At 50.0% G+C, this 60,948-nt stretch overlaps 2 protein-coding genes across 3 annotated transcripts; one reads left to right on the top strand and one right to left on the bottom strand.

The window, feature by feature from the left end:
* Positions 1–14,599: 14,599 nt before the first annotated feature.
* LOC136520632 (MADS-box transcription factor 5-like) lies at positions 14,600–19,370 on the bottom strand. Of its 2 annotated transcripts, none has more exons than XM_066514208.1 (8): positions 19,066–19,370; positions 17,132–17,207; positions 16,289–16,350; positions 16,087–16,186; positions 15,900–15,941; positions 15,771–15,812; positions 15,144–15,301; positions 14,600–14,819 (listed from the first exon to the last, which is right to left on the bottom strand). In XM_066514208.1, the coding sequence occupies exons 1-7, from the start codon at positions 19,248–19,250 to the stop codon at positions 15,164–15,166; spliced, it is 645 nt and encodes a 214-aa protein (XP_066370305.1). In that variant the 5' UTR covers positions 19,251–19,370; the 3' UTR covers positions 14,600–14,819; positions 15,144–15,163. The 2 variants fall into 2 exon arrangements, with proteins under 2 accessions (XP_066370305.1, XP_066370304.1); XM_066514207.1 differs by having other exon boundaries at positions 15,168–15,301.
* A 17,035-nt stretch (positions 19,371–36,405) lies between these two features.
* Positions 36,406–38,702, top strand: LOC136523446 (basal body protein 10-like). The gene is made up of 5 exons (XM_066517129.1): positions 36,406–36,623; positions 36,703–37,174; positions 37,376–37,525; positions 37,607–37,994; positions 38,260–38,702. Exons 1-5 carry the CDS (start codon positions 36,406–36,408, stop codon positions 38,700–38,702), a joined length of 1,671 nt encoding a protein of 556 aa, XP_066373226.1.
* The last annotated feature ends 22,246 nt before the right edge of the window (positions 38,703–60,948 follow it).

Here is a 60,948-nt window from a genome sequence, read left to right as displayed (position 1 = left end):
GGTTTCTACCCCCTTCCACACATTTCTATTGATTGACTTGATATGTGTGGTCATCTTTGACTTCCAATATGGATAATTTGTGCCATCAAATTAGGGTGGCTTCTTGGTGTTGTTGATTTGAGCTATTTTTACACCGAAGGTTGTTAAGCCTCAAATCACGGTGACCACACCTTTGATACCACTTGAAAGGTCCTAATGGCTAGAGGGGGTGAATAGCCTATTAAAAATTTCTACAACAACACTTAGCAAACCAGTTAGACAATTATGAGGCGAAGCAAGTGTTGCGCTAGCCTACTAAAAATGCAAGCCACCTACTATAATTCTAGTGTATTTAGTCTCTATCCACACAATGGCTACATCACTACACTAAATTAGTGTGCTCTCAAAGGCTAACTAAAGAGCCACATTAACCAAACTAACAAGCTCTCACAACTAGCTACACTAAAGAGCTTAACAACTAGTTTGCGGTAATATAAAGAGATATAGCAAGATGGTTATACCACTGAGTCAAGGAATGAATCAATCAATCACAAGAATGAATATCAATGAAGACCAATCACCTTGGAATCAATTGTTGACACAATGATTTTTTACTGAGGTTCACTTGCTTGCCGGCAAGCTAGTCCTCGTTGTGGCGATTCACTCACTTGGAGGTTCATGCGCTAATTGGCATCACACGCCAAACCCTCAATAGGGTGCTACACAACCAACACAAGATGAGGATCACATAAGCCATGAGCAATTTACTAGAGTACCATTTGGCTCTCCACCGGAGAAAGGTCAAGAACCCCTCACAATCACCAAGATCGGAGCCGAAGACAATCACCAACCTCCGCTCAATGATCCTCAATGCTCCAAGCCATCTAGGTGGCGGCAACCACAAAGAGTAACAAGTGAATCCCATAGTGAAACACGAACACCAAGTGCCTCTAGATGCAAACACTCAAGCAATGTACTTGGATTCACTCCCAATCTCATAAAGATGATGAATCAATGATGGAGATGAGTGGAAAGGCTTTGGCTAAGCTCATAAGGTTGCTATGTCAATGCAAATTACCAAGAGAGTGAGCTAGTGTCGACAATGGGGCTCAAATAGAGAGCCTCCATGAATAGAGCCATTGGCTCTGTGTTCACTGAGAAATCGGGGTGACCGGACACGCCGGTCAGATTGACCAGACGCACCCGGTCTAGCATCCGGTCATCGGATGCACGCCACGCATCGTCTCCATTCAACCTCAGTTGCTTGATCTCAACGGTCATATGCCACACGCCAACGGTCAAGTGATGATCGAACATAGCACAGCACCAAGACCGGACGCACCTCTGCCGAGTCCGGTCATTTCCAGAGAGGTCTCGAGAGAGCCAAATGATGACCGGATGCGTCAGTTCGATCATGACTAGACGTAGAAGGGGTAGCATTTGGTCGAGTCCAAAGAGCTCCCAGAGCTGCTCAACAATGATTGGACACGTCCTTCTCCTCTTCTCTACACCTCTGCTGAGTCCGGTCATGAAGTGACCCAGCATCCGGTCGATGACCGACGCCTACGCCTTCACTGCTGCCACTGTCCAGACGCGCCGGTCCAGTAGAGCCCAGCGTCCAGTCACTCACAATGACCACCTTTCACCTCAGTTTCTTCACCGAGTTGATCCACATCAACTCCAACTTCTCCACCCTTGCTTAAATGTGCCAACCATCAAGTGTATCACCTTGTGCACATGTGTTAGCATATTTTCACAAATGTTTTCAAGGGTGTTAACACTTCACTAGATCCTAAATGCATATGCAATGAGTTAGAGCATCTAGTGGAACTTTGATAACCGCATTTTGATATGAGTTTCACCCCTCTTAATAGGATGGCTATCAATCCTAAATGTGATCACACTCTCTAAGTGTCTCGATTACTAAATCGAAAAGCTTCTATTAATTTCACCTTTGCCTTGAGCTTTTTATTTTTTCTTTCTTCTTTTCCAAGTCCAAGCATTTGATCATCACCATGCCATCATCATCATCATGTCATGATCTTCAATTGCTTCATCAGTTGGAGTAGTGCTACTTGTCTCATAATCACTTTGATAAACTAGGTTAGCACTAAAGGTTTCATCAATTCACCAAAACAAAACTAGAGCTTTTAGATAACGAACGCAATGCGATCGAGATAACCGAGAAGTGATGTGGGAAGGTGATGACCCCTCAACATCGTGTGCCTAGGCTAGCCATATGGTTGAGGAGGTAGAGTCTGGTGTAGTCGACGCCGATGTCGAAGTAGATATATGTGAGGTCAACGGGCGATGGGTGATCTAACCTCGCTCAATAATAAAAAAAATATAGCGATAGATCATATGGTAGCCGTAGGCTTTGGGAGTTGGGGGCATGAGGATCCGATGTCGTGATGGCATGATGACCGGCCACCATGGTTCAGCGGCCCAACGCTGGTACTACAAATGACTATTTTGTACAATCCACTACTACAGAAAACATCATGCGAGGCATTTTGAAAATGGCATCGGAGGTGGGCGGGCTTTTGAACTGCCTCGGTTAATGACTGAGATTAACCGATGCACTTGTTTTTTATTAACCGAGGCGGTCACAATCAACCGCCTCGCAAAATCTATTTACAGAGGCGCCGCCTAAAAATCAGGTCATTTTTGTGTTTAGGGTTTAGGGGGCCAGCAAAAACCCATACCAACCCACCTATTAGGCTTATATATATATAAGGAGTTAGGGTTCACTCACTCATTTTCCCCTCCCTCAGTCATCTCTCCCTTTCTCCCTCACCTGATCTATCTCTCTCTTCCGCTCTCTCCCTCACCCAATACAAGGAGTTGGGGTGGCGCGGGAGTGGGCGCCCAGCCAGGATAGGGTGCGCATGGGCAGCCAGCGAGGGAGGCACGGGCGATGGTGGCCGGCCAGGGCGGGGCGCGCACGGGTAGCCGGCGAGGGAGGCGCAGGCGTGGGAGGCCGGCCAAGGTGGGGCGCGCTTGGGCGACCGGTGTGGCTCTGGCGCCCGGCTCCCTCTCCCCAACTGGCGACCCTCTCCTCTTCCTCTCCCAGATCCGGTGACCATGGATGGGCTGCGTGGGCTGCGCGTGGATCTAGCTTGGGTGTAGTGGATCCGGAGTCTCTGACCTGCGTCTCCGGCGAGGACGCAGTGGATCCGGCGTGGGTGCAGTGGATCTGGCGCCTTCGACCCACGTCTCTGGCGAGGATGCAGCGGATTCGATGTCTCCAGTGAGGACACAGCAGATCCGACCTGGGTGTAGTGAATCTGGCATCTTCGACCTGTGTCTCCGACGAGGATAATGCGGATTTGGTGGTGGGCGACCGGATCCCGATTCTATGCGTGGTCCGGTGAGGATGCTCACACCGGCAAGCAGCTGCGGCGGCAACGATGTGTGGATGGGCTTGCTGGGCTTGTCCACAAGTTTTCTTATTTTTTTGTTTTTTTATTTGATTAACCGAGGTGGGCGACCAACCACCTCCCTTAAGGCCAGATTAACCATGACCTTTTCGCCTTGGTTAACTCTTTTTGCCCGCCTCTTGATGGACCTACAAAAGTTTCTGATTTTAGACCAATCTCACTGTTAAACTCCTCTGTCAAAATCCTAACAAAGTTGCTTGCTAATAGACTCCAGCCCTTCATCACAAGTCTTGTCCACAAGAACCAATATGGGTTTATCAAATCCAGAACCATTCAGAATAGTTTGGCTTGGACTTTTGAGTATCTCCACATCTGCCATAAATCCAAAAAGGAAATGATTATCCTCAAGCTAGACTTTGAGAAGGCCTTTGACAAGATTGAACATAGGGCAATGATAGAAATAATGAGGGCAAAAGGCTTTGGCCCAAACTGGATTTCTTGGATGCAAGCAATTTTCAACTCTGGTACTTCTTCTGTGATGCTTAAAGGAGTTCCTAGAAAAGTTGTTCACTGTAAGAGAGGAGTTTGGCAAGGAGATCCTCTTTCCCCTCTTTTGTTTGTCTTAGCTGCTGATCTGCTACAGTCCATCATCAATAAATCAAAGGACCTAGGTCTGCTCAAGTTGCCAATACCCCTACAATGTTCCAGTGACTTCCTAATCCTACAATATGCTGACGACACACTGATCATCATGGAAGGTTGTGCAGCTCAGCCCTTCACTCTAAAGGCCCTCCTTCCTTTCACCTATTTGGGGCTACCTCTAGGTCTTACTAAGCCAAAAGTGGAAGAGTTCATGCTTATTGTTAGTAAATGTGAGAGAAGACTGCTATGCACCTCCATATATCTATCACTGGTTGGGAGACTACAATTGGTAAACTCTGTGCTTACTGCCTTGCCAACATTTTATATGTGCACTTTTTCCCTCCATGTTACCATCAGAGAGCAGATTGACAAATATAGAAAATATTGTCTGTGGAGGGGTTTTGATGAAAACAATAGAGTTAATGCAAAAGCTGCTTGGACTTTGGTGACAACTCCCAAAGAGGAAGAAGGGTTGGGAGTCTTGGATCTGAAGACTCAGAATGAAGCCCTCTTGATCAAGAATCTACACAAGTTTTTCAATAAACTGGACCTTCCTTGGGTGAAACTCATGTTGGAGAAGTATTACAATAATGGGAAATTGCTAGGCCAAGTAAAAAAGGGATCATTTTGGTGGAAGAATGTTTTGAAGTTACTAGATAAATTCAAGGACATGGCCATAGTATCTGTTCAAAATGGTAGTACATGCCTTTTCTAGGATGATATTTGGTTAGGCTAAATCCCAAAGCAAGTTTTCCCAGAACTTCACTCCTTTTCAAAAAAGCCCAACATGACTTTGGCCTCTGCTAAACTGAACCCTTTTCTCATTAACACTTTTAACCTTTCTCTCTCTGTGGAAACCTTTGATCAGTTCTTAGAAGTACAAGAGATCTTGCATAAATTCATCCCAGGGGATGTTGGTGATAATTGGAGCTACATTTGGGGAAGGGCTGAGTACTCATCAAGAAAAGCCTATAGACATCTGTCAAGATCAAGTCAGGTACACCCCTCCTTTAAGTGGATTTGGAAATCCTGTTGCCAACACAAAAACAAGGTTTTCTTTTGGCTGCTAGCACATGACAAATTGAGTACCAGGAACATTTTAAAGAGAAAGAATATGCATCTTCAGTCTTATAACTGCGTACTCTGTAATGAATCGGTGGAAGAAATAGTAGCTCATCTATTTCTACAGTGTGACTTTGCAAAGGCTTACTGGAATCTCGTTGGATTGAATATTCCACACTTGCAAGATCCCTTTCAGATTTTAGAAGATTTAAGAGCCCAGCTCAGCTTTGAGCCCTTATCTGTTTACCTTAGTGATGGATGAGGTCACAAGGGACATACAAGGGGACATCCCTTGGTATATGTTTTTCGCGAATGATGTAGTGCTAGTTGATGAAAGCCAGACAGGAGTGAATTAGAAACTGGAGTTATGACGGGAGACTTTGGGGTCCAAAGGTTTTAGACTCAGTAGAACTAAAACTGAGTATATGACATGCGACTTCGGCACTACTACTCAAGAGGAGGAAGATATTAGTTTGGAAGATCAAGTAGTGCCTAGGAATGATACTTTTCGATATTTAGGATCAATGCTACAGAGAGACGGGGATATTGATGAATACGTTAGCCATAGAATCAAAGCAGGGTGGATGAAGTGGCGCCAAACATCTAGTGTTCTATGTGAAAAGGATACCACAGAAGCTAAAAAGTAAGTTTTATAGGACGGCGATTAGACCTGCTATGTTGTATGGTGTAGAATGTTGGCCTACGAAAAGATGACATGTTCAACAGATAAGTGTCGCGGAAATGCGTATGTTGTGTTGGATTTACGGTCATACAATAAGGGATCGAGTTCGGAACGATGATATACGTGATAGATTAGGGGTAGCACCAATTGAAGAAAAGCTTGTCCAACACCGGTTGAGATGGTTTGGACATGTCCAATGGAGACCTCTAGAGGCACCGGTGCGTAGTGGAATCCTAAGACAGGATAGTAATATGAAGAGAGACAGAGGAAGACCGAAGTTGACTTAGGTAGAGGCAATAAAAGGAAACTTGAAAGGATGGAATATAGCCAAAGACTTAGCCTTAGATATGAGTACTTGGAAAACAGCTATTCACGTGCCTGAACCTTAATTGCTTCTACTAGGTTTCAACTCTAGCCTACCCCAACTTGTTTGGGACTTAAAGGCTTTGTTGTTGTTGTTGTTGTAAGGGCCCAGCTCAATGTCCCTTTCTTCATGGAGATAATTATCATTTTGTGCTGGAGTATTTGGACCTCAAGGAACAATTTCATTTTCAGAAATGAAGAAGCAACAACAGAAAGGAGCAAGTTTATCTTCAAAGAAGTCTTCAGCCTAGTTATTCTTCGAGCGAAGAAATAATACAGCCAAAAAATTAGTTCATGGCTAGAACAAAGGATGTAATTGATCTTATCTTTTTCATTTCCTTTTGGGTCTCTTGAACCCTTCCTGTACTTAACTTCCATATGTTTGTTTTAGTTTTCTTAATAAATTACCAGTAGGGGCGCAAGCTCCTCCTGTTCTCTCAAAAAAACGTCTGAATCCTGTGTAGTGTGTGATGACTTTTCCATCGACATACGTGTGGTGATTTATTTGACAACACAGGATGATGGACATTTCCACGCTTATTACAGAACAGATTCCCAGGTTATTGCAAAATAGACAATGATGCTGATCCAGTCCACAAGAACAACACATATTCCACGATGTTGATTAGGCCCCAGAAGTGACATGGTATGCTCATGCCTAGGAAAAGAGAGAGATATGGAAATGATATGGCGGTGTACTCTCATTGACGCCAGGAAGATATATACATATATATATATATATATTACAATACATATTATTACATGCCATGATCTTTGATCTGATGTTTGCAACATCAATCATTCGGGCGTGGAAGACCATACCAAAAAATATCCAGAAGGATAAGACCGTGCGCGACGAAGGACAGCGCAAAAGGAATATGCAGTCACTCTACTGTAGCCAGGACAATTATTCTCCATCCAGCTATCCAGGCAATAGTAAAAGATAATAATTGAAGACGCGAGATGATTCCTTAAGCGCGAAGGAACTTTAGATGATAAGCATGAAGGACACTCCCTTCGTGCTATAAAGCGAGACACCGGACGCATTCATTCATCATCAGAGGATCGGCATTCAGCATCGGAGCGAACCACCAGACACCGAAGACACCACACTCCACTCCCCACTCCACTCCACCAACTCCCCACTCACACATACACCATGAAGACATGATCTCAGAAGCATTCTGAGGATCATCCATGAATAATAGTAATCACCCACTACCGTTGTATCACTCCACCTTTATAAATTACAGAATAAGGGAGGTCCCCGTGTTCCTCCTGAGCTTGTAAGGTAATCCCTTAGGTTTGTGCTAAGTGCTTAGGGTTTCTCGAAAGGGAAAGCCGTATGTAAGCTTGCTCTGTGGATATGAATTAAGCTTTCATGTTTTAATCCCTGCCTTCCTTTAAGCTCGTTCATACGGGGCGATGTCTCTATGCTAGGGACCCTAGAGGAGAAGCCTCTACGTGTGTTGTTCTCGTGTTAGCCCTGGTAGCGGTGTTTATAGAGAACCCTGTGTGCGCAGAGAAGTGTTCCCTTCAGGTGGAACTGCCTGGGGAGACGATAGAGCCTGAGTCCTGTGTGTTCGTGGCTGGGGATAGCGAGGGAGTAGACCGGGTTAGCCTGGTTCTGAAGCAAGCTAGTGATGCATACGGTGAGTACCGAGTAGGACTGTCACAAGCATAGTCGCACAACCGGCTGAAATATTGGTCTCGCCAGCCTGCAAAAGATCCTGAGAAATATTAATCAGCATACTCACTAATCGCACGCATATTCAATAATCGTACTTATACTCACTAATCGCACGCATCCTGCATCCATAAAGAAATACGAAGTGCTCCAAATAGTTAAGCGCATAGTGCTCGAATAGTGAAGAAGTCTAGTGCCTGAGCCACTCTCGGGTGAGTGCTCGCGCACTGTTCATATTCCGAATTTAAATAGTGAACGCTGAATTTGAATAGTGCTGTAAATAGTAACTCGAGAATTTTAAATTTGAATTTTGAGTCCGAGTTTGTTCCAGCCATTTAGCAGATTCCTTACGCAGGGGTATCAGAGCCTGGTTATTAAATTACGAATTTAAGGGATTTACTATAATATGTTGAAGATTGAAAAGTTACATTATTTAAATTTAGAAGTTAATACAGGAAAGACAGTCAATACTAAAGAGAACATAAACATAAGGTGCAGACTAAATAGCTCAGAAGAACATACTTGGCATACCTCTCATGGACAGATAAACCTAATAGTTGATTTAATACATAACTTTTATATATCTTGGGGAAAGAGGCAAGGCAATCTGGAACTAAAATTTGATAGACTGCAAAAAGAATATAAGCACCTTGAAGAGCAATATTTAGCTACCAATAATAAATTAGAATTAATTTTACAAAGGTTAGAAGAAAGTAAAGTTTCTCTAGGAAGAATAAGTCAGAATAGTGATTATATTAAAAAAGATATAACGCACCTATATAAGAAGTCTGATAATATTAATATTGTTGAGCATAACAAAGAAATTGTGTTATCATCGACAGGAATAGTTGAGTCCACCAGATCTTTAAATTCAGAAAGATGGAAGTATCTGAGAACCTCTCTAGAAGAGACAAGTCACTCCAGCTAGTAAATAGAGACATAAGACCTCTAGGTTTTAAAGATAAACTAAAAGGAGGATGTGATGATATTGAAACTTTAGAAGAAATGATAGACATAGAAAGAGATCTTGATAGATATCAGAAAGATACTTTAAGAAAAATAAGGCCTCAACAAATATATCAAATGGGTTGGTTTGAAAATAAAAATGGATTATATAGAATATCTAGAGAAGTAGAATTAAGTGTATTAACAGAACCAGTTCTGTTAAGAATTGTTAGTAAACAATTTGAGAATGCTTTAAAATATTCAGGGTATAAATATATACATCAGGGAATGTATATCATTGGAATTAAAGGAATGACAAGGAAAAAAACTAGGAACTAAGGTTCTAATAACTTTATTAGATAAAAGATAGGACTCAATAAATAAAGCAGTATTAGGATTTTTAGAAGGTGATATGAATGAAAATATGTTAATAACATATATAGCTCCAGATTTAATAATGCCAGTGAAAGAATTTATAGATAAAATGGCATTTAGATTTCAGACTAAAGGATATGAAGAATTTAAAGGAACGAATCTATTAGTAAGCATTGAATTTATAGGAAGGTTAACCAACAGAAGTGGAACCAGATATAAGGTAAATGTGAACAATGTTGTAGAAAGTATGCAATCTAAAGGAATAAAATTTATGAGTCCTCTAAAAATAAGTTCTGAAGAAAGAGCAGGAGAAAAATGGAATATAAGCTCGTTAATAGAGCCAAAAATTTTAAAACAACCTAAAGACTACATAAGCTATGAAGATAAAAGAGGGATGACTAGTATTAGGTTTGTAGATTATAAAGAACAAAGTTTAGATAATTTAGAAGCATCCAATTTAGAGGAAAAATTAGAAGAAAATAGAAGGCATAGAATATGTGAATTTATGGAAAAGTTAGATATAGATAATGAAATAAAACATTATGAGCAAAAGTTAAGCAAAATTCATGATGAATACAAAACCTCTATGATATGTCAATGGGCCGCTATAAGAGAAAAAGAACTCTACTTTAGACGAGAAATATGTAGACTTAATAATATCAAAAAAGATAGAGAGTTAAATGCTAAGAAATTTAGCATTCCAATAAAGAAAAATGAATTTGTGTCAAAACAAATAGATAACAGGGTAAGGGAAGCCCAAAAGGAATTAAAATATAGCAAGGATAAGATAAAAGTCATAGAAGATAATGATATAAGCAAAGAAGAGCAATGGGAAATTAATAATAAGCTCTTACTAGAAAGTTATGAAGAAGAGGATGAAGATACAATTGAGATATGCAGTAATAACTCAGTAACTCTCATAAACCCCTTAGAAAATAAAGAGTTGCATAAAATAATGCTATAGAAGCAATGGAAATAGATCCAAGTACATCAAAAAGAAGACGAGGTCCTGAAATAAAGATAGAAGGAGAAAGTGAGAGACCAACTAGAAAACCAGGAACTTGGCCACCAGAAAAAGAAGAACCTGCATATAGATATATACCTGGACAATATAAGCATATGGGTTCAAAAAGAAGAGAATTTGAAAAGAAAGTGCAATTTCAAAATTATAGAAGTGATGGTGCTATACTAAATCTAGCAGCACATGATCCTATAGATTGGTCAAATATAATTAGCATATGGAAATGATTGATAGTCCAAAAGTATATACAAAATCAGCATAATATTGGAAATAGAGTAGAAGATATGATTACATATTTAGAAACATTTTTAGGAGAATCAGTCAAAGTTTTATGGGAACAATGGGTATAAGCTTTCCCTAATCATTATGCCCAATTAAAAATGGCTGGTAGTAACCCATATAATTTTGTAAATATTATATCAAGCATTGTAATAGGTGAAGATCCTGAATTAGGATTCACTGTTTTACAGAATGAAAGATTAAAAGAAATAGAAAAATTGTCACTAACAAATTGGAAAGGAATAAAAGAATTCTCTCAACACTATTTGTATAATGCTACGACTGCCAAGCAAGGCTATAATCAAGGTATAGTTGAAAGATATTTCAATAAATTACCAGATCCTTTAGGTTCTATGATATTTGAAGAATATAAAAAAGAAACCATTGGTAAAGAATATAATATCTCTTAGGCTATAACATTCGTTTTCAAACAGTTAAGAAAAATATGCACCAACATACAAGCCCATAGATCAATGAAACAATCAGATTATAATTTTTGCAATAAAATAGTCCAAATACCCTTAACATATGGAGAAGAGAGATCTAGAAACAAGAAATATCCTAAGAATTATAAGAAAGGAAACGTAAGGACTAAGAGACGTTACTTTCTAAGAAGATCAGACAATAGAGCTCCATTCCTCCATAAGAGGAATGTAAAAAGATATAATCCTAGAAAAAATTATGATAGTATATGTAGATGCTTTATTTGCAACTCGCCAGATCACTTAAGCAAAACATGTCCTAACAAAGACAAGAAAAGGTATTCCAATAAGCAAGAAGAACAAGAAAAGGTTCATATAATAGATAGTGTGAATGAAAATATTTTAGTCTGTGATGATGATATAATGGACGATGAATCGATACACTCAATTATAGAGACAGATGAAATAGAATATGATGAAGAAAAAGAATCAAGTGATGAAGAGTTAGACTTAATTGATGAGTTAGCAGGATTAAAGATAGAAATGATGGATCAAATAAACTACGAACACAAGTGGGATCATAAAAAAGATGATCCTAATATAAAATGTGTATTTTGCATATATTATGAAGATCCAGCAAAAAGAGCAACTTGTAGGCTATGTTTAAGACAAGCATGTATGTCATGTCGAAAACAGCAAAGTGACATGAAAAATAACTCAGAAGCTGAAACACTATATAAGGAAAATAAAGTGCAATCAGAAAAAGAAGTAATTCTAGAGGAAAAAGGAAACAAATATTTAAACAATATTCCACAAGAGTTTCTTATTCCTAGATTAAGTTTTAATACTGAACAAACTTTGTCATACTTTACTCGTGATATTATAGGTATAATTTGGAAGAAATATGCTAAAAGGCATTACAAAACCTTTCATGATATACAAAATTACTTTATGAAATTATACCAAGGTAAAGAAAGGCATATAGGAATAATTGTGAATGCAAATACTTTTCCTTTACTTCAGCTCGATGATAAATTAATTGTTAAGCCTCATCAAAGATTCTTAATATTGAGGGCTGATATAAATTTAAAATATTTTAGGAGTATACAAAGAAATATTGGAGATGATATCTCCCTACAAACTATTATTGATCATGGATTAGTCCATGATATATATGGAACACTTGAAGAAATACTCCAATCAGACCTTGGAATAGCTATCAAAGAAGCTTGTAGGAAATTAGCATGTATTCAAGGAAAACACAAAATTAAGTTTTGTTCTAATCCACCAAAATTTACACAACCAATAAGACCTGCATGCCATGATATATATGTCACAAAGGGTTCATACAAATTTCCTACTACATGGACTTCAGAGTCATGGCAAAACTATGAAGAGATATTTGTAAAAGGCACGAATCATGATAATTGGAGAATTTTCAGTGAAGCAAAAGAATTAGAAGGAAATACCAAATTTGCTCCTGAATATTATATGATGTACCAAAATAAAATAATCAAAGTGTTCTTACGAGAATACTATGGAAGGTACAGCATAATACAAAGAGAAGTTGGAAGATTAATAAAGCCTAGCTATGGCAAAGAATATCAACTAAGAAAAGAATATCGTGAATTGTTGTCCTGGTATGAAATATGGCAACCTGAAGAAGTGGACAACGAAGAAAATATTGAAGAGTCAATATAGACTCAGCTCAATATCAATATATATATACAAGAAATATACTTCCTATGTTGATAAGGTGTTATCAACAATTTGGCCGGGGGAAGAGATATATTACAATACATATTATTACATGCCATGATCTTTGATTTGATGTTTGCAACATCAATCATTCGGACGTGAAAGACCATACCAAAGAATATCTAGAAGGATAAGACCGTGCGCGACGAAGGATAGCGCAAAAAGAATATGCAGTCACTCTACTATAGCCAGGATAATTATTCTCCATCCAGCTGTCCAGGCAATAGTAAAGGATGATAATTGAAGACGCGAGATGCTTCCTTAAGCGCGAAGGAACTTCAGACGATAAGCATGAAGGACACTCCCTTCGTGCTATAAAGCGAGACGCCGGGCGTATTCATTCATCATCAGAGGATCAGCATTCAGCATCGGAGCGAACCACCAGACACCGAAGACACCACACTCCACTCTCCACTCCACTACACCAACTCTCCACTCACACATACACCATGAAGACATGATCTCAGAAGCATTCTGAGGATCATCCACGAATAATAGTAATCACTCACTACCGTTGTATCACTCCACCTTTGTAAATTACAGAATAAGGGAGGTCCCCGTGTTCCTCCTGAGCTTGTAAGGTAATCTATCAGGTTTGTGCTAAGTGCTTAGGGTTTCCCGAAAGGGAAAGCCGTATGTAAGCTTGCTCTGTGAAAATGAATTAAGCTTTCCTGTTTTAATCACTGCCTTCCTTTAAGCTCGTTCATATGGGGCGATGTCTCTATGCTAGGGACCCTAGAGGAGAAGCCTCTGCGTGTGTTGTTCTCGTGTTAGCCCTGGTAGCGGCGTTTGTAGAGAACCCTGTGTGCGCAGAGAAGTGTTCCCTTCGGGTGGAACTGCCTGGGGAGACGATAGAGCCTGAGTCCTGTGTGTTCGTGGCTGGGGATAGCGAGGGGTAGACCGGGTTAGCCTGGTTCTGAAGCGAGCTAGGGATGCATACGGTGAGTATCGAGTAGGACTGTCAAAAGCATAGTCGCACAACCGGCTGAAATATTGGTCTCGCCAGCCTACAAAAGATCCTGAGAAATATTAATCAGCATACTCATCGCACGCATATTCAATAATCGTACTCATACTCACTAATCGCACGCATCCTGCATCCATAAAGAAATACGAAGTGCTCCAAATAGTTACACGCATAGTGCTCGAATAGTGAAGAAGTCTAGTACTTGAGCCACTCCCGTGTGAGTGCTCGCGCACTGATCATATTCCGAATTTAAATAGTAGCGAGTATTTTAAATAGTGACACGAATTTGAATAGTGCTATGAATAGTAACTCTAGAATTTTAAATTTGAATTTTGAGTCCGAGTTTGTTCCAGCAGTTTAGCAGAGTCCCACGCAGTGGTATATATATATATATATATATATATATATATATATATATATATATATATATATATATATATATAGAGAGAGAGAGAGAGAGAGAGAGAGAGAGAACTTGCATTGATGACAAGGAAAAAAACTATTCATGCAAAAAGAGGAAATGGTTATACTAAGCTAGTTCATAAGCATAGTCGCACACAAAAACAAAATTGTGGTGGATGGGGGAATAAACTATTGTATTCCAGTATGGTACCACATAAATAGCTGATTGGCCTTTTGGATATATCTTGGCCGGGAACATATTATTATGTCAATAAAGCTTCAAATTAAGCATTTATTTTTTTAATATAAACTCTGAAATTTATATTATGTGTCGTAATAAGTGCTCTAAACATGTCACATATGTTCCATTGTTATTGTGTGCCTCTATTACTAGTTGACTATTTCTATTTTTTTATGTTACAAAAGCCTGAATCAGGTGGATTCATTTTTCCCTTTTTCTCTACAACGCAGATCAATTAAAATTATGACGAATCTCACACTAGTAAGATAAACACGTAACATGGCACTAATCACATGATCAGAGAGCCTTATCACATATTAGTTGCTAAGTACTCACAAAAGCACTGCTTTTTAGTAGACGATCAATTCAAAATGAGATATGGTGGTTATTTAACAAGAAAGTCATGATCAGATCATTCTTCTTGAACAAAAGAGTCATAGGACTTCTTAGTTTAGTACATACAGTACATAAAGCTAGGACCGATATGGTTAAATATAGAGGATTTGTCAAAAGCATTACGTCCAACATATATATAGAAGATCCATGGCCACTTGAGCACAGAGCACAAAGAAGCAACTTAATCATTTTTCAGGTGGTCCATGTAAGCTTGATACCTACATAGGAGGGTAAAAGGATCAGATAATATGGAAGAGCATTTTGCAGGGGATTTTTTTGCAGGTACTACAGCTTTTTAACACTCCACTGATAATATGCAAGAGCATTTTTTGTACGATGGCAACTTATTTTAATTCTACCACCTATTAAGAAACTGTAAGGTTAGTTATTTCCATGTTTGCTTTACTATGAATTACCAATTCAGTAGTGATCTGTTGAATTATTCTGACAATACAGAAACAAAAAAAAGAACTATATAATTTATTCAAAATAAGAAATATATACTGAATTTTTAATCATTTGGTAGTGTATAAATTCTGTACTTGAAACAAGTGAAGAATGATCACCCTATATGCAGGGAAGGATCAAGAGCAAGGTGAAGGAGTTCTTGGTTGGCTTCATCACCATGCCCACTAGATCCACTACACCCAATGTCCTGGCAAGACAGTCGCAGCACATTTTCTTCACTAGTTTCTTGTATCTGGTACAATAATAGAAGACTTAAAATGAGAGCATACAAAACTTCTCTTGATGGACAGATGGAGTACAGAAGGTAACAACAATACTTGTCTAAATTCATAAATCTATAGCTATGAAATTTTAGCAACATATACCTTTCTTTGTTAGGAATTCATTTACAGGAGTTTTTTGGGTTTTAGTGTCTTTGTATGCATCACTATTGCATCAGTATCACCAGGCAACACTATGTATTTAAACCGTGCCAATCTTAAGTGTATTGTAGTTTATACAATGGTGTAGATTTATTTCCCCTGAATAATTTTATTGTGTCAGATTTTGTATATGCAGAATGAAGCTCAGTTTCATGAATGAGGATTTAATTGCCAAAACAGTGATCATGTATATATAGATATATATAAAAAAATATGCAAACACATCACTAGGAATAAAATGTATTCACAGGCTGAGCCTTATCATTCACAATGCATTACCTTCCTTCTTAAGTCTTTGTTAGCATCTTGCAGTTGTTGTTCCTGCAAAACCTCACTGTTGGTTAGTATTTCCGGGAGTCTTTTAGGAAGAGACCGAAAAACAAAAAATATTGAAAATGATTTGATCACCTTGCGCTTGAGATCAAAGAGCTGGTCGAGCATCTGCTGGTTCTGTAAATGTTTGTCGCTGGTTAGGAAATTGCTAAATTTGATCTTATGATGTCATTGTTTACTGCTGGCCGGTTAGAAATTTGGTAAATTTGACCTTGACTGAAGTACTGAGCATAAATGCATGTATGCAATTTTCATTGGCTACCTTTGATGATCGGATATGCTTGAGAGATATCTCAATCTGGTTCTCAAGTTGCTCTAGCTCCTTCACGTTAAGTGGACCCAAGTCCTCACCAAGTAGATTTCTGCAGATTAAGATAACCAAACCTAATTAGCCTGGCACTTGTGGTAGATATATATTCCAATTCCAACCAACATAGCTCACTGACTGTAAAGTAATGTCTTACCTCTGAGTTGTTTGTAAGAACTCAACTCTTGTCTTTAACTTCAAGTACTCCTGATAATTATTCTGTTGAACAAGAAAAGCAGGTCTAATAATTAGTTTGAGAAAAATCGTGACCATTAATTAAATACAGAAATGTGTCTCTAATTTTGGTGCACGCACATAGATAAAACCTAGCTTACTAGTCCAGCTTAACGTGGGGAGGCGGCGAGTTAGTAGCTGTAGGCGGCAGTAATTAAGATATATAACATTTGACTTTGAAAATGTTAATTATGTACATGACTTTGCACTGACCAAAAGTGGAGTCGGTATGCATGTCATGATTGGTTGCATCTAGCATAAGGTGCATGCTGATATATTACACAGCTAGCTAGCACATGAAACACAAGATCGAAGTGTAAAATATAAACAGTAGAGATACTATACACACTCAATTATTAGAAAGTATTATATGTCCATCAGTACCTCTTGCCAGCATTTCATTATTTATTAGATAGAATATCCTAGATACAACATGTACATATACCACAGCAAAGTTGAATGTGTAATATCATCTTTTGTGTTTATTACTCAACCATAAAGCTTTCATACGACTTTATTTAAAAACATAGTGTTTATTATTTTGTAATAGTGAAAACATTATCTACCCAGTCACACGTACATCTGCCTACATGATTTCATATTATTTATTGTCGGTATCATATCTCTTATATATTTCCAGAAATAATTATCCAGCCATGTGTTCTTAGAAGATGCGTTTATCCTATAAAAAAACATGCTTCTGTTCATACATGAAATGCATACACATGCACTAAAAGTGGCGAAAATAAATCAGTAATAAGATTACTAATTCCGCCTCTAGTGGAGCTGATGCTTCGGATGCAAAATTGCAGGTGCGGTACCGCTCCAGCGTCTTGTACATGCTGTTGAGAAAGCAAGCATTGAGGATCAACAAGAGGACAAGACACCAACAAACTGATACAATTGATATGTGCTTACATAAATAAATTAAAAAGTTTGATGCAATACTTTGTGTTTATATTTAATAGAAAGGTAAAACCAAATTAATACCAGTAGCATATCATCTCTAATAATCATATATCTTCATCGCATTATATATTTTTACCCCTCCTATTAACTAACGGCAAAATATTAATTATGCACAGAACCACATATAGAAATTAGCAAAGATATATTCATTAGCCATCATATTCAGAGTTCTACTTAAATTAGACAAATGAACAAGGTTGGACCAACACATGCATGCATACACCTCTCAATACAAAATTGGATTCTTGACTGAATACAGTTTCGACAACTGGAATCAGTAATTTTTTTTACAACTCCCTCCGACGCATTCATCATCAGTCCGAGTACAGCTTCTTTTTGGAACAAAACTGACACATGATGTGCATTGTCAGCCTGCATTGGATTTCTCTGCATCAGCTAACACACATAAAAGAATTGGTACTTTCTCTCTCCATCAGATTATACTCTAGGAGCAGTATATATTGTTTTGCATACGATATGACACGATGTTCATATATGGTCCGGATACATATGCACCTTGCATAGCCCCTCTTGTCTGCATGCCTAAAAGAGTGAAAGGCGTGCATGCAGTACGCCAGCATGGGGATAACTCCTGACGGGCCAATCGATACAGCACACCTAGTACGAGTACTACATGTGCCTCTCTCTCATCAGTAACTTTGCCTCCTGCTGCAGCCGCTTGCTTGCACGACGACAGAGGAGCCTAGACATTTGACAAGACGTAGAGAGAGAGAGAGAGGTCTCAACACTCCAATGGAACAGTAGAATCTAGAGCTAGCAGATGTGAGATGCCATGCCACGCAGAGAAAGGTTGGGTGTCAATGGAACAGTGAAATCCAAGCAAGCTAAGAGAAATAAACACAGGGAAGAATTATTAGAGAATAGGGACTCACCAGTAATAATAACGCACACAGCTAGAAAAAATGCATGATAAACACATGAGAAAAAAAATGATGTGTTCATGTTCACAACAAGATCTGGATATGTAAAGAATGGTCCAGTCCAGCAGGTAGCTGTGCAAGCTCTCCTTCGATGTACTACATCACTAGGAAGCAAGAAGGAAGAAGCTAATGACCCCCTGCTGACATGCGCTAAAAAGGAGACGAGGAGGGTTAGAGCTGCAGCCTACAGATAGATAGATCAAACGGATTGTGAAGAGATCGAGATCATCTGTGTTGTCCTCTTCTATTGACTGACCCTTTAAAGCAAACGTTATTTAACTGAAGTTAGAAACAAAAGAGGAAAGGTGAGAGCGCGCGCTGAGATGATAACATGACCAAACCGGTATTTCCCCAAACAGCAAAAAGAAGCATACATACAGGAACTATGTATGTATGAGGCTATGATCTACATGTGTGAGCCAGAGACAGATCTAAAGAAAACAGCTAGCCTTCACATGAAATCCCACAAAAAAAAAGCGTCAAACTCAAAACTAATTATATCATTTCTGCGAAATTTCAGGACATATCCCTATCCACAAAGGAAAAAAAAAAGAAATGTATACAACTTGAGGTTGGCACGGATATATGAACACCAAATTCCAAACAAGCATCATACTCCGTACATGCATGAAATTCTTGGCACAAAATGTCACGCATGCATGAAGAGCTAGTAGAGATTAGAGATGGAGATCCGATGATGGATGCTTGGAGCGGCGACCGTGTGTGCTTTTGAACAAGGGAGCTAGGACGGAGGTAGGGTTAATAAGCAAGGCAGGTGACGCAGACGTACCATGAGGAGGTGGAGAACTCGAAGAGGCGGCCGCGGCTGGAGAAGATGATGAGGGCGACCTCGGCGTCGCAGAGCACCGACAGCTCGTACGCCTTCTTGAGCAACCCGTTGCGGCGCTTGGCGAACGTCACCTGCCGGCTGATCTTGTTCTCGATCCGCTTCAGCTCCACCTTGCCGCGCCCCATCCTGCTTCGATTCTTGCTGCTGCTGCTTCTTCGTTTCCCTTCCTTCCTTCTCCTCCCCTCTTCCTAGCAGCTAGCTCAGCTTGCTTCACTGCGAGCACTCTACTAGAACTAGATCAAGATCTCCTCTCTCCTCCCTCTCTCTCTCTCTCTCTCGTCACCTTGTATCTAGCGGCTACGAGCACTAGTCGTAGCAGTAGCACTGCTTCCTCTATCGCTGGGGTTGCAACTACTACTATTTGCCTATGTCCTTGTTTAGTTTCACCCCTAACTTCTAAAAGTTGTTATAGTACTTGTCACATCAAATGTTTGCGGCTCGTGCATGGAGCATTAAATGTAGACGAAAAGAAAAACTAATTGCACAGTTTGGTGAGAAATTGCGAGACGAACATTTTGAGCCTAATTAGTCAATGTTTGAATACTATTTGCCAAATAAAAACGAACGTACTACAGTAGCCCCAAAATCCAAATTCCTATAGCTAAACACAGCCATATATATGCCTTTAATTTGCTGCTCCTCTCCTAGTCCTACTAGTATATGCGCGTACGGCCATCGCTCCTAGCTGCTATATCTGCCTATGCCTTTTATCGACCCTCTCTCGAGATCGGTCTCTGAGAGCCTGTTTGATGTAGGGCCAAGGTGGCGTGCAAGGGGGTGGCCTGCGCTTTCCAGCTGTAGCCCGACCTGTTTTAGAGTCACTAAAATTTAGAATGTTGTCGGGTATCATAAAATGGGGTACCCCGAGCGTACACCAAAAGAGTCACTAAAATTCCATCAACGGCAAAGTTAGAGGGTAAGCCATGAGCTCATAACCAGCCCCGTCCGAGCCCACCCGGCTCTCCGCATCGCCTCAGGCCTCTCACGGGAGGTCTCGGCATCCTGACGCAATTTCCGCCTCGCGCGAGGCCTCTCACGGAAGGCCTCGGCAAGGAGCCCAATCTCCGTCTCGCGCGAGGCCTCATTCCCCGTATCGCTCGAGGCCGGCTTGTCCATAGCCCGTCGCCCCCGCCTCGACCGATCTTCCCGACAGCACGTCATGTCCCATTAATACGTCAACCACTCCCGCAATCTCAGCCGGACGACGGCTCGACACCGCGGAATGGCCGACGGGACGTGAGGTCACATCAGCGCCATACCAGCTGAGACAGGGCACGGCGGGGATTACCGGTCACTGTATTCTGACGCTGTGCCCACGACCAGCGCCCGCACTACACTGTGCCCCGCGATCCCTGCCTCGAAAACAACACGACATGGACAACCTGGCCCGGGTCATCACCGCCTCCGAGTCAGCACACCAGATCAACCGCTCTCTCCGGGCCTCGGCACTATGCACCAGGGTCTCGGCTATCTCGGGATTCGTGTCTGCCGAGACCCCCCCACTACGGTGCAGCCTCGGCACCGACCGAGCCTCAGCCTCGCGCACAGTCAGTCCACAGCGACTCCTGCGCCGCTTCGACGAGGAAAAGCGTAGGGCCATCGGTGAGGAGGTGCAAAAACTCTTGGCGGCCGGGTTCATCAAGGAAGTGTCCCACCCAGAGTGGTTGGCTAACCCTGTGTTAGTTAGGAAGAAAAATGGGAAATGGAGGATGTGTGTAGACTACACCGGTTTGAACAAAGCCTGTCCAAAAGTCCCCTTCCCATTACCCCGAATCGATCAGATCGTTGACTCCACTGTTGGGTGCGAGACCCTGTCTTTCCTTGATGCGTATTCTGGTTACCATCAAATCAAGATGAAAGAGTCCGACCAGCTCGCGACTTCTTTCATCACCCCATTCGGCATGTACTGCTACGTGACTATGTCTTTCAGCCTCAGAAACACAGGGGCCACATACCAGCGGTGCATGACCCAGGTCTTTGGCGACCACATTGGGCGAACCATCGAGGCCTATGTGGACGACATCGTGGTCAAGACTAGAAAGGCCGAGGATCTCATCGATGACTTAAGGATAGCCATCAAATGCCTTAGAGAGAAGGGCATCAAGCTCAATCCCGAAAAATGTGTGTTCGGGGTCCCCCAAGGCATGCTCTTGGGATTCATAGTCTCGGAATGTGGCATCGAAGCCAACCCAGAGAAGGTCTCGGCCATAACCAGCATAGGACCAATCAGAGACCTCAAGGGAGTACAGAGGGTCATGGGATGCCTTGCGGCCTTGAGCCGCTTCATCTCGCGCCTCGGCGAAAAAGGCTTGCCTCTGTACCGACTCTTGAGAAAATCTGAGCATTTTTCTTGGACCCTCGAGGCCGAAGAAGCCCTCAATAGACTCAAAGCGCTGCTCACAAATCCTCCCATCCTGGTACCCCCAGCCAGGGACGAGGCCCTCCTACTCTACGTCACCGCAATGACCCAAGTGGTTAGTGCTGTCCTAGTAGTAGAAAGGCAGGAAGAGGGGCATGCTCTACCCACCCAACGACCTGTTTACTTCATCAGCGAAGTGCTCTCCGAGACTAAAACACGTTACCCCCACATCCAGAAGCTGGTCTATGCCGTAGTCCTGGCCCGGCGCAAGCTGCATCACTACTTCAAGTCTCACCCAGTGACCGTGGTATCGTCTTTCCCCTTGGGAGAGATAGTCCATAACCGGGAGGCCTCAGGCAGGATAGCCAAGTGGGCCATCGAGCTTATGGGGGAAACCTTGACTTTTGCGCCTCGGAAAGCGATTAAGTCTCAGGTCTTGGCCGATTTTGTGGCTGAGTGGACCGACACCCAATTACCACCTCCCCAAGTCCAGACAGAATGCTGGACCATGTACTTTGACGGGTCTCTGATGAAGACCGGGGCAGGCGCGGGACTCCTCTTCGTCTCGCCCCTCGGAGTACACATGCGCTACATGGTGTGGCTCCACTTCGCCGCCTCCAACAACATGGCCGAGTACAAGGCCCTCGTCAACGGCTTGCAAGTCACCATCGAACTTGGGGTACGGCGTCTCGACATCCGGGGCGACTCACAGCTCGTCGTCGATCAAGTCATGAAGGAGTCAAATTGCCTCGACCCCAAAATGGAGGCTTACTGCAAGTTGGTACGTCACCTAGAAGATAAGTTCGACGGTCTCGAACTAAACCACATCGCGTGGAAGTACAACGAGGCCGCCGACGAACTGGCAAGGATGGCCTCGGCATGGGATTCGGTCCCCCCGAATGTATTTGCCAGGGACCTTCACAAACCTTCCATTGACTACACCTTGGTAACGGAGGAGGGCCCACCTGTGGAAACCACGGCGAGGCTCGACGCCCCCTCTACTGCCGAGAGCCCCTCGACCAAGCCCAAGGTCATGGAAGTCAACACCGAGCCTCCATAGACCGATCAGAACGCGGATTGGCGAATCCCGTTCCTCGATTGGCTTGATCGGGGGGAGCTTCCTAGCGACAAGACCGAAGCCCAACGGCTTGCGCGTCGAGCCAAGACTTACGTCCTCTGCAATGACGAATTGTACAGGCAAAGTCCCTCCGGTGTCCTCCAACGATGTATCACTGCCGAGGCGGGCCGAGCCCTGCTTTGGGACTTGCACGCAGGCGCCTGCGGGCACCATGCGGTGCCTCGGACGCTCGTAGGAAATGCTTTCTGCCAAGGGTTTTACTGGCCGACGGCGGTCACCGACGCCACCAAGCTAGTACGCTCCTGCGAAGGATGTCAGTACTACGCTCGACAAACACATCTCCCGGCCCTGGCCCTCCAAACCATCCCCATCACGTGGCCGTTTGCCGTATGGGGGCTCGACATGTCGGGCCTCTGCAAAAGGCCCCCGGAGGCTACACCCATCTACTGGTATCAATCGACAAGTTCTCCAAATGGATTGAGGCTCGTCCGATCAATCGAATCAAATCCGAGCAGGCAGTGCTGTTCTTCACTGACTTTATCCACAGGTTTGGGGTTCCTAACACCATCATCACCGACAACGGGACACAGTTCACCGGCAAAAAGTTCCTAACGTTTTGCGACGACCACCACATCCGTGTGGCCTAGTTAGCCGTAGGACACCCAAGGACCAACGGCCAAGTAGAACATGCCAACGGCATGATCCTACAAGGCCTCAAGCCAAGAATTTACAACCGGTTGACGAAGTTTGGCAAGAAATGGCTCGCCGAACTCCCTTCGGTCATCTAGAGCCTGAGGAACACCCCAAGCCGAGCCACGGGGTTCATGCCTTTCTTCCTGGTCTATGGGGCCGAGGCCATCCTCCCCACTGACTTGGAATATGGTTCCCCAAGGCTACAAGCCTATAACGAACAAAGTAACCGCACCACCCGAGAGGACGCCCTCGATCAACTAGAGGAAGCCCGAGACGTCGCGCTACTACACTCGGCTAAATACCAGCATACCCTACGGCGCTATTAGGCCCGGCACGTCCGAGGCTGAGACTTGAAGGTAGGCGACCTAGTGTTGAGGCTAGCACAGAGCAATAAGGGCCGCCACAAGCTGACCCTGCCATGGGAAGGACCGTACATCATCGCCCAAGTACTGAAGCCCGGGACCTACAAGCTGGCCAATGAGAAGGGCGAAATCTTCACCAATGCTTGGAACATAGAACAGCTACGTCGCTTCTATCCTTAAATTTCTAAGCATTGTATATATTGTTTCTCGGAATACAATTAAAAAGTGTTCTTTAGTTGGTCTAATTTTTCGAGAAACCCCCCCCCCCCCGAGCCCATCGTGGGTCTCGGCAATACGACAACACGGTAAGGGAGACTCGGCTCTGCCTCGGCAGAACCAAGCCTCCCTCGGGGGCTAGATGGGGGACTCCCCCTAAGTCCCACGCACCATTCTTCAGTCATTTTTCGAAAAAAAAATTCTACGCCAAGTCTCTAGCACGCTCTGACGAATCGGTTGTAAAAACCCCTCGGACCAAAGTCTGTTTCCTAAGCAAGAGGCTGGTAGAGTCGTGAGATGGCCTACGCCTCCGGGCTACGGCACTCCCTCACTACCTCTCGCCCAAGGGACGGCTTAGGCTCCAAGGAGGTGTTTTGCAAAAGAAATCTGATCAGAAGCAACAGAGGGCAGAGGCTCAGAAACATGAGAAAAACAACTAAGAAACACCTCCATCATCGGTAGATGGTAGGGGAGGGACCACCTCCTCTTCAAAGAGCGTCGCCAGCGTCGTGCCAGGGCCTTCCGCCGCCTCCATCAACTTCATGACCGTCGCGTCGGCCTCCTCGTCATCATCAGGCAGGATATAGCCATCACTGATGGCCAGGAGGTCAATGCCAATGTAGTGAGAGGAGATGATGGCCAACACGCGCTTGACACCCGTGTGCAGCGCTCCTTGGAGCTGCTCGCGCATCTGGCCGCTCAGCACGATCAAATGGCTCCCAAGGGAGCTGCCTGACTGAACCCCTTTGACCTCCAAGGCCTCGCAGGCAGTAACCTCCGCCTCTGACTCTGCACCACGGAAAACAGAATGAGGTTGAGCGAGGGAAAAACAACCTAAATTAGGGGGCGGAAGCCCACAGAACTCACCCTTGGCCTTCTACTCCCAGCGTCGGGTCTCGACCTGACAGGCCTCGGCTTTCTCCTTCCAGCATAGGGCCTCAGCCCAGGAAGCCTCAGCCTTCTCCTTCAAGCACTGGGCCTCGACCTGAGAAGCCCCGGCCGCCCTAGAAGCTTCACTCCCCAGCTCTGCATCACACAAGGAAGTTAGGGAGCGAACATAAGGAAAAGAAAACAAAACGAGGGGACTAAAACTCACCCTCGACCGTCCCCCTCCAAACCACAGCCTCGGTTTGCGAGGCCTCAGCCGCAGCAAGGGCCTCATCCAAGGCACCTTTTGTCAGCTGGTGCGTGTTCTGTTCTGCCCCTAGCTGCCCCACAAGAGCGGTGGCCGAGGCCGTAGCTTCAACGGCTCGAGCCCTAAAGGCATCCCAATCACTGGCTGCGCGGGCGAGCTCCTCCTCCAACTCCTTGACCCGTGTCGCTAGAGGGGTGAGCTGCTCCTGGGCTGTGGCCGCCTCGACCTTCGCGTCGGCACAACAGAGGCGGAGGTCCTCCACCTCCGTGCTCCGCACCGCCAGAAGCTTGTTGGCACCCGCAAGCAGGCCCTTTTGCCGCTGGAGCTGGTCCTAGACATCCCTCTCCCGCCAGAGAAAGACCGACTTCCCAAGGGACCGGGTCTTGAGCTCCTGGGGAAGCAGAACAGGGGTCATTGATTGCAACAAAACTCAGAAAAAGACAACGTCGCGCGAGAAAAGAAAACACGAACCTGGGCGACTCCGGGCAGTTCATCGGCCACCACGGACAGCGCCATCCGTAACGACCTCTCCGCCAGCTGGCGGTATTGCTCAAAGGTGCCCCAGCGCCCGCCCTCGGCTGCGTCCTCGAGGGCGAATAGAGGCTCCCCCTCAGGGTCGTCCCGGCTCCGTGTAACACCCAAAATTTTTCATCCTTTTAAAATAAGTAAATTTGATTTAATTATGTTAATAAGTGTGCATTCAATTATAGGAAATTAATAATTTTTGGGGAATTAAAATCAATTATAAGATTAGAAACTTTTGGATGCATACATGCTGCTGTAATATTTATTCATGGGATGATTGTGCTTGAATTAGAGTTCAAATGAATTCAAAAATTATTTGAAAATGCTTTTGGGAAAATTTGTTTGGAAAATAAAAAGAAAAATGATCATCTCCTCCTTTCCTTGTTCTTGGCCCACGAGCTTTTTCCCTGGCAACCGCCGGCCCAGCTTCCTTCTCCCCTTTCCCCGCTCGGCCCAGCAGCCGCGCCAAGCAACCGCCCACGCCTCCCCCCGTGCCCTACCGCTGACGCCCGGGCCCGCTTGTTGGCGCCGTCTTCACCCCGCGCGCCTCGAAACCGCCCGGCCTAGCCGCAACCGCCGCCCACGAACGGCATCGTGGGAGCGTGCCCCCCCTCGGGCCCCGGCCGCTTTAAATTGGCACCGAGCCCGTCTCCGCCCCTCCCTGCTGTCTCCACGCCCCATTTTCCCATTCACCCGCGCGCGAGGGAGCTACAACCGCTGCCCCGAAGGTCGCCGGAAATCCACCGCCCGCCTTTGCACGGACCGTCGCCGTCGTGCTTCGCCGTCCCCCTTCTTCCCCGTGGTGAGAACCCCCCCCCCCCGGCATCCCTCTATCTCCCGGTACCTCTATTTTCTTTTTCCTTGGCTTCTCGAGCCTTGGCCGCGAGCTCCGCGAGCCATGGTCGCTGGCCATGGCGGCCACCGTGCTACCCACCGTTCCCGGCCGCCGTAACGGCATGGCCGCGACCCCCTTCCTTCCCCGCATCCCCCAGTGCACTCGGTTTTTCGTTTGGCGACCCCTAGCCCCCCTAACCGAGCTCACCGGTGAGACTTCGCCGCTAGCCATGGCGCCTGGCCGCCTGGGGTACTGTTCCGGCCAGCCCCCCTGTTCTCCCTCCTCGGTCTAATCTCAACCGCCCATCGCGAGATCAACGGCCACCAGTGAAAGATACCCCTTCGTGTGGCTATTTTTCAAAAGAGACCCTGGACTTTTCTAAGTCCTAACCCGCAGTCCAAAGCGTATTTCCCCGAATGCGCAATCCCGTTTGGAAAGCGTAAACTCCACGGATTAAGTCAAAATTACGTTTTCAGTATTTACAGAAATGCCATTTGAACTGTTTCGCTTATAAAATTGCCGTTTTAGCTCCGAATTGATCCATTCAAATCGCGTTAGCTTCGTAATTTCATAAGCTACATGTTAGAACTACTGTTAGTCTAGTTTGAAACTTTTTAATTTCATGATTAGATTTAATTAAATATATGGCTATAGGAAAACCCATTTAAATCATAACTTTCGCTATTTAGCTCTGATTTTCGTGAACTTCGTGTTGACGTGATCGTAGCGAGACGTAGAATATATTTACAAATATTTTATCTTGTTTTCAATATTGTTGGTGTACTGTTCTAATGATAGGAATGTTTGCTTTGCATGAATGCTTTTGGAATGTTGTATGTTGCCGTGTTGGTCGCGTTCAGACGGTGAGGAAAACGTTGGAGACCAAGAACTCTTCGACGACCAGCAGGACTAGCACGAGTTTGTGAACCAAGGCAAGTATAATATGGGCCTTCCTTGATGTCCTATTTCACTTTAATCAATTACTCATTTGCATGTGTCTAATTTTGATACCCGTAAGGACATCCTAGTGATTGTTTATCCTGTTCCTTGTCTCCTATGGGTTAAATGCATATGGGTAGATTGCTAGTGCTCTAACTGAATTTGACATACATGTTGATGAATGATACTATGGAACAAAGTGAGTAACATGATTTATAACAACTGTTCCATAGGGTGAAAGTGCAAATGACCTTTGTTCATGTTGCTCCCGGCCCTCCATAAGGACTTATCTGTCGGCAAAAGCTAGGACTGACAGTGCAACCGGGAGAGTCATATGGCTCTGACTTTAGCTCAGTAATAGGATCTTTCCTAGCTAGTTAGAGGTTACCTTTTTGGCGCAAATGGGGCTTGCCACTTTGGGTATAGGGCTGCCTCTGTTCCTATGAGTATAGCCACGATGGATATGTGCCATAGGAAAGGGGGGTTCCTACATCTGCCTGCCAAGGAATCCTAGCGGCCCTAACTTGTTAGGGAAACCTATGAAATGGCTTCATAGTGTACCCTGCCCGCTCACCTTGGTAGTGACATGGGAGTAATTAACCCGGGCATATGGGGATCACGACTCGCGGTGAATGTGCACCACCTCTGCAGAGGGTAACAAACTGTTATAACAGTCGTGCTCACGGTTACGAGCGGCCCGGAAAACTCATAGAATAACTAGATACTTGATGATGATCTTATAAAGCTGTTTAATGATGATATATGGTACACATGACTCTGATATATGTTCTTATGGGAATTAAATGGGAGCTTAAGCAAAACTTGATAATACTTGAGAATAAAAGTTTGACCTATTAAAAATGCTAACTGCAGTAAACCAGAGTCTATCCTTTTTGAGCTTCATAACCCCATGTTAGCTTGCTAAGTACGGAATGTACTTACACTTGTTTATTTTCTTTATTTGGATAAAAATCCCGGATGGATAACAGATGACAACGGGTATGAGGATTTCCCGGAGGATTATTAGGCTTGTGGTCAACCAGTTGACCTTCCCTGTGATGAAGCCCACGAGAGTTTATTATCTTTTTATCTTTCCGCTGTGATGTATAAGACTAAGTTTTATTATAACTCTGATGTATGAGACACCGTGATGATACTATATGTAATTTGTCAGCTTATGTGTGTGATTGTTTCCTGGGCACACATGAGTTTTGTGCATTCAATTTTATCCTTAAAATTGGGTGTGACAAATTGGTATCAGAGCCAGGTTGACTGTAGGACGCAAGTCTAGTTAGAAAATAGTCGTTTTAGCATCTTTGCTCCTCTGGTTTCTTGCTTACTGACTTATTCTTGTTATTTTATTAAAACATTTATGCTTTTCATACCTTAATCTATTATTTAAAATTGTTGATTCTAATTCTATCTCACTTTAAATCTATAGATGTCTCATAATCCGAAGACTGCTCGACTCAGCACCGCCGGCTATCGTGCCATGTTCACCCCGCGTGCCCCACCGGTGGAGAGGGAGATTGTGATCATCTCCGATGATGAGGAGATGGCTACACCGACGCCTACACCTGCTCCTACACCAGTCGCCGTGCCCGTCTACCCTGTGGTAGCTACACCTGAGGAGTCGACGGCTACTTCCCCTACACATGCACCCTCCCCAGCTGTTCCCGTGGAGGACGAGGAGATTGGCTGGAAGTGCAAGTACTACTTCAAGCCAGCTCCAGAGATAGCCTACTACCACACTCTCCTCACCCACGTGCTGGACGACTACTTCCCCGACTTGCACGCCTCCATCAGCTACCACTGCGCCGAGTACAAGCACCCATTGGAGGCTACCTTCTGGAAGGTAGAGCTGGTGGTCACCGCATGGAACAATATCATTAATGGACATGAGGTGGAGACTATCCACTATGCCCCTGCCAGGAGAGCCCATGCTTTGGATGGCATGGAGGATGCAGCACAGAATGCCTACATCCACTACCATGGTCGTCGCTTTGAGGCCATGAGGGAGGATCGCTTCAGGTTCCTTCCTCGAAATGATTATGGGGGTGTTTGGCAGGTTTTGGCTCCACCAGAGAATGACCCAACTCTGGAGGCAACGGTGCAACATGTCCACGCTATGCAGGGAGTGGATGATGAAGTCAAAGGAGAACTGCGTGCATCTCAGAGGGCGCAGAGACGTCTTCAGAAACAAGTGGATGAACTTCGAGCACAACTGGGACAGCCTTCCATCTACAAGAAGAAGCGCCGTTCCTTTACCATGATTGACACCGCTCCATAGGTGTTAGGTGCCTTGATCTAGATTATCACGTCGTTAGTTCGTGTTCTTATTTAGTCTTGTTGGTCTTGTGAACTTGGTTGATTAGATGTTTAATTTGTGAACTTGGTTGATTTGGTATTTTGCTTGATTGCTGGAAGTTTGTGGGCATGTCCACAACTTCCTTAGATGGGAACTTTAAATTTAGAATGAAATCTTAATGCAGATGTTTCGTTTTATCTTATCTCTGCTGTGCTGATTTCTGGAGCAGCCTGTGTTCTTTATCTAGTATCTCGAAATCTGGGATGATAAAAATTCTAAAATTTTTGTGGAGACAACTAGACCTCTGTATATTTCAAGTGTCTTTGGAATCACGTCAATAGCTGTTCAGGTTTGGGAGATCTAGCTGTCACAAGTTGATGTTCCTGCACTGTCTAGAACTCAGAACAGTTTCGGTTTAGCTCTACTTTTGACTATGTGTGAGTCCGAATCTGTATAAGTGGTCTAAATGAAAGTTGTAGCTGATATCCTAAGCTTTCTAACGAATCTTGGTGCACCTCTGTTGGATCTCTGAAACTCGAGTTATAACAGTTTTACTGAACTGCTGAATTTGAATCTTGTCCAGAAAATTCTCAGCATTGTTTCTTATCTTTTGTAAGCTCTCTATAACTGAAAAAATCTCTAAATTTTGCGCATTTGTTGGAAAACAGATGGCCGCAAGAGGAGGAAGAGGCAGAGGCTGTGGTCGTGGGCGTGATGCCCTTATAAATCCACCACCGCCACCTGTGACAATGGAACAGATATTGGGAATGCAAGCGCAGCTGATGCAAGCTATGATGCAGCGCTTGGACAATGAACCTGCAAGAGGGCCACCGCCTGTCCAGGTTAGAGATAAGCATGGAGAGTTTATGAAAGGTCGTCCACCGGTGTTCACCCATGCCTCAGACCCTATGGAGGCCGATGATTGGTTGCGTGCAGTGGAGAAACAACTGAACATAGCACAATGCAATGACCTTGAGAAGGTGTTGTACGCTTCCGGGCAACTCCAAGGAGCTGCTCAGGATTGGTGGGAATCATTCCAGTTTGGACATCCCAACAATGCTCCTGCAATCACTTGGCAGGAATTCAAGGACAGTTTCTGATCATACCATATTCCTGATGGACTAGTGGAACTGAAGCAGGAAGAATTTAGATCTCTCAAGCAAGGATCAATGACTGTGGCGGAGTATCGGGACAAGTTCGCACAACTATCACGCTACGCTCCTAATGATGTAGCGGATGACAAGGATAAGCAACGCCGTTTCCTCAAGGGACTATGATGGACTGCAGCTCCAGCTGATGTCTAATACTTATCCTAACTTCCAGTCTTTGGTGAATCGCGCAATCGTGATTGATGATAAGCGCAAGGAGATGGAAGCTAAGAAGAGAAGGCTCCAAGGGCAAGCTTCTGGAAGCAACACTCGCCCACGTGCTTATCCCTAGCAAGGTTTCCAGTAGAGGAATCAAGGACCAACTCACCAGGGAAACCGTGGTCAGTATCCTCATCGGAACCAGTTCCAGCAACGCCCTCAGTATCAGCAACAGTTTGGAAATCAGCGTCCCCCGCAACAGACTAGCAATCCGGCAACACGCCAGGGAGTGCCTAACAATGCTCCTATGAAGAGTGGTGCACCCAACAATCCCAATGCCTGTTATCGATGTGGAGAAGTAGGTCACTATGCTCATCAGTGTCCTAAGAAGCTGAACCAGCAAGCACCTCAGAACTAGACCAACAATCAGAAGTTCAACGCCCGACCACCTCTCACAGCGAAGGTGAACTATGTGTCATCTGATGTAGCTTAGGAGACGCCTGAGGTCATGTTGGGTACGTTCAGCGTCAACTCTATTTCTGCTACCGTACTTTTTGATTCTGGTGCTTCGCATTCTTTTATCTCCCAAGCTTTTGTTAGAATGCATAGCATACCTTTGTGTGCCATGAAAAACCCAATACTAGTGAATTCCTCAGGAGGTAGTATGCCCGCTTCTTATTGGAGCCCCTCAACTAGCATTTCCTTAAGGGGGGTTGTCGGTGTTTCGGACCGGGGGGGGTCCTCAACCAACGAGTAAATTTGTGCTGCGTGCTCCCGAACCGGATGGTGATGCAAAGAGACACAAGGTTTATACTGGTTCAGGCAATCGAGGCCCTACGTCCAGTCTGAGAGATCGATCTTGTATTCCTTGCACCGGAGTGCTCGTAGTAGGGGGTTACAAGCTAGGTGAGAGAGGGAGCTAGCCCCAGGTCTCGGCGGGGGTGGTGCGGGCTACTTGAGGCGTTGTTCTCAAGCAGCGTAGAAGCGTGTAGTTCTATTGGAGAGTTCCTCCTTCTGCTCCTTGTTCTTCTGTCCCTAGAAATGGTACCAGCTACCTCCTTTTATAGCCACAAGGAGGAAGCCAGAAGTACATGAGAAGGCTACTATTTGCTGACGTATTCTGCTCCCTGGAGCAGCGTGGCGTCGTGGGAGTTCCCGTCGGTGTCTAGTCGGTATGGTCTCCAAGGCCGGCGACATGCTGCGCTCCTGTACATTTGTTGACTTGGTGAAGTGCCGAGGCCTGGTGGCTGCTGTAGTCGGTTGTGCCGAGACCCGCTGTGCTGAGGCCGAGACCCGCTGTGCCGAGGCCGGGCCATCGTGGGGGGCTCGGCGGACGTGGATCCTCAGGCTGCCGAGCCCCTGAAGCCAACTGCCAAGGCTTTGGAGGGAATTATTGGTCCTGGGTACTGATTCCGAGGCCACAGTATCCCAGACGTGGCTCCCCACGCCGCGTTGTTCTCGGAGCAAGAGTTGGCAGCACAGTGAGGCATGGGCGTCAACCATGTGCATGGCGGTGGGCACAGTGGCGGGTAACCCCTGCCCAGTCCTGCCTCCTGTCCCGTCGGCCATTCCGCTATACTGTGCCGAGCATGCGGCCGATGTCAGCGGTAGCAGTTGGCTGAGTTAATGCGACGCGACGTTTTGTCAGAGGGACGGGTGAAGGAAGAGGCAGCGGAGTGCTGCCAAGCCCGCCTCGTGCGAGACGGAGGGTCAGCGACCCGGCCGAGGCCTACGATGAGAGGGGGTCGGCCGAGGCCTTCGGTGGGGGATCGCCCGAGGTCAGTGGTGAGGGGGCCTCGGGCGAGTCAGAGAATCGGCCGAGGCCAGCGGTTGTTAGCTGGTTTCGATCTTTACGAAGTCTAAGCAGTCGTTTTTTGGTTCTTGCTTAGGGTACCCCTTTTTATGGTATCCGACAGTAGCCCCCGAGCCTTGGGGGGAGTGCGAGCACTCTCCCTGAGGGTTTGTCGATACTTGGCTTGCAGCTGCTCCCGTCGAGATTGTGTTTCGTACTCAAGGTTTTGGTAGGTGCGCGCGAGCGCACCCGCCGGGTGTAGCCCCCGAGGCCCTGTAGGAGTGATTTCACTTCTTCAGGGGCTTTTTTCTCTTTCGAGTGAGGGGTTTTCATTGTGATTGCCGAGCCCATGGGTGCGAGTTCAGATCGCTGGGCCTCGACGATGCTGCGGGAAGAGCCCCTTAGCCTCTGCCTAGAGCGAGAGGGCCGTCAGGGGTTCCCCTGGCTTTTTGTACGACCCTCGTGCTTCCTTTTCGCTCGGAAGGAGGGGTGGAAGATGCCATGCTACCCTCGGTGGGCGCGAGCGATGGCATTTCCGGTGAGCTGTTATCGGGTAAGTCCGAGTGGAGGCCCGTACCCTGTTCGCTGGGGGTCGGCTAGCGGTCCGGAGACGCGCTCCAAGAGTACCGGAGGGTTTCTCTAGTGGGTGCCGAGGCCGTTTGCTGGGCCTCGGTGGCTCGGTGCCTCCCTACGGTGGGATCCCATTCGGAGACCTCCCTGCCGATCTCGGACACGATTCAGGGCGTCCCAAGCATTTCACTTGCTTGGACCTCAGCCTCGTACAGGCTCGCCCGTAGTCGTCCCTGACTCTGTTGCCCTGGGGCAGCTGTCGAAACCCCTGGGGGCCCAGCCTTCGAACCCCTGGACCGTAACAGGCTTGGGTCGCTTGTCTTTTTCTTGGGTGCAGGAAGAGCCCCCGAGCCTCCGCACGGAGCGAGAGGGCGGTCAGGGGTCCTCCTGGCTTTTTTGTTCATCCCGCACACGTCCTTTTCGCTCGGACGGGGGGTTGTTTGCCGAGCCCACTCGTGTGCGAGCCTGAGCCGCTGGGTCTCGGCAAAGTTGCAGGAGGAGCCCCCGAGTCTCTCGCACGGAGCGAGAGAGCGGTCAGAGGTCCCCCTGGCTTTTGGTTCGCCCCTCGCGCGTGAGGGTCTGTCTGCCGAGACCCCCTCGGGTGCGAGCCTAGGTCGCGGGGTCTTGGTGTCTTTTGTAGAAGGAGCTCCCTAGCCTCTGCACGGAGCAAGAGGGCCGTCAGGAGTTCTTCTGGCTTTTTGAACGACCCTCGCGCTTCCTTTTCGCTCGGAAGGAGGGTTTGTTTTGCCGAGCCCCCTCGTGTGCGAGCCCAAGTCGCTGGGCCTCGGCAATGTTTTGCAGGAAGAGTCCCTTAGCCTCTGCGCAGAGCAAGAGGGCCGTCAGGGATTCTCCTGACTTTTTATTCGACCCTCGTGCTTCCTTTTCGCTCGGAAGGAGGGGTGGAATGTGCCACGCTACCCTCGGTGGGCGCGAGCGATGGCATTTCCGGTGAGCTGTTATCGGGTAAGTCCGAGTGGAGGCCCGTACCCCATTCGCTGGGGGTCGGCTAGCGGTCCGGAGACACACTCCAAGAGTACCAGAGGGTTTCTCTAGTGGGTGCCGAGGCCGTTCGCTGGGCCTCGGTGGCTCAGTGCCTCCCTACGGTGGGATCCCATTTGGAGACCTCCCTGCCGGTCTCGGACACGACACAGGGCGTCCCAAGCGTTTCGCTTGCTTGGGCCTCGGCCTCGTATAGGCTCGCCCGTAGTCGCCCCTGACTCTGTTGCCCTGGGGCGGCTGTCGAAACCCCTAAGGGCCCAGCCTTCGAACCCCTGGACCGTAGTGGGCTCGGTGCCCAGTTCCTTTGCCTGAAAGGAATCGGGTGGGGGTTATTTCTCTCCCTACGGCTAACAACGGCAGGCGTGTCTTTTGAGGCAGCTTTTTCGGGGAGGCGAAACGGCGCCTGCTGCTGCTGCGGTTGGACGCGACGTGGTGTCAGCCGACGGGACGTAACCGTACGTGTGATTAATGAGGAGGGAGTGGGCGCGTGGGCGGTAAGACCGGATCTGGATAACCGCATCGGATTTTTGGGGGAAACCTCCCTGATTTCATCGCCCACGATTTCGTCTCGTCCCTGCATAAATACGCAAAGAGCCTCGCCCTCCCCCTCCTTACCTTTTCCGCATTCGCTTTCGCTGCCTCCGTGCCGTTGCTGAGAGCATAGAGCGCCGGGGAGGAGAAGGGCGAGAGCGAGAGACTAAAAGAAAGAGAGAGAGAGAGAGAGAGAGAGATTACCACCGTAGCAGCGTCCTCCACCGCGCAATGGCTGGTGGTCCCGTCATCCTCCCGGCGGATCCCTGGGAGCGGTCTGACGTCACCGAGGAGAAGCTGCAGTCGCTCATGGAGGCCGGTCTTCTTCGCCCGATCACCGACCCCGACGAGCCGGAGTTGATCGCTCCGGGGAACGAGTCGGAGCCGAGGCCGCGTGACGGCTACGTGGTGAGCTTCGTCGTCTTCCACGAGCGAGGCCTCGGGTCGCCGGTGGATCAGTTCATGTGGGCGCTCCCACACTACTATGGTGTGGAGCTTCACAACTTCAGCCCCAACTCCATCGCGCAGGCGGCCATCTTTGTCGCCGTCTGCGAGGGGTACTTGGGGATCGCTCCCCACTGGGAGCTGTGGCTCCACTTGTTCCGAGCGACGTTCACCACCAAGCCGGGGGGAACGAAGGGGGCTCGGAAGGTGCTGAGGGCCGGCGGCTGCACTCTTCAGGTGCGCCAAGACCGGCAGTCCCTCTACGTCCCGACCCAACTATCATCGTCCAACCGTCGTTGGTATCACAGTTGGTTCTACCTCCGCAACAACGACGGAGGACTTCCCCCTTATACCAGGCGGGTTGTAGAGAGTCAGCCAGAGAAATGGGGATACGGCGTCATCAAGGTCGATCAGCCTAGGCTGGAACCGCTCTTGAGGGCCTTGGGGAAGCTGCGTGACCGCGGCCTTTCAGCGGCCGTGGTCATGGCGGCTTTTCACCGCCGGAGGGTGCTGCCGCTGATGGCTCGGCGGCGGCGGCTGTTCGAGATGACCCCGAGCGATCCGATCGCCGGTATCAGGATGTCCGCCTTCGCTCTTACCGACGACGAGACCCTGCGTCGGGTGAGAGAGGCGGTAGAAGGGAAGCCGAAGATCGACGATTTGATGCCGTTCCCGATGCGCCCGTCGCGGGGGCACATTTCACTGGTAAGTTGGATGTTGCCGAGGCTTTCGCGGCCTTCTTGTTTTTCGCCTTTTTTGTCTGTTATCTTACTTCGTCGTTCCCACAGGGGATAAGAGACGTGCGAGACTCCCCGCCACCCGTTCCCGAGGACGCCCGGCGGTGAGCCATGAACAGGGCGCGCGTCGAGGAGCAGAAGAAGAAGAAAGACGCCAAGGAGGCGAAGCGCACGAAGAAGCTCCTCGCGCGTGAAAAGCTGGACGCCCGTCGCCGGCGTCAGAAGCTCGATGGTCTCCCGTTGGAGCCGTCTCCCTCGTCGTCGGTGTCGGATTCTTCGGGCAACGGCGGCGGGCGTGAGGTGGGGACGGCCTGCCTAGAACACCTTCCCGACATTAGGGAGATGGTGCCCGGGGCGCCGGCAAGGCGCCTGATGCTCCTAGGAGGAGGAGGTGTCCCGGGGCCGGTGGCGGCCCGTCCCGGGGCCGAGGCCGGACCGCCCGATGCGCGGATGTCGGAGGAGCGTGCCGTCAGCCTGATGGGCTCGACGGTGGAGGTGGAGCGAGCGATGGTGGGGGCGACCCCATTGTCTCCGCGAAGGGTCAAGGAGGTGCCGGGGTCCGGCGGAGGCCAGCTGGCACCGGTGGACACAGAGGCCGTGCTGCTGCCGCCACCGCCGCCGTTGCAGAGGAGGGACGCGGTGAAGAAGCGGTTGGGCATCCGCTCGAGGTGAGCATTTTGTTAGTGAAGTTTTTTAACATCTCCTGCTTTTGTTTTGGTCGCGGGTCTGACCGTGTTTTGCCTTTAGCCGGAAGCGTCAGGCGGAAGTGCCTGCCTTTGCGCCGCGCAAGGCGCTCAAGGTGGGCACGGGTTCCATCGCCCCAGGGGCGGTGGATGTACAGGAGTTGGTCGCACAGGGAGGGGCTACCCAGGCGGCCGTGGGGCGAGAGGAGAAGGAGGAGCCTACACTCCGCGAGGCCGCTGCACCTGCAGCTGTCGAGGCCACTGTGGGTGCGGCCGAGACCCCCTCGGCCGTGGAGGCCACCGAGGTCGAGGTCGAGGCCCCCTCGGTTGTCGAGGCCACCGAGGGCGAGGTCGAGGTCGAGGCCCCCACGGTTGCCGAGGCCCTCCGGACCTCAGGGGCCAAGGTGGTGGAGATCGCGGCGCCCGGGAACTTCGGGGCCGAAGTGGTGGAGGACGGAATAAGCGCGGCGGCCCTAGAGGTGGAGACGGAGGCGAGGCAAGCCTCAACCCTGCCGCCAATTCAGAGCGAGCTTCCGGTATAGGGGAGCACCCGGGAGGCGGAGGTCCGCCCGATCCCTGCCGACAATGCTTCCCGGGGGAAGGGGGTGGCCGATGCCGGGGCGGCCAACGCCGTGGAACAGCCGACTTCGGCTTCGGGCGAGGGAAGTGTGGCCCTCGTGCGAGTGCGGCCTGAGCCGTACGGGTGGGATCACCCGCGCGTCTGGTGGCGGAGCTAGGACGACCCCGAGGGGGAGCCCATCTTTGCACTTGAGGACGTGGCCGAGGGGGGTCGCTGGGACACCCTCGAGCAGTACCGCAGCCTGGCGGAACGGTCGCTACGGACAGCGCTGTCCGTCGTGGCCAATGACCTGCCCGGGGTCTCGCAGGTACGTATCCCCCTTTTCTCGTGTGACATCGTCTTTCTTTGGGTTTACTCATAGTGCTCAACTTGTGTTCTGCCTATCCAGGAGCTCGAGGCCCGGTCTTTCGGGAAGTCGCTGTTCCTTCGGCAGGAGAGGGGCGTCTGGGACGAGCTCTGTCGGCAGAGGGAGCTGCTCGCCCACGCCAACGAGCTTCTATCGGCGCGGAGCGCGGAGGCGGAGGATCTCCATCTTCGCTGTGACAACCGGGAGGCTGAAGCGGCCACGGCTCAGGGGCGGGTCGCCCCTTTGGCGGCACGGGTCAAGGAGCTGGAGGAGGAACTGACCCGTGTGGTCGACGAGCGAGACGCCTCAAACTCCCGGGCGGAAGAAGCGAGGGCCACCGCCATAGCCATCGTCGGGCAGCTGGGTGCGGAGCAGCGGGCGCATGAGTTGACGAAAGGTGCCTTGGCAGAGGCTACCAAGGTGGCCGAGGGTGAGTCCTGTTCCCTTTGTTTCGTTCATTTTTTCATGCGTTCGACACCTGACTTCTTGTCGCGACGCAGAACTGGAGAAGGAGGCTTCTAGGGCAGCCGAGGCCTCTCGTGTCGAGGTCCAGCGCTGAAAGGAGAAGGCCAAGGCTTCTCAGGTCGAGGTCCGGCGCTAGGAGGAGAAGGCCAAGGGTGAGTCCCGCAGGCCTCGCGCCCCTGTTTGGCTTGTTTTCTTTGACGCTTAATCCTGTTCTACTTGTTTTGGCGCAGGGTTGGACGATGAGGCCTCGCGGTTGACCGAGGCCTCCGTCGCGCTACAGACAGTGCTCGATCGCGAGATCGAGGAGCACGACGTGCTGCAGAGCGCCACTCGTGTCGTCTGCGAGGCCCTGGAGATGGAGGGGGTTCAATCGGGCAGCTCCCTTAGGAGCCGCCTGACTGCGTTGATTGGCCAAACACGTCAGCGATTGCGAGAGGCGCTACACACAGGCATCAAACGTGCCCTGGCTGTCGTCTCCTCGCACTACGCCAGCGTCGACGTCGAAGGCATCAGTGACGGCTATGTCCTGTCCGATGATGCTGTCGAGGCCGAGGAGGAGCTGACGAGGCTGGAAGCGGCAGTCGAGGGCCCCGGCACGGCGTTGGCGAAGCTGTTCGAAGAGGAGGTGGTCCCTCCTTCGCCGTCTGCCGACGCGGGAGACCCTGCGCCTTGACCTGGGCCGAGGGGGCCATGTAATAAGTTAGATTTGTTACTGTATCATGATGTTTGTGGCCGTCGAGGCCTTTGTGAGGTGCTTGTATATATATGTGTTTTTTCTAATCGTTTTATTGTATTTCCGAGCCTCTGTCCTCTGTCTTGCCTCCGAACGCATCATCTGTAAAAACTCCCTTGGAGCCTAAGTTGTCCCTCGGGTAAAAGGTGGTGAGGGAGTTGCCGTAGCCCGGAGGCGTAGGTCGTTCTCACAGCTCGGCCGGCCTTTTAGCCTTGAGACATACTTTTGGTCCTTAGGTTCTTTACAAATGGTCTGTTAGAGCACGCTAGAGAGAGTTTGGCGTAGGCATTTAACTGAAAATCGATTAAGAAATGGTGTCCGGGACTTAGGGGGGGTTCCCCCCTTCTAGCCCCCGAGGGAGGCTCGGCCCTGCGGAGGCATGGCCGAGTCTCCCTTGAAGCGTTATCGTAAAGCGTTTTACCTTCTGTTCCGATTTCTAGACAAGTCCTTTGAAAAAAACCCCTCGGAGCCTGGGCTGCTTCTCGAGTAAAAGGTGGTGAGGGAGTTGCCGTAGCCCGGAGGCGTAGGCTTATCTCTCGGCTCGGCCAGCCTTTCGCTCTTGAGGCGAACCTCTGGTCCTTAGGTTTTTTCTGTAATCGACTTGTCCTAGTACGGGACAGGTTCCCCTTGATGGGGGTTTCTCGAAAAATTAGAACAACTAAAGACGCTTCTTTAATGTATTTCGAGAAACAAAATATACAATGCTTGGAAATTTAAGGGTAGAAACGACGTAGCTGTTCTATGTTCCAAGCGTTGGTAAAGATTTCGCCCTTCTCGTTGGCCAGCTTGTAGGTTCCGGGCTTCAGTACTTGGGCAACGATGTACGGCCCTTCCCAGGGTGGGGTCAGCTTGTGGCGGCCCTTGTTGCTCTGCCTTAGTCTCAGCACCAGGTCGCCCACCTTTAGGTCTTGGCTTTGGACGCGCCGGGCTTGGTAGCGTCGTAGGGCTTGCTGGTACCTGGCTGAGTGTAGCAGCGCGACGTCTCGGGCTTCCTCCAGTTGGTTGAGGGCGTCTTCGCAGGCAGTGCGGTTGCTTTGCTCGTTGTACGCCTATAGCCTCGGGGAACCGTATTCTAAGTCAGTGGGGAGGATGGCCTCGGCTCCATAGACTAGGAAGAACGGTGTGAATCCCGTGGCTTGGCTCAGGGTGTTTCTTAGGCTCCAGATGACTGACGGGAGTTCGGTAAGCCATTTCTTGCCAAACTTCTTCAACCGGTTGAATATTCTTGGCTTGAGGCCTTGTAGGATCATGCCGTTGGCATGCTCTACTTGGCCATTCGTCCTAGGGTGTCCTACGGCCGACCAGGCCACCCGGATGTGGTGGTCGTCGCAGAACGTTAGGAACTTGCGACCAGTGAATTGTGTCCCATTGTCAGTGATGATGGTGTTAGGAACCCCGAACCTGTGGATGATATCCGTAAAGAACAGCACCGCTTGCTCGGATTTGATCTGAGTGATCGGACGAGCCTCGATCCATTTGGAGAATTTGTCGATGGCTACCAGCAGATGGGTATAGCCCCCGGGTGCCTTCTGCAGAGGCCCAACCATGTCCAGCCCCCACACAGCGAATGGCCATGTGATGGGGATGGTTTGGAGGGCTTGGGCCAGGAGGTGCGTCTATCGAGCGTAGTACTGGCATCCCTCGCAGGAGCGTACTAGCTTTGTGGCATCGGCCACCGCCGTTGGCCAATAGAAACCTTGGCGGAAGGCGTTACCCATGAGCACCCGAGGCGCCGCGTGGTGCCCACAGACTCCCGCGTGCAAGTCCCAAAGTAGGGATTGGCCAGCCTCGGTGGTGATGCATCGTTGGAGAATACTAGATGGGCTATGCCTATACAACCCACCGTTGCAGAGGACGTAAGTCTTGGCTCGTCGCGCAAGCCGTCGGGCCTCGGTTCTGTCCGCAAGAAGCTCTCCTCGAACGAGGCGATCAAGGAAAGGGACTTGCCAATCCATTCCTTGGTTGGCCTTGGGAGGCTCTGCGTCAATCGCCATGGCCTCGGGCTTGGCTGGCGGGGTCTCGGTGGCAGAGGGGGCCTCGGGCCCTACGGTGGGCTCGGCCGATGGGCCCTCTTCCATCGCCGAGGCGTAGTCGACGGATGGCTTGTGGAGGTCTCTAGCAAAGACGTTCGGGGGGACCGGGGTCCGCGCCGACGCCATCTTTGCCAGTTCGTCTGCGACCTCGTTGAACTTTCGTGCGATGTGGTTGAGTTTGAGACCGTCGAACTTGTTCTCTAGGTGACGTACTATCGTGTAGTACGCCTTCATTTTGGGGTCATGGCAGCTTGACTCTTTCATCACCTGATCGACGACGAGCTGTGAATCACCCCGGACGTCGAGACGTCGCACTCCAAGTTCGATGGCGATTTACAGGCCGTTGACGAGGGCCTCGTATTCGGCCACATTATTGGAGGCGGCGAAGTGAAGCCGGATCATGTAGCGCATGTGTACTCCGAGGGGCAAGACCAGGAGCAGGCCCGCGCCAGCCCCAGTCTTCATCAGAGACCCGTCGAAGTACATGGTCCAGCATTCTGATTGGATCTGAACGGGTGGTAGCTGTGTGTCGGTCCACTTGGCTACAAAGTCGGCTAGGACCTGTGATTTGATCGCTTTCCGAGGCGCAAAAGACAAGGCTTCCCCCATGAGTTCGACAGCCCACTTGGCTATTCTACCCGAGGCCTCCCGGTTTTGGATTATCTCTCCCAGATGAAAAGACGACACCACAGTCACCGGGTGGGACTTAGACGTCATCCACGTAGGCTTCGATGGTTCGCCCGATGTGTTCGCCAAAGACTTGGATCATGCACCACTGGTAAGTAGCCCCTGCGTTTCTGAGGCCGAACGGCATGGTTACGTAGCAGTACATGCCGAATGGAGTGATGAAAGAAGTCGCGAGCTGGTCGGACTCTTTCATCTTGATTTGGTGGTAACCAGAATACGCATCAAGGAAGGAGAGGGTTTCGCATCCTGCAGTGGAGTCGACGATTTGGTCAATTCGTGGTAGTGGGAATGGGACCTTCGGGCACGCTTTATTTAGACCAGTGTAGTCCACGCACATCCTCCACTTGCCACTTTTCTTCCTGACTAATACAGGGTTAGCCAACCACTCTGGATGGAATACTTCCTTGATGAACCCGGCGGCCATGAGCTTCTGCACTTCTTCGCCGATGGCCCTACGCTTTTCCTCGTCAAACCGGCGTAGGCGCTGCTTTGCCGACCTGGAGCCCGCCCGGATATCTAAGGCGTGCTCGGCGACCTCCCTTGGTATGCCCGGCATGTCCGAGGGACTCCACGCGAACATATCAATGTTCGCACGGAGAAAGTCAACGAGCACAGCCTCCTATTTGCTGTCGAGGGTGGCGCTGATCTTCAGTCCTCGGCCGTTGGGGACGGTGGGATCGACGGGGACGAGCTTGACGTCCTTCGCGGGCTCGAAGGTCCCGACGCGCCGCTTGGCGTCGGGAATCTCGCTACCAAGCTGGTCGAGATCGGCGATGAGGGTCTTGGCCTCCACGATGGCCTCGGCGTACTCGATGCACTCGACGTCGCAGTCGTATGCATGTTCGTACGTGGACTTGACGGTGATGATGCCGTTGGGGCCTGGCATCTTGAGCTTGAGGTAGGTGTAGTTGGGGACCGCCATGAACTTGGCGTAGCACGGGCGCCCCAAGATGGCGTGGTAAGCCCCCTTGAATCCAACCACCTCGAAGGTGAGGACCTCTTTGCGGTAGTTGGAGGGAGTGCCAAAGCAGACGGGTAAGTCGATGCGCCCGAGGGGTCGCGTGCGCTTTCCTGGCACAACGCCGTGGAAGGGCGCGGAACCGCCTCGGAGCCGTGATTGATCGAGCTCCAGGAGCTCCAGAGTGTTGACGTAGAGGATGTTGAGGCCGCTGCCTCCGTCCATGAGCACTTTGGTAAGTCGGGTGTTGCCGACGATCGGGTCGACGACAAGCGGGTACTGCCCGAGGTTTGGAACATAATCGGGGTGGTCATCCCGATCAAAGGTGATTGCCTCCTGAGACCAGTCGAGGTACCGGGGGGTGGCCACCTTGACCGAGAAGACCTCCCAGCGTTCCCTCTTTCGCTGGCGCGCCGTGAGGCATGCCGAGGGTCCGCCAAAGATCATGAAGGCATTGCGTACCTCGGGGAACCCATCATCTTTATCGCCGTCCCTCTCGCCGGCGCCCCTTTTGCTGGCATCATCGTCGTCGGGGAGCCCAAGCCTGGCGTAGTAACGCCGGAGCATGGTGCACTCCTCGAGGGCATGCTTCACCGGGCCTTGATGGTAAGGATAGGGCTTCTTAAGCATGTCGTCAAATAGCCCGGGGCCTCGGGGGCCTCGAGGATTCCTGCGATCTGCTGTGGCGACATGGCCGGCCTCGAGGACCTCCTGCTTCCCTAGGCGACCCTTCTTCTTTCTTTTGGGGACACAGGTGGGCGAGGCCTCGGGGGCCTCGTCCTTCTGCTTCCCCTTGGCGTCGTTGTTGGGGAAGATGGCCCCAACCTCCTCTTCGCTCGAGGCGAAGTTGGTGGCGATGTCGAGGAGTGCGGCCGCCGTGGTTGGTACATTCCGGCCCAATTCTCGGACAAGGTCTCGGCAGGAGGTGCCAGAGAGGAATGCTTGGATGATTTCCGAGTCACCGATGCGGGGCAACTCGGTGCATTTCTTGGAGAAGCGCCGGATGAAATCTCGAAGAGATTCGTTCGGCTTCTGGCGGCAACCTTTGAGGTCCCAGGAGTTCCCGGGGTGCACGTAGGTGCCCTGGAAATTCCCGACGAAGACCCTCACCAAGTCGCGCCAGTCGTGGATCTGTGCGGGGGGAAGGTGTTCGAGCCAGGCTCGCGCTGAGTCTGACAAGAACAAAGGGAGGTTGCGGATGATGAGTAGGTCATCGTCCGCACCACCTAGCTGACAAGCCAGGCGATAATTGGCTAGCCATAGCTCGGGGTTCGTCTCGCCGCTATACTTCGTAAGGTTGGTAGGTTGCCGGAACCAGGCTGGAAAGTGAGCATTGCGGACGGCTCTACTAAAGACCCGAGGGCCAGGTGGCTCGGGCGAAGGACTGCGGTCCTCTTCGCTGTCGTAGCGACCGCCTCGGTGTGGGTGGTAGCCCCGGGCGGCTCTGTCGTCATGGCGCCGTCGCCTGCCAACTACTTCGTGGTTGCCTTGTGCCTCGCGTTGGTGTCCAGGTCGGTCGTGCACTGAGAGGGCCCTGTTGGCCGTCGGCGCGCGAGCAGGCTCGGGACGGACCGAGGCATCCTGGCCCTGGCGAGGTTGCGCCGTGGGTTGCTCCGAAGTGCCTCCACGTCGGCGGGAGGCGGAACTTTCGGCCTGCTGCACCGCTGTGGTCTTGAGGAGGTCGCGGAGCTCTCCGCGGACCCATCGCCCCTCGGTGGTGGAGGGCTCGGGCATTGCTCGGACCAGCATCGCAGCCACTGTGACATTCTGGCTAGCGCGATTAAAGATTGGGGGTGGCTCATCCTCCTCGTTGTTGTTGATGCGGTGATGGACGTCGCGGGCCCTCCGTCAGGCTCCTCCGCCCTCACAGCGCCCTTGCTGCTCCTGCTCGAGAGTGTCCCGAAGCTGTTGCAGAAGGAGTCGGTCTTGTTCGACCTTGGCTTGAAGCTCGCGGAGCTGCTCCAGGTCTGGGCGTCGATGCTCCTCGCGGACGGGATTCTCGTTCCGTGCTGTCGAGGCTTCGAGACGCGGAGGTGTGGCTTCGCCCGCCCCTGCCCGGGGCGGGGAATGGTTGCCTGTCCTCTCGTCCTCTTCGCCCGCCCTTGGCATCCCGAGCCTGATGTGGAAGCACTCACGAGATGGATCGTAAGTCCCTTCATCGTCGGAGTCGGAATAGCCGAGGCAGTAGTCGCTTGCGGCCAAGAATTGGCGCAAAGCCCCAGGGTTGTGGAGTTTGGAGAAATCCACCCTGGGCCATGCCTCGTCCTCGTCCGAGGAGTCGGAGTGGGTGCTCAGGTCGAGAGCAAAGCGCTGGCGGCGTTCTGAGGGGTGCTCGTGAGCGGCAGTGTAAGCGTAGGCATAAGAGGCGGCGGCATTTCTCAACCCAAAGGGGTATGGGGACGGTGCCGTCTCCAGATTCTGCCCCGCCGGGGTCGGCTCTTCAGGGAGTGGTAGAGTGGAGCTAGACGACTGGGCATCGCTGCGAGCCACTGGCGATTTTCTTTTGTCCATGCTCAGGCCAGACAGGTCCCCAGCCAGGGACCCCGTACCAACAGCTGGTCGTAGGATATCGGCGGAGAGTGGCGTGCCGCCCCGGGTTCGCGTAGCGTCGGGGTGGCCTTGCTCGTGTCGTGCCTGGCGAGCGCGGCGAGAGCGGCCGCCCGGGTGCCTGGGCTGCCGGGGCGTGACTTCATCGTCGAACGGTGGGGCTCGAGGAGTGAGGAGCACCATGTCGTACTCATGCCCTAGAGATATGAACTCTAGGCTCCCGAACCAAACTACGGTGCTGAGACGCAATGGTCGTATGGGGTCTGCCATCCGGATCCTGCTGGGATGACGAAAATGACACGCAGCCGCCCCTACCTGGCGCGCCAACTGTCGGTGTTTCGGACCGGGGGGGGGGGTCCTCAACCAACGAGTAAATTTGTGCTGCGTGCTCCCGAACCGGATGGTGATGCAAAGAGACACAAGGTTTATACTGGTTCAGGCAATCGAGGCCCTACATCCAGTCTGAGAGATCGATCTTGTATTCCTTGCACCGGAGTGCTCGTAGTAGGGGGTTACAAGCTAGGTGAGAGAGGGAGCTAGCCCCAGGTCTCGGCGGGGGTGGTGCGGGCTGCTTGAGGCGTTGTTCTCAAGCAGCGTAGAAGCGTGTAGTTCTATTGGAGAGTTCCTCCTTCTGCTCCTTGTTCTTCTGTCCCTAGAAATGGTACCAGCTACCTCCTTTTATAGCCACAAGGAGGAAGCCAGAAGTACATGAGAAGGCTACTATTTGCTGACGTATTCTGCTCCCTGGAGCAGCGTGGCGTCGTGGGAGTTCCCGTCGGTGTCTAGTCGGTATGGTCTCCAAGGCCGGCGACATGCTGCGCTCCTGTACATTTGTTGACTTGGTGAAGTGCCGAGGCCTGGTGGCTGCTGTAGTCGGTTGTGCCGAGACCCGCTGTGCTGAGGCCGAGACCCGCTGTGCCGAGGCCGGGCCATCGTGGGGGGCTCGGCGGACATGGATCCTCAGGCTGCCGAGCCCCTGAAGCCAACTGCCAAGGCTTTGGAGGGAATTATTGGTCCTGGGTACTGATTCCGAGGCCACAGTATCCCAGACGTGGCTCCCCACGCCGCGTTGTTCTCAGAGCAAGAGTTGGCAGCACAGTGAGGCATGGGCGTCAACCATGTGCATGGCGGTGGGCACAGTGGCGGGTAACCCCTGCCCAGTCCTGCCTCCTGTCCCGTCGGCCATTCCGCTGTACTGTGCCGAGCATGCGGCCGATGTCAGCGGCAGCAGTTGGCTGAGTTAATGCGACGCGACGTTTTGTCAGAGGGACGGGTGAAGGAAGAGGCAGTGGAGTGCTGCCGAGCCCGCCTCGCGCGAGACGGAGGGTCGGCGACCCGGCCGAGGCCTGCGACGAGAGGGGGTCGGCCGAGGCCTTCGGTGGGGGATCGCTCGAGGTCAGCGGTGAGGGGGCCTCGAGCGAGTCGGAGAATCGGCCGAGGCCAGCGGTTGTTAGCTGGTTTCGATCTTTACGAAGTCTAAGCAGTCGTTTTTTGGTTCTTGCTTAGGGTACCCCTTTTTATGGTATCCGACAGGGGTAGACTTCAAGGTGAAGCCTATTGTGTTGAGAACAGCGGGAATTGATCTTATCCTAGGAATGGATTGGATGAAATAACACCGGGCAGTGATTCAGTGTCAGGAGAAATCTGTGGTTGTGACATCACTCAATGGGGATAGAATCTATGTAGAAGTGGTAGTGCAAGCTCAGCCTACAGCCACAGTGAATCAGCTAGATGGTGAAGTCAATGAACAAGATCGTGTCGTGGAGGAGTTCCCGGATGTCTTCCCCAATGACTTGCCAGGTATGCCACCTGACCGAGACATTGAATTCATTATTGAATTATTACCTAGAACTGCACCAATAGCTAAACGTCCATATAGAATGGGAGTTAATGAATTAGAAGAGCTTAAGAAACAACTAAAAGAGTTGCAAGAAAAAGGTTTCATACGCCCCAGTTCTTCCCTATGGGGGGCACCTGTGATCTTTGTGGATAAGAAGGATGGTAGTCAACGGATGTGTGTGGATTACCGCTCGCTTAATGAGGTTACCATCAAGAATAAATACCCTTTGCCTAGGATTGATGATTTTTTTGATCAGTTGAGAGGAGCTCATGTGTTCTCCAAGATTGATCTCCGATCTGGTTATCATCAGCTTAAGATTCGGAACTCGGACATACCCAAGACAACATTCACTACACGGTATGGACTATATGAGTACACCGTTATGTCTTTTGGATTGACCAATGCACCTACATACTTCATGTATCTGATGAATAAGGTATTTATGGAGTTTCTGGATAAATTTGTGGTAGTATTCATAGATGACATACTAATATTCTCCAAGACTGAAGAAGAACATGCGGAACACATAAGGTTGGTCTTGCAAAAGCTTAGAGAACATAAGTTGTACGCTAAGCGGAGCAAGTGTGAGTTTTGGTTAAAGGAAGTCTCTTTTCTGGGTCATGTTGTCTCCAATGGTGGAATAGCAGTGGATCCAGGCAAAGTGCAAGATGTATTGAATTGGAAACCACCAACAACTGTAAGTGAGATTCGTAGTTTTTTTGGATTAGCTGGTTATTACCGAAGGTTCATTGAAGGTTTTTCCAAGCTAGCCAAGCCCATGATAGCTCTATTGGAAAAGAGTGCTAAGTATGTATGGTCGGATAAATGCCAGGCAAACTTTGAAGAGTTAAAGAAGAGATTGACTACAGCTCCGGTATTAATTTTGCCCGATTTAAGCAAGAACTTCTCTATATATTGTGATGCATCCCGTTTGGGTCTTGGATGTGTGCTTATGCAAGAAGGAAGAGTGGTTGCATATGCATCTAGACAACTAAGGAAGCATGAGTTGAATTATCCTACTCATGACTTGGAATTGGCAGCTATGGTTCATGCTTTGAAGATCTGGAGACATTATCTAATTGGACATAAGAGTGATATCTATACTGATCATAAGAGTTTGAAGTATATCTTCACCCAATCAGATCCAAATCTAAGACAACGTCGTTGGTTGGAATTGATCAAAGACTATGATTTGGAAGTGCATTATCACCCAGGAAAGGCAAACGTCGTAGCTGATGCACTTAGCAGAAAGAGCTATGCCAATGGAATTCAGATAACATCTATGTCAGCAGAGTTGTGTGCTGAAATGGAGTATCTCAACTTGAGCCTGGTCACTAATGCAATGGAATTGGTGATAGAGCCTACGTTGGAGCAGGAGATACGCAAAGGACAATTGGAGAATGAAAAACTTAAGGAGATAGCAGAGAATGTAGTGCTTGGAAAGGCACCCGAATTCAGAATGGATGAGAATGGAACTCTTTGGTTCGGGAAAAGGATATGTGTACCGGAAGTGAAAGCTATCCGAGATGCAATTCTACAAGAGGCCCATGAGTCTGCTTATTCTATACATCCCGGAAGTACCAAGATATACTTGGATCTCAAAGAAAAGTATTGGTGGTATGGTTTGAAGAGAGATGTGGCAGAATATGTGGCTTTGTGTGACACTTGTCAAAGAGTGAAAGCTGAGCATCAAAGACCTGCAGGGTTACTACAACCAATGAAGATTCCTGAATGGAAATGGGAAGAAGTTGGTATGGATTTTATTGTAGGACTGCCCCGCACTCAAAGAGGTTATGATTCGATATGGGTAATAGTGGATCGACTCACCAAAGTTGCTCACTTTTTACCAGTCAAGACTACCTATAATGGTGCAAGATTAGCAGAGTTGTACATGGAAAGAATAGTGTGCTTACATGGTGTTCCCAAGAAAATTGTGTCGGATAGAGGCACCCAATTTACATCGCAATTCTGGCATAAAGTACATAGATCTTTGGGAACAAAGTTAAATTTCAGTTCTGCTTACCACCCGCAAACTGATGGACAGACGGAAAGGATCAACCAGATTTTGGAAGATATGTTGAGAGCCTGTGCACTTCAGTATGGTGATAGTTGGGATAAGAGTCTGCCTTACGCAGAGTTCTCATACAACAATAGTTATCAAAAGAGCCTCAAGATGGCACCTTTCGAGACGTTGTATGGACATAAGTGTAGAACGCCTTTGTTCTGGAATTAGACTGGAGAAACTCAAGTGTTTGGTCCCGATGTCCTTAGAAACGTGGAAGAACAAGTGAGAATGATTAGAGACAATTTGAGAGTAGCGCAGTCCCGACAGAAGAGTTACGCTGATACCCGCAGAAGAGAGCTGACTTTCGATATTGGTGATTATGTGTACTTGAAAGTGTCACCAATGAGAAGTGTGAGAAGATTCAATATGAAGGGAAGTTAGCACCAAGGTATATAGGACCTTTTAAGATCCTAGAGAGACGTGGAGAAGTAGCTTATCGGTTAGAACTGCCTGAGAGCTTGTCCGGTGTGCACGACGTGTTCCATGTTTCCCAGTTGAAAAAGTGTCTGAGGGTACCAAAAGAACAAATTCTTTTGGAAGAACTTGCTGTCAAGGAAGATCTTACTTATGAAGAGTATCTGATAAAGATCTTGGAAACTGCCGAAAGAGTTACGAGAAGCCGAACAGTAAAGATGTGCAAGGTGCAGTGGAATCGTTATACAGAGGATGAGGCTACTTGGGAAAGAGAAGAGGATCTGAGAAAGACTTATCCCCAACTGTTTGAGTAAGCAATCACCCAAATCTCGAGGATGAGATTCATCTTAAGGGGGGTAGAATTGTAACACCCAAAATTTTTCATCCTTTTAAAATAAGTAAATTTGATTTAATTATGTTAATAAGTGTGCATTCAGTTATAGGAAATTAATAATTTTTGGGGAATTAAAATCAATTATAAGATTATAAACTTTTGGATGCATACATGCTGCTGCAATATTTATTCATGGGATGATTGTTCTTGAATTAGAGTTCAAATGAATTCAAAAATTATTTGAAAATGCTTTTGGGAAAATTTGTTTGGAAAATAAAAAGGAAAAATGATCATCTCCTCCTTTCCTTGTTCTCGGCCCGCGAGCTTTTTCCCTGGCAACCGCCGGCCCAGCTTCCTTCTCCCCTTTCCCCGCTCGGCCCAGCAGCCGCTCGGCCCAGCAGCCGCGCCAGGCAACCGCCCACGCCTCCCCCCGTGCCCTGCCGCTGACGCCTAGGCCCGCTTGTCGGCGCCGTCTTCACCCCGCGCGCCTTGGAACCGCCCGGCCTGGCCGCAACCGCTGCCCACGAACGGCATCGTGGGAGCGTGCCCCCCCCCCTCGCGCCCCGGCCACTTTAAATTGGCACCGAGCCCGTCTCCGCCCCTCCCTGCTATCTCCACGCCCCATTTTCCTGTTCACCTGCGCATGAGGGAGCTACAACCGCTGCCCCGAAGGTCGCCGGAAATCCGCCGCCCGCCTTTGCACGGACCGTCGCCGCCATGCTTTGCCGTCCCCCTTCTTCCCCGCGGTGAGAACCCCCCGGCATCCCTCTATCTCCCGGTACCTCTATTTTCTTTTTCCTTGGCTTCTCGAGCCTTGGCCGCGAGGTCCGCGAGCCATGGTCGCCGGCCATGGTGGCCACCGTGCTACCCACCGTTCCCGGCCACCGTAACGGCATGGCCGCGACCCCCTTCCTTCCACGTGTCCCCTAGTGCACTCGGTTTTTTGTTTGGCGACCCCTAGCCCCCCCCTAACCGAGCTCACCGGTGAGACTTCGCCGCCGGTCATGGCGCCTGGCCGCCTAGGGTACTGTTCTGGCCAGCCCCCCTGTTCTCCCTCCTCGGTCTAATCTCAACCGCCCATCGCGAGATCAACGGCCACCAGTGAAAGATACCCCTTCGCGTGGCTATTTTTCAAAAGAGACCCTGGACTTTTCTAAGTCCTAACCCGTAGTCCAAAGCGTATTTCCCCGAATGCGCAATCCCGTTTGGAAAGCGTAAACTCCACGGATTAAGTCAAAATTACGTTTTCAGTATTTACAGAAATGCCATTTGAACTGTTTCGCTTATAAAATTGTCGTTTTAGCTCCGAATTGATCCATTCAAATCGCGTTAGCTTCATAATTTCATAAGCTACATGTTAGAACTACTGTTAGTCAAGTTTGAAACTTTTTAATTTCATGATTAGATTTAATTAAATATATGGCTATAGGAAAACCCGTTTAAATCATAACTTTCGCTATTTAGCTCCGATTTTCGTGAACTTCGCGTTGACGTGATCGTAGCGAGACATAGAATATGTTTACAAATATTTTATCTTGTTTTCAATACTATTGGTGTACTGTTCTAATGATAGGAATGTTTGCTTTGCATGAATGCTTTTGGAATGTTGTATGTTGCCATGTTGGTCGTGTTCAGACGGTGAGGAAAACGTTGGAGACCAAGAACTCTTCGACGACCAGCAGGACCAGCACGAGTTTGTGAACCAAGGCAAGTATAACATGGGCCTTCCTTGATGTCCTATTTCACTTTAATCAATTACTCATTTGCATGTGTCTAATTTTGATACCCGTAAGGACATCCTAGTGATTGTTTATCCTGTTCCTTGTCTCCTATGGGTTAAATGCATATGGGTAGATTGCTAGTGCTCTAACTGAATTTGACATACATGTTGATGAATGATACTATGGAACAAAGTGAGTAACATGATTTATAACAATTGTTCCATAGGGCGAAAGTGCAAATGACCTTTGTTCATGTTGCTCCCGGCCCTCCATAAGGACTTATCTGTCGGCAAAAGCTGGGACTGACAGTGCAACCGGGAGAGTCATATGGCTCTGACTTTAGCTCAGTAATAGGATCTTTCCTAGCTAGTTAGAGGTTACCTTTTTGGCGCAAATGGGGCTTGCCACTTTGGGTATAGGGCTGCCTCTGTTCCTATGAGTATAGCCACGATGGATATGTGCCATAGGAAAGGGGGGGGGGGTTCCTACATCTGCCTGCCAAGGAAACCTAGCGGCCCTAACTTGTTAGGGAAACCTATGAAATGGCTTCATAGTGTACCCTGCCCGCTCACCTTGGTAGTGACATGGGAGTAATTAACCTGGGCATATGGGGATCACGACTCGCGGTGAATGTGCACTACCTCTGCAGAGGGTAACAAACTGTTATAACAGCCGTGCTCACAGTTACGAGCAGCCCAGAAAACTCATAGAAAACTGGATACTTGATGATGATCTTATAAAGCTGTTTAATGATGATATATGGTACACATGACTCTGATATATGTTCTTATGGGAATTAAATAGGAGCTTAAGCAAAACTTGATAATACTTGAGAATAAAAGTTTGACCTATTAAAAATGCTAACTGCAGTAAACCAGAGTCTATCCTTTTTGAGCTTCATAACCCCAAGTTAGCTTGCTAAGTACGGAATGTACTTACACTTGTTTATTTTCTATATTTGGATAAAAATCCTGGATGGGTAACAGATGACAACGGGTATGAGGATTTCCCGGAGGATTATTAGGCTTGTGGTCAACCAGTTGACCTTCCCTGTGATGAAGCCCACGAGAGTTTATTATCTTTTTATCTTTCCGCTGTGATGTATAAGACTAAGTTTTATTATAACTCTGATGTATGAGACACCGTGATGATACTATATGTAATTTGTCAGCTTGTGTGTGTGATTGTTTTCTGGGCACACACGAGTTTTGTGCATTCAATTTTATCCTTAAAATTGGGTGTGACACTCCGCCACAGTACCCGCGGGTGATCCCACCCGCGAGGCTCGGGTCGCGCCCGCACGAGGGCCGAGTTTCCCTCGCCCAAAATCGGAGCCAGCTGTTGCACGGCGTCGGTCTCCTCGGCGTCGACCACCTCCTGCGCCCAGAAAGTATCGTCGGAGGAGATCGGATAGACCTCCACCTCCCGGGCGCTCTCTCGTAACAACGGCGGGCCCTGAACCAAGGACGCCACCGAGGCCTCCGCCGCCTTCATCTCCGCCTCCTAGACAGACGGCCTCACCGCCATCACGTCGGCCTTGGTGATCTCGGGGGCTCCAGCCTCCGCAATTATGGCCTCGACGGTCTCGGGGGCTCCGGCCTCCGCCATCGTGGCCTCGGTGGTCGCAGAAACACCGATCGCCGCCGCTGCAGTCTCAGCGGTCTTGGGCACCCCGGCCTCCGTCGCCTCAGCCTCGGAGACCCTAGGGGCCTCGGCAACCAAGGGCACCCCGGCCCCATCCGACTCGTGAGCCTCGCCCTCGTGGGGCGGAAGCACTCCCTCCCCCGTCTGTGTCGGGGTCGCCTCGGCAGCCCCTCCTTGGGTGGCCGGCTCCTTCGGGTTGGCCCTCGTCGATGCCGCGCCACGTTGTATAGCGGCTTGTGCCTCCGCCACCCAGTGGGCAGAGGAGCCGAGGCTCACCTTGAGCGCTTTAAGGGGCGCCAAGGGAAGCTCGTCCGCAGGCCGCTTTCGACTAAGGAAAAATCACCTACAGGGTCAGCACAAGACCAAAGAGCGAACAGAAGGCACTGCGACCCCACCAAAAATACACCTACCTCGAACGGGGCGGCAACCGCTTCGCCACGGCGACCCTCGCCCGCAAAGGCGGTGGTGGCGGCAGAGGCATCGCCTCCGTGTCCATCGGCACCGGCCGGTCCTCAAAGGACCCCGGCGCCCCGTCGGTCCTCCGCGGGGCGGTTGCGTCGCCTCCACCGCCACTTGTTCCACCATCGCCGTCGAGCCCACCGGGCGGACGGCGCGTTTGCCCAACGCCCGCGCCCCGGGCGTGTCGGCCTCGGCCCCGGAGCGGGCAATCGTCGACCCCGGGTCCGCTTCTCCTCCTCCTCCCGGGAGTGCCGTGCTGCTTGCCAACGCAACGGGCACCACCTCCACTACGTCAAGGAGATGGTCCAGGGGACCTCACCCTCGTCATCCCCGTCCGAGGCCTCCATCGACAGCGATGGTGATGGGGATTCCTCCAATGGGAGGCCATCCTTCCTTTGTTGACGGCGGCGCTTGTCTAGCTCCTCGCGTGCGAGGATCTTCTTTGTGCGCTTCGCCGCCTTGACGTCTTTCTGTTTTTTCTGCGCGTCGGCGTGCGCCCGGTTGATAGCCCGCCGCCTCGCGTCCTCAGGAACGGGCGGCGGAGAGGAGCGTACGTCCCTCATCCCCTGCAGGAACGACAAACACGCATAAGGGAACAAGAAGTAAGGGGAAATGGAGGAGGCTCGGGGGCTACAGTGGCACACAACTTACCAGCGAGGGGAACCCCCGCGACGGTCGCATCGCAATGGGGGTCAAGTTGCCGCCCCTCAGCTTCGCCTCTACCGTCTCCCCCACTCGACGAACAATTTCCTCGTTGGAAAGGGCGGAGGAGGACATCCGGATGCCCTCAATGGGCTCACCCGGCTTCATCTTGAACAGCCGCCGCCGCCGAGCCATCAGTGCAGCACCCTCCGGCGGTGGAAGGCAGCCACGACCACAGCCACGGTAAGGCCACGGCCTTGTAGCCTCTCCAGCCCCTCTAGAAGCGGCTGCAGCTTGGGCTGGTCGTCCTTCGGGATGCCGTACTTCCATCTCTCCGGGTAGCTCCCCACAATCTGCCCAGTGTAGGGGGAAAGTCCTCCGTCATCGTTACGAAGGTAGAACCAGCTCGTGTACCACCGGCGATTGGATCATGCGAGCTAGGCCGGGATGTAGAGGTGCTGGCGGTCCTAACGCGCTTGGAGAGTGCAGCCGCCGGCCCTCGTCGCTTTCCTCGTACCCGACGTGCCTATCGGCTTAGTGGTGTGCCCCGCCCGGAATAGATGGAGCCACAACTCCTAATGGGGAGCAATCCCCAAGTACCCCTCGCAGACGGCAACGAAGATGGCCGCCTATGCGATGGAGTTGGGGTTGAAGTTGTGGAGCTCCACGCCATAGTAGTGTAGGAGCGCCCGCATGAACCGATCCACCGGGACGCCGAGGCCACGCTCGTGAAAGGAGACGAAGCTCATGACGTAGCCGTCACGAGGCCTCGGCTCGGGCTCGCCGTACGGAGCGATCCACTCCGGCCTGGTGGGGTCCATCACCGGACGAAGGAGTCCGTCGTCGACGAGCGACTGGAGTGTCTCCACGGTAACATCAGAAGGATCCTAGGGGTCCGCCTCGACAACAATGATGTCGCTGGCCATGAGTGCGATGGAGGGATTGGATGCGGCAGTGAGTTTTTCTCTCTCTCTCCCACGCTCTCGCTTTTTCTCGCTTTCTCCCTGGCTCGCTCTTCTCTCTTCTTCTTCCCGGCACCCGCTGCTCTAGCGACGGCTCGATGGAGGCAGAGCTAACACATGCAAGGTAAGGTGAGGAGGGGCGAGACTCTTCGAGTATTTATGCAGGGGGAAGGCGAAACGAACGGGCGATGAAATCGGGGAAGTTTCCCCCCGATCCGGCGCAGTTAACCACGAGCCGATTTTGCCGCCCACGCGCCCACTTCTTTCTCATTAATTGCGGGAACAGTTACGTCCCATCCACCATGTCACGCTCGGCCACTACGGCAGCAGGCGTCATTTCGCCTCCCCAGGAAACCGCCTCAAAAGGCGCGCCACCCGTTGCCAAGCCAATGGGGAAGATATTCCCCCCGGCCTATTCCTTTCGGATGAAGGAACCAGGCTCTGAGCCTATTACGGTCCAGGGGTTCGAAGGCTGGGCCCCAAGGGGTTTCAACAGCCACCCCAGGACAACAGAGTCAGAGACGACTGTGGGCGAGCCTATACGGGGCTGAGGCCCAAGCAAGCGAAACGCTTGGGATGCCCTAAGTCATGTCTGAGACCGGCAGGAAGGTCTCTGAATGGGATCCCACCGTAGGGAGGCACCGAGCCACCGAGGCCTAGCAAACAGCCTCGGCACCCACTAGAGAAACCCTCTGGTACTCTTGGAGTGTGTCTCTGGACCGCTAGCCGTCCCCTAGCGAACGGGGCATGGGCCTCCACTTGGACTTACCCGATAACAGCTCACCGGAAGTGCCAACGCTCGTGCCCACCGAGGGTAGCCTGGCACATTCCACCCCTCCTTTCGAGCGAAAAGGAAGCGTGAGGGTCATACAAAAAAGTCAGGGGAACCCCCGACGGACCTCTCGCCCCGTGCAGAGGCTAGGGGGCTCTTCCTACAATCCTGCTGAGACCTAGCGACCCCGGTTCGCACTCGAGGGGGCTCGGCAAAACAACCCCTCCTTCCGAGCAAAAAGGAAGCGCGAGGGTCGTACAAAAAGCCAGGGGAGCTCCTGACGGCCCTCTGCTCTGTGCGGAGGCTAGGGAGCCCTTCCTGCAACCTCACCGAGACCCCGTGACCAAGGCTCGCGCCCAAAGGGGCCTCGACAAACAAACCCTCAAGCGCGAGGGGCGTATAAAAAGCCAGGGGAGCTCCCGATGGCCCTCTCGCCCCGTGCAGAGGCTAGGAGGCTCTTCCTGCAACCCTGTCGAGACCCAGCGGCTCTAGCTCGCACCCAAATGGGCTCGGCAAACAAACCCTCCGTCCGAACGAAAAGGATATGTGAGGGTCGAATAAAAAAGCCAGGGGACCCCTGGCCGCCCTCTTGCTCCAGGCGAAGGCTCGGGGGCTCCTCCTACACCCTAGACAAAGACAAACGATCTAAGTCCACGCTAGAAGTTTCATTATAAATACGATAAAGGGCACCGAACCCGTTACGGTCCAGGGGTTCAAAGGCTGGGCCCCCAGAGGTTTCGACAGCCGCCTCAGGGCAACAGAGTCAGGGACGACTTTGGGGCAAGCCTACGAATGGCTGAGGCCCGAGCGAACAATCGCTCGGGGCGTCCTAAGTCATGTCCAAGACCGGCAGGGAAGTCTCTGAATGGGATCCCACCGTAGGGAGGCACCGAGCCACCGAGGCCTAGCGAACGGCCTCGGCACCCACTAGAGAAACCCTCTGGTACTCTTGGAGTGTGTCTCTGGACCGCTAGCCGTCCCCTAGCGAACGGGGCACGGGCCTTCACTCGGACTCACCCGATAACAGCTCACCGGAAGTGCCAACGCTCGTGCCCATCGAGTGTAGCCTGGCACATTCCACGCCTCCTTCCGAGCAAAAAGGAAGCGTGAGGGTCGTACCAAAAGCCAGGGGAACCCCCGACGGACCTCTTGCTCCGTGCGGAGGCTAGAGGGCTCTTCCTGCAACCTCGCCGAGACCCCCGCGACCCGAACTCGCACTTGTGGGCTCGGCAAATACGATAAAAACTCCTCACTCAAACACGAAAACGAAAAAAGCCCCTGGAGGAGTAACTCCACTCCTCCTGGGCCTCGGGGGCTACACCCGGCGGGTGCGCTCGCGCGCACCCACCGAAACCTCAAGAAACAAAACACAATCCCTATAGGAGCGACTGCAAACCAAGTCTTGATAAACCCTCAGGCAGAATGCACTCACCCTCCCTCAGGCTCGGGGGCTACTGTCGGGTACCATAAAACGGGGTACCCCGAGCGTACACCAAAAGAGGCACTAAAATCCCATCAATGGCAAAGTTAGAGGGTAAGCCATGAGCTCATAACCAGCCCCGTCCGAGCCCACCCGGCTCTCCGCATCGCCTCAGGCCTCTCACGGGAGGTCTCGGCATCCTGACGCAATTTTCGCCTCGCGCGAGGCCTCTCACGGAAGGCCTCGGCAAGGAGCCCAATCTCTGTCTCGCGCGAGGCCTCATTCCCCGTATCGCTCGAGGCCAGCTTGTCCATAGCCCGTTGCCCCCGCCTTGACCGATCTTCCCGACAGCACGTCATGTCCCATTAATACGTCAACCACTCCCGCAATCTCAGCCGGACGATGGCTCGACACCGCGGAATGGCCGATGGGACGTGAGGTCGCATCAGCGCCATACCAGCTGAGACAGGGCATGGCGGGGATTTCCGGTCACTGTATTCTGACGCTGTGCCCACGATCAGCGCCCACACTACACTGTGCCCCATGATCCCCGCCTCGAAAACAACACGACATGTACAACCTGGCCCGGGTCATCACCGCCTTCGAGTCAGCACACCAGATCAACTGCTCTCTTCGGGCCTCGGCACTATGCACCAGGGTCTCGGCTATCTCGGGATTCGTGTCTGCCGAGACCCCCCACTGCGGTGCAGCCTCGGCACCGACCGAGCCTCGGCCTCACGCACAGTCAGTCCACAGCGACTCGCACGCTGACCGCCGCACCCACTCCGAGGCAGCCCTGGAGCTCCCATGATGCACATGATCGGATGTGACCAGCACGCCGCCCCAGTGCTCCAAGGACGGACCACTCTGACGACTACGCCGCCACAGGAACAGGCCACAGGGCTCGGACACGCCGCCTCTGTTGGCACGACGCCATATAGTTAGCTCATGTACTACCCTTGTCCTCCCTTCAAACTATAAAAGGAAAGGACTTGGGCTATTTCTGGGAAGAAGGGACGAAGAACAACACCCTGTAACACACACTTCCCAGCCGCCTGAGATCAACGTCTCAAGCAGCCCACACCACACCTTGCCGAGACCTGGGACTAACTCCCCCTCTCACCTAGCTTGTAACCCCCTACAACAAGCATTTCGGTGCAAGGAATACAAGATCGATCTCCCAGACTGGACGTAGGGCCCGAATTGCCCGAACCAGTATAAACCTTGTGTCTCTTTGCATCACCATCTGGAATCGGGAACACGCAGGATAAATTCACTAGTTGGTTGAGGACCCCCCGGTCCAAAACACCGACAAATGTATTTAGAGTGACTAAAATTTAGAAGATGTTTAGAGTGATAAAAATTTAGGAGGTATCACGTAACGATATCGTATGGAGTGCTCGGATACTAATAAAAAATAAATTACAGAATCCATCAGTACTCCACGGGACGAATTTATTAAACCTAATTAATCCATCATTAATTAGCAAATGTTTACTGTAGCTCCACGTTGTCAAATCATGGACTAATTAGGCTTAAAAGATTCGTCTCGCAAATTAGTCGCAAACTGTGCAATTAGTTTCATAATTAGTCTATATTTAATACTTCATGCATGTGTCCAAGCATCTGATGGGACAACGACTAAAGTTTAGGAGGAGAAACCAAACACCCCTTACTTGGCCTAGCTCCCAGTATATATGTACATGCAGCCCGCAGCCTGATGGCTCGGCCCGAAGCCCGCCTTTTTAGCCTGGGCCGAGCCTGGCCCGACCCGGCCTTCTTCATGCTCGTGTCGGCCCGACCCGGGGTAGCAGGCCGTGCTTGGGCTACTCCCCCAGCCCGCTAGCTAGGGAAAGCACGACGCGGCTACTCTCACCGCTCCCCCTCAAACCCTAATCCCCATCCCAAGTGGAAATTTCCCACCCACCGGCCACTAGCCGCGGCGCCTCTCTCTCTCACTCTCGCAGTCACTGCACAGCCATATCCACTTGTACATGCAAAACAAACATAGTCCCTGCACAGCCAGTCTCATTCGGTCCAGTAAGGGGGTGTTTGGTTCCTACAGGAAAATTTTAGTCCATGTCCCATCAGATGTTTAGACACATGCATGAAGTATTAAATATAGACGAAAAATAATAATTAATTGCACAGATTGTGGCTAATTTGCGAGACAAATTTTTTAAGCCTAATTAGTCCATAATTTGACAATGTTGTGCTACAGTACATATGTGCTAATGGTGGATTAATTAGGCTTAATAAATTCGTCTCGTAAATTAGCCTCCATCTATGTAATTAGTTTTATAATTAACTCATATTTAGTTCTCCTAAATAGCATCCGAACGTCCGATGTGACATGGACTAAAATTTAGTCCAGGAAACCAAACACCCTTTAAATCAACAAGAACACTTGTACTCTCTCGACCAGGCTGTGGCTGGCCTCGGCTTGGCTGACCGGCCGAGCCACCCCTTGGCTCGCAAGCGCAAGTCTGGTGAAAGTCTCTCTCTCTCCTCTCCCCCTCCTCTCTCTCGCAAGCGCAAGTCTGGTGAAAGTCTCTCTCTCTCCTCTCCCCCTCGGCCGGTCTCTGTCTACCTGTCCATCGATCGGCCTGTGTAGAGAGAGAGCGACGATGGAGGTCTCCTGTGCTTTTCTCTCTCCCTATCACTGTTGCTTTCTCACACAGCCAGCGGCGACGTGATTGGTCCCTGGCCTACCTGTGTGCTCTTGGATGGCCCACATGGCAGCGGCTGTACCCTGGCCGTCGTCCTCTCGCACGCGTCACGCGTGCCGCTGCTGCGAGTCAAGCGTAGGGCAAAGGGGAGAGAGCACACGCCGTGCAGCGTAGCTTATATAGGGCCGGGACGACGTAGGGGTGTAGGGTTACGTGTCGATGGCTTATAGGGGCTAGGTAAGCTAACGGGTAACCTCAAGAGAAACCTCTTGTGATGAATGGCTCAACTTTAATTTCGTTTTGGCTAGTGAGAAGGCCAAGTACGTACATAGCTTGATGAAGAACACCGAGATTTTTCACATGAAATAATTTCATCGGGTCTGCTTATCATGTAATATAAACGCGGTATGTGTTAACACACCTCCTAAAATTTATCACCCACAAACACACGTCCATGCCTTCGCGCAGCGTACCAAGTCGTTACACCGTACTCACCGCCCCCCTATAAAAAGAGCGTGTTTGATTTTGAGCTTCATTGCTAAGTCAAGATTTCTTGATAAACTTATTAGTCAAAATCCTCTGACCTAATAAGTCATATAAACTTAGTTAAACTTAGAAAGATTGACTTAATTCAATATCAGAGTTGCCTTCATTTTGGGACCAAGATAGTACTTTTTTCTATAAATCTAGTCAAATATTTTTTTTTCAGTCACTATATCTAAATGTACACCCTCTTTGGACGAAGTAGTGATCAATGCAAGAATCACTGTACTTCTAATGTGCCAAAACATAGACTAGCAAGGGTCACTTGTACGTACTTCCTCTGTCCTGAATAAATAGACACTACTACAGAATGGACTTGTTGTCCTGGGCGGTAACGGTCTTTAGTCTCGATTACCACGCCGGGACAACGATCCCAGGACTAAAGGTGCCACCTTTAGTCCCGGGTCATCGAGCCGGGACTAAAGAGGGACCTTTAGTCCCGGTTGGTGTTACCAACCGGGACTAAAGGCCCTCCA

This window comes from Miscanthus floridulus, chromosome 18 (genome assembly GCF_019320115.1).
Source record: "Miscanthus floridulus cultivar M001 chromosome 18, ASM1932011v1, whole genome shotgun sequence".
NCBI lineage: Eukaryota > Viridiplantae > Streptophyta > Magnoliopsida > Poales > Poaceae > Miscanthus > Miscanthus floridulus.
The sequence above is the reverse complement of the archived record's forward strand: the minus strand, read 5'-3'. Positions and strand labels throughout refer to the sequence as shown.

Coding starts and splice junctions, on each gene's coding strand:
- LOC136520632 (XM_066514207.1), bottom strand. CDS start 19,250: ATGGGGCGCGGCAAGGTGGAGCTGAAGCGGATCGAGAACAAGATCAGC. Junction 16,351..17,131: donor CTCCACTAGAGGCGGAATTA/GTAATCTTATTA, acceptor CTTGTTCAACAG/AATAATTATCAGGAGTACTT. Junction 14,820..15,167: donor GATCCTTCCCTGCATATAGG/GTGATCATTCTT, acceptor CCTCCTATGTAG/GTATCAAGCTTACATGGACC.
- LOC136523446 (XM_066517129.1), top strand. CDS start 36,406: ATGTCGGAGGAGCGTGCCGTCAGCCTGATGGGCTCGACGGTGGAGGTG. Junction 36,624..36,702: donor CGGTTGGGCATCCGCTCGAG/GTGAGCATTTTG, acceptor TTTTGCCTTTAG/CCGGAAGCGTCAGGCGGAAG. Junction 37,526..37,606: donor ACCTGCCCGGGGTCTCGCAG/GTACGTATCCCC, acceptor CTGCCTATCCAG/GAGCTCGAGGCCCGGTCTTT.